Genomic DNA, 72,089 nt, shown 5'->3' on the forward strand with positions numbered 1-72,089 from the left:
ACACAGATCAATTGAGAAAACAGGAAGAAGTTGTGTGGAACTGTGAAAAAACAAGCAAAATATACAAACTGAGTACTCCATGGGCCACATAGGCAACATCAAAGAGAACGTGAGCTCAGCAGCGCCGTGGTCCCGTGGTAACGTGAGCAGCTGCCAAAGGAGAGGTCCTTGGTTCAAGTCTTCCCACGAGCGAAAATTTTACTTTCTTTATTTTTGCATAGTTATTATCTGTCCGTTCGTTCATTGACGTCTCTGTTCACTGTAATAAGTTTAGTGTCTGTGTTTTGCGACCGCATCGCAAAACCGTGCGATTAGTAGACGAAAGGACGTGCCTCTCCAATCGGAACCGAAAACATTTGATCGCAAGGTCATAGGTCAACCGATTCCTCCACAGGAAAACACATCTGATATATTCTATACGACACTGGTGACGGCATGTGCGTCACATGACAGGAATATGTTGTCGACCCACCTAACTTGTACATGGGTAAAAAGATTCTTCTACCTTGCCCGATTTAGGTTTTCTTGTGGATGTGATAATCACTCCCAAAAAAGTGATGAAAACATAAGAGTTTGTCACATAAACTGAAAATAAGATATTAAAGTTTTCATTCGATGGAAGATTTGAACCCAAGACCTTTCGTTCCGCAGCTGCTCACGTTACCACGAGACCACGGCGCTCCTGCAATTTCATTATCCTTGATGTTGCCTATCTTCCCATGAACTACTCAGTTTGTATATTTTGCTTATTTTTTCACTGTTCCACACAACTTCTTCCTGTTTTCTCAACTGATCTGTGTTCAGTTTTTCAAGGCCTATCCACTGTGCCAACTTATAACTAAATCTGAGGGGGGTGCGATGGGGAGGTTCCCTTGTGAGTGTAGAAGACTGAAAGTTTTTATACTGTCTTAAAACATTCTTAACTAAAGGAGGAATATTCTTATGACTTAGACACTTTTTTTAAAGAAAAACTATGAGTTAATTACTGAGACTTTAGTACACATTTCTTAAAAAAGTTCAGCCACAATTTATGACAGCAGAATCTCTTTAAAAGTCTATTTTAAATGCAATACTGTAAAGAACTTCCAGAAAAATAATCAAGCTTCTATTCTGTTTTCATTTAGAAAAATGCGTACCTATGCTGTACATAAATAGTTAACTTGCTTTATTTCACTTACAATACAGCACACAATACAGAAAAAAGTGTAAGACCAAAAGCTGTCGTTCTTACAGCAAATTGTTCTCAAAAGATATTTTAAATTATGATAAGAACTGCATGGGCTAGCAACTCATATTCTTTCATCTCCAGGAAACTGACAAATGTTTCAAGGTTTTCATTTGTTTCATGAATCTGTCCTTTTCAAGATTTACCCTTATGTTTATGAATCATGCCCCTTAAGTAGACAAACTTGTCAAATACACACACCGCTATTATTCAGCGTGATCTAGGGAAATAAAAGAAAGGTCAAGATTAGATATCTGCTTGATTGTAATATGAGGACTATGTTTTAGTGTGACCACGTAATAGGTAACATCATTCTCATTGCGCTTCGTCGGTACTCATTTACTCTGAGGGGTCACTGCAAAGAGAGAGATAATAGGGCAACTAAATACATTTACATATAAAACTTTTATTGAAAAAAGAAATACAGAGTGTCATCGAATAAAAATATTTATATATAAAATGAAATTGTGTATATTAAAACACTTACAGAAAAAGTTATTCAGTTTCCTAGTTATTAAACACACAACATAATGTACAACATGTTTTTGATCAACCCTTCAGCGTTTGCTATGATAATATTTTCAAACACTTATTTAGGCCATGGAAACAACCGCAGACCCGTCGGACACATGGAACACTACCAGCTGAGCGTTCCAGGCAGGTACTTGTCTACGAGGCTCTGATAGTACGGCTTGAGCGCGTCTATGTCTGGCCTCTCGTCGCTCTTCGTGTACAGATCGTACTTGCTGCAACAGACGACAAAGAAAAGTTGCTTGGTGAACACGGAGCATTACCTTCCACATAGTATCAGTCATTCAGGTGACATGTAGTCATTCATTCAAACATGGTAAGAATTATTATGCTTAAATTCAAGTATTACTTTCTTGGATGGAACGCTGAAGAGGTTTTTTTCTCATTAAATGTCTGGATATCTGCTTGAATTTCGTAATGAAATGTCAGTACAAAGAGGACAATCCGTCCTACGTTAAACATCATATTTTTTAACAATAATTGAGGTGGACAGGGCTCATTCGAGAAAATTTTTCACACAAGTAACACGTCATTTAACGTCACATTCCCCCAGCCCCCTCCTCCCCCTGCCAGTGTCATCTGAAGAAATCTAAATGAAATAATAGTGGAAATGCGTTGTTTTTTCCTTTGAACTAAGTATTACATTTACAATCCTGTATAACGCAAGTAAATTTCTTAATCTTTTTCCAGTGCTCAATACTAGACTAGGAAGCAATACATTTTCATTTAAGGTAATTCCTTTGAATGCTTCTAGTGAAAGCGGAATGAACTGTAGCATTGATGTAGCTGTGTTATATGTTTCACTGAGTGAGAAGAATGAATAAATGAAATTTCTTTTCCTAGTTTAATAGTGGGCCCTGTCCACCTCAATTATTGTTAATAAATGTGATGTTTGAAGTAGGACGGATTGTCCTCTTTGTTAGACGAAGTGCTTGACGAATAGCACACTGAGGACACCTTATTGGGAGAAGGGAGATGTTGTTGCGAAATTCATTAATGTATCTATAGAATAACTTACTTCAGTGCACAGAACACAGTATGACGAATGCATTACGTGCAGGTCAGGAAGCGAAGTAATATAAAATTTAGTACGTGACATCACATTAATCAGTCGAAAACTGTCATCTCAAGCAATAATTTGTTGTGAAACGATTCTTATCAGAGCAAGAGCAGACACACGTTACTTACTTGAACACCTTAACCCACTTGAGGGTTTCCATATCCTCCTCGTTGCAGAGGTGCATGTATTCCCCGTTGGTGTACCACGGGTAGAAGGAGTGGAAGCGTATGATTCTGTGCGCTATTTCTGGCAGCTTGGAGCCGTTATGCCTGAGAGCGTGGTAAAGGTACTCGTCATGGCCCCACGACATCAGCACGTTGTTCAGTCCACAGTGCGGTTTGTACATGCCGTACTTGGTGCTGCAAAAGACAACAAATGATAAGCAGATCAGATTGTGCTCAAAAGACAAGTTCACTGAAGATTTTAAGGTTTTCGTTAGGTTTCTCTGGAAACAAAGAAACCACATTTCTTAAATTACTCGGTAACAATGAACATAAAATGACTCAACATTGAGGTTACGCAGTTGTACACTGCAGTGAACGATGAAACACCTGAATGTTGGCCCGCACCTCGTGGTCGTGCGGTAGCGTTCTCGCTTCCCACGCCCGGGTTCCCGGGTTCGACTCCCGGCGGGGTCAGGGATTTTCTCTGCCTCGTGATGGCTGGGTGTTGTGTGATGTCCTTAGGTTAGTTAGGTTTAAGTAGTTCTAAGTTCTAGGGGACTGATGACCATAGCTGTTAAGTCCCACGTGCTCAGAGCCATTTTTGAACCTGAATGTTTTCGCTATTCATGAGACCTTGTTATTCAGATCATGTACCTAGCAGATAAATAATTCTAGAAAATTTAGCACATCTTTGTTCAATGACATATGCTTGAGAAGCACATGTCAGTCCGACATTTAGCATAGACCTTCATGAAAACGAATTCTGGAAATTGTGCATAAGACACGTCTGCTACGAATAGGTCACATTTCATTGATGCATGGTATCCACTCGAGTAGAAGCTTCACCAATATGCGCCACTCAGGTCTCAGTATACAATACTCTATCTGATCGTGCTTTATATTCCAGCAACAGTCTAGTTTGCTAGCTAATCTACTTCAACAGATGGTCAGAGAAATTAAATATGTTTTTCACTTGCTTTCGAAGAGAAACCTTTCATTGAAACGAACTTATTATTTTGTAATCCGGATGATTCCATATCTAATTTCTGTTCTTACACAGATATGAGACGTGCACTTATGTTGTAATATTAGTAATGTGATCACACACTAACAGGATGATTAAATGGTTCAAATGGCTGTGAGCACTATGGGACTTAACATCTGAGGTTATCAGTCCCCTAGAACGTAGAACTACTTAAACCTAACTAACCTAAGGACATCACACACATCCATGCCCGAGGCACGATTCGAACCTGCGACCGTAGCGGTCGCGCGGTTTCAGACTGAAGCGCCTAGAACCGCTCGGCCACACCGGCCGGCCAACAGGATAATTCAGCTGCCCCCAACTACAATAAATTTCCTACAAAAACGTCCTGTTCAGTTTCCCCATTAGGTTAATAGTTTGTGTGTAACGAGCGAGAGAATATGAAAACCTTGTGCGTGGTTTTTGAAGGCGTTGCTGGTAGCATAAAACCCATAGTTAGGGCCAGCTGACTCTTACTTTATATAGTCAAGGGTGTGACCTACTTGCGATACTCATGACACTCATTTCAGTGTTCACACAAACATTTTTTCGTTATTTGTGATATACACGTTAGTACACATACATACAGAAGTGTTTAACCCACGTATTTACACAAATGTGTACATTGCTAGTGCCGGCCGGAGTGGACGTGCGGTTCTAGGCGCTACGGTCTGGAACCGAGCGACCGCTACGGTCGCAGGTTCGAATCCTGCCTCGGGCATGGATGTGTGTGAAGTCCTTAGGTTAGTTAGGTTTAATTAGTTCTAAGTTCTAGGCGACTGATGACCTCAGAAATTAAGTCGCATAGTGCTCAGAGCCATTTGAACCATTTTTTAAGATTGCTGGTGACAGCCTTGATGCTCATTTTGTGGGAATATTTCCCGTAAGTTCCAATGCCTCTTTACAAAAGGAGGCTGTGAAGACGGGAAAAGCGCACGTCTCGTGAAATAATGACACCCCAAGCAAATCCATGAACACTGTTGCAGGGGTAGGTGTAATGCATATTTGTATATCGAGGAGGCCATTAACCTTAACAGCTCTATGGCTCATAAAATTTTATGAGCGTGTAGGTTCTGAAAGCCGTCAGAAATATAAATGTTATTCTCGAATGCTTATAGCAGGAAGATTTTTGGCATTCCCTCGTTTTTGGCGTCATTCAAGACCGATGAAAATTGCAGACTATTAGATTAATTGGCTAAAAACTTCAAGCCATGTAATCAAAAGAAAGTGTGGTCGTATAGTGAAATTTTGCAGGCCACTAGCGGAGAGAAGACATATCGATCCACTTCTGCTGTATGGCATCGTTCTTACTAAACCTGGTATGCGAAACTTCAAGTTCTGCTGTAAACCTACACATAGGTTGCATGTGCCATTTTCAGATGCTGTAATCTCAAATACCCAGCATGACTGCCACATTTCGCCAACTTGTCAACGCGACATTCATCACCTAATAATGATATGCACTAAATCATAGCAGGAAGAGTTCATCCACTAGGAATTTGATGGAAGAAAATTATTAATAGAAATGCAATATTAGAGTTCGTGAATATTTTGTAATGGAGAGGTGTTGTATTATTTTAAATACTTCCGCCTCATGAACGAAAAGTTTACTTTGGTGCGGAGGTCTGTGCGTTTCAATGATCCAGTGTGCGGAGCTATGCTCCTGGTAGGGTAAACCAGATCAGACAAAGAAGACGACGCTTCCTTTTTGGGAGTCAATGGGCGGCAACCAGATGGGTCTTTAGCTAAGTCTGACATTGCTTCCACTTACTTGAGTCAAATTTACTCTGTTTTTTTTTTCTGTCGGACTCTCTGGGCCACTTCATGTTTCCTTTCGGTATAAGGTTCCGGGGGCAACCCAATAACGGTTATTCTACGAATTAAAGTATCCACTTACCTGGAACCTCGATACGTCCGAAAAGAAATTCGTCCGTAAAGATCAGTTTCTCCGTCATGAGCCCTATTAAAAATACATGCACAGAATCGTAATCTTTTTGCAGGATCACCAAGTTTAAATTCTTGCACTGCAGTTGTTTTACATGGCTGTAGCCATCTGAACTGATTTCCTAGGAGACCTTTCCAGAGCATGCCAAATGTTACCCATTGTACGTCATTGTACATGCTTCCCGTCAAGAAAACTTCACGTCTCACCAAATTTTTTCATCGTTCGATGATACATACACCGATTAGGAACTTGAACATCAGGAAATTCCTTTTGAAATAATCTCCTTAATTCAGCGCGCTGATTCTGTACGTGTGTGTGTGTGTGTGTGTGTGTGTGTGTGTGTATCATACATCATTACTCTCTAGCGAATAGAATACTTGTATTTCAACATTTCACTTGAAACAGTTTCACACAATACATCGCATTGTCGTCTAACAAATACGTACTACCCGCGGAAGATTTCTGTACAAAGAAATGCCTCGCAGCGGAAGGGGAATAATATACTCCCCCCCCCCCCCCCCCCCAGCACCGCCGCCGGCTACCATGTAGCAGTCATTACAGAAACCATAAAGAATTTGAAAGGTACGAAAAGTCTAAAGAGATTGCCTGATGTTATACAGTAGAGCGGCATCTGAGCATGTAGTGAAGTGGCTGTTTTGATAGACAAAAAATGGGAAGATAAATGTGCTATTTGCACTAGTAAACGAAAGGATCATCACAGTGAGACTGAAATTTGATATAGAACATCTAAGAGTTATACGATCCTACGCTCCAGAAGAAGTATAGAAGGAAGAAACAGATCTGTACTACGAAGACTTGCAGTAACATATAGGTAAAATAAAAGATTGTCATGTCATCTTGGTGGGAGCTCTGAATGTGAAATAGGAAAAGAACCCAAACACCAGTTGATCGGCAGCAATGGAAAAGACACCATTAACAACAATGGAATAAAACTGAGAGAATTTGTTGCCTTTAATGTACCGAAAGTAACCAATATACTTTTTTTAAAAGAAACATGTATAAATACAAACGGTCTACACGAACACAAAATCCAGCTACAAGGGTGATGGAGACACAAGTAGTCAGGGGCATAATAGTGAGAGTTGACCAGTATCTTGTTAAATCAAAGAACCTGGTATGAGGAAGATGAACTATACAGAACAAGAGGAAAAATGAAAGGGACCCAAACTTTTAAAGTACATCTACATCAAGAAAAGAGTTTAAGGAATATATATATCAATGCAGGCTAAACAATTCTCCAAAAATTTTTTTTCAAGCGAAAATCTAACTGACGAATGGACAAACATTAAAAATACCATAATACGGATCACTAAACAAGAAATTTGGTGAAAAATCGAACACGAATCTAAAAAGGGGACATAAGATTTGGAACGAAGAATTAGAACAAGTCATTTAAAGCAACATCGAGTTCTTGCAGGAACAAACTGGGAAAGCTAAAGAAAAATATAATGAAATCCGAAATGTAGCCTAAAAAATAGTAGATCGTCATGTAATACACTTTTTGCAGCACTGATACTTCCAACTTATCACCTTCTCAATCTACCTAACAAAAAACAATTTTTGTAGATTTTATTACGTGCCGAAATACATAGGACTTTTAGCTGCTATTTATTTATTCCAAGGAAATTCGATTTCCTTGAAGCTGTATTTTTTATTTCATTTTGATGTACAATCAATTTCAAGACAACTTTGTTTCGTCTTCAGGTACCTGGTCTACATGATGCACACATGTGACATCTACATTGCATTCAACTTGTACCTAGAGATATTAGTTGGGTATTCATCAATTAAAATGCATACATTCATGTAGTCAACTACAATAATTAGAGAAAATAATAGAAGGTATATTTATGCAAAATATTGCAGGTTGTATAAAATACTGCTAACGGGATATCCAAGTGACAACCTGTCTCCGATGCACACGTCTAAATGTATACGAAATTCTTGGATGGGATTCTAACTGGGAGCGCCAGTCAGAATGTTTTGTATTATTATTATTATTATTGCCAATTTCTGAAGACCAGCATGTAGTATTTAGTCATTGCGAGGTATTTTGAAAGGAATTTGGCTAAAAAAGTAGAAGAAAGTCATTAATGTAAACGACGTACTTGTATCGTGGGTCCTTGCCGTCCGGGTTGTCGACGAAGCTGGTGTCCCTGTAGACGATGGAGTCGGCCCAGGCGCAGCCCACTGGGAAAGTATCGCCTACAACGGCCCACTGAGGCTCATCGTAGAACGCCATGAACTGAAACGGAAGAAACACTTTAGTTTTCCAGAAGACGAACCGTAAATGCTAGTTACCGAGGTCCTGCTCAAGCGAGGTTCAATGTAGTGTTAACCAATCCTGCTCCAAAGCTCCCAGACCTCCGTGTTCACCAATCCTGTCCTAAAGCCCTCAGACCACAGTACAAAAAAAATTTTAAATCGTATCTCACAATTTTTAATCGTACATCTTTTTAGAAGAATATAGTGATTGCTCTCCGTCAGTTGCAAGATTAAAAAATTACCTCCAGTCTGGTCATGAAGCAAATGCGATAACGATAATTTTGCGCAGGTGAGATGGAACACTTGTATCAGCCTTTTCACGACACGTGCCACTGCGGAGATCATAATCATCAAAGTATAAAAACTCTAAGTAACAAAGAAGATTCTGTATAACAAATTGTACGATCCTTGATCATAGTCTGAATACACCATTCAGATTTGTTGATCCACATAGTATTCTGCAAGTTGTTAATACACTATTAACAAGAATTTTTTTCCTTTGCAGTTTTTACGAAACTGTTTTCCTCAGAATTCTCAGTACAGACTGACCTGCAGTAGGTTACGAGTCCCATTTTCTTCAAGAACTTTCTTTTTTCCAGTTTCTCTCCTGTTTTCTCCCTTATCTCTTCTTCTTTGTTCTCCCTTATCCCTCCCCCTACACAATTAACTAATGGCTAGATCATATATCACCTGTAGCACTCAGTAACTTAATGAAAAACCGTTCGACAGGTCGGTTCGTAAATGGAAGTCCCTCATGTTTAATGAAAGATATCTTTCTTTATACACTAAGTCGATTTACTATGGAGGATTCGTTGTTGTTGTTGTTACGACAGTGGTCGTCTTCAGCCCTAGGACTGTTTCGATTCAGCCTTCCTTGCTAGTCTACTCTGTACAAGACTCCTCATCTCTGCATAGTGATACAAACCGACATTCATTTCAATCTGCTTACTACAGTGAAGCATTGGTCTCAGTATACAGTCTTTACAGACCTCAGATGCTTCCATCATCAAATTGAGTACTTTATGATATCGCTGGATGTGTGTCATCTACCACTCCTTCTTTTAGTCAAGTTGTGGCATAAATTTCATTTCTCTCCGATTCGAACCAGCATCACTGGAGGATGACATCTTTCTAAACTGCGTTCCCTCCTCTAAGAATGGCATAAGGCTAAAAACAGAAGGCTTTCGCTAATCTTTAATGGAATAAAATGTTAGCTGTTCTAAGACACAGTGGTATCAATTGCAAGGGTTGAAAGGAAATCCATTGTATCTATGCGAAGCAGGCTGGAATAATTAATACTGATAGACCGGTGCAAGAGTTTAAAATCAGGAAATGTGTTGCTCATTGCCACCATTCATATTAGTTTGTATACTGAAGATCCAATATAAGACGTAAAAGATTATATTTATATGTGAAGTTTTTTTCCCCAGGAAATCAGAGTGATACGGTTCGATGACTCCATAGACGTGATTGCTGAAAGTGAATAGGAACGTGAGCTGGCTGTTGGCTACAAACGCACATAAAGAAAACGTAAATTAAAATATTGGTGTGTCTGTGCAGGAGACAGACATGATGGATGGTTAAATGTTAATATTGGACAGGACACTAAAGATAAGAGGTTTTAGCATTGAAAGTTGCCTCTCACAATGCTAACTTTCAGAAACGGATATTTCTAGATCGCAGATATACTGAATAATTTCTGTGGTAAGCAATCAGTGATCTTTGTACTATCAGGATATCGAACTCCAGCTTGTCTGAAGGTTCCGACCGAAGGAGCCTGTATTTCGTTCCTTACTTAATTATAACATGATCGCCACGAAATGTCACTAGAACGTAAAATGAGAACACTTTGCGATTCTGCTCCCACATCAGCCTATTCATAGCATACTGACGTAAAAGTCTGTGGCAGAAATAGGTAAAGAACCCTGGTCATGTGTATGATTTTATCCAAAAAAATCCATTGAAAGGAGAGCGGGCCCCTTACATCACTGGGAACTGGCCTTATGAAACGGCATGGGAGAAGTTTAATCTGCTTACGTCTTCGTGTGGGTGCGTTTCGGGTCAGAAGCGCTGCTATGGTTGAGTAATGTGTTAAGTCGCTTTGAGGACAGTGTCTGCTGATTATTCACAGATTTCGTGTTATAAATGTTTGTTCAGATTCTGACTCGCATCGCGTAGCATGGCATAATATAAACTGCAGCATTTACGGATTTTTAACGTTCATTGCCCTATATTCAAAATAGGCGTTTGTTGTTAGGTGAGACGATCAGTTTTCGAGGCATGGTACAAAACCGGGTTTACGTTAATTCACCCAAATAATAGCACTTTGAATTCATCACACCCACGTCTAGTAAAATGTTTTCATTATTTTCTAATGAATGTGCTGGAGAGTTTCTTTGAAGTTGGGAAAATAGAAGACGAGGTACTGGCAGAAGTAAAACTGACAGCATGAGTCGTGAGTCGTGCTTAGGTAGCTGAGTCAGGAGAGCACTTCCTGGCGAAAGGCAGAAGTTCCGAGTTCAAGTCTCCGTCCGAAACGCAGTTTCAACCTTCGAGCAAGTTTGATATGGAATTGTTGTTGTTCATTTCTTTCCCCTGTGTTGATCTCTTATATCGCATTTTTCACGCACTCACGGTTGTGTTCTTTGTTGCAGCTCTGACTCTGCTTTAGATGAAATAATAAATACTTGAATCCAGATGTATGGGACTTATTCCTAATCCCGAGTCACTGTTTAAACATTCGATCATTTTCACGTTAGCGTGTGCACTTTGCAGCCTGCATCCAGATACCACATGCAACTTTACAGACTTTCTGCCTTCAGTACGTATTTCCGTTTTAGAGAGCCGCTATTATAATCAGTGCACACATTTCTCAAAATCGAAATACGCAGTACGCTTGGGCCATTTCTTTTCAGGTCAGAAGGTAAGTCTCTATCTGGAGATTCAGAGAGAGCTGGTGTACTTCACTTCATGCACTACGTGACTGCTGTGTGTACTTAATGTTCAGATTTGAAAATTCAGAAGGTTATATCAACAGACTGAGCCATGCATAATCACTGAACGTAACTTTCCTACAAAGTTGGCTGCTTACACGCTCGAGGAACAGGATAATGAACTTATCACAAGTTAGTGCCTTCATAGGATTTATTCAAATGTTCATTGATACCCACTACTCTTTCGTTGCACAAAGTAAGTTATGCATATCCTACAGTATATTCTAGTCGTTTTATAATATCAATTCGTGGGTCTCAACTTTATAAAGAAGAAAGCGTTTATTGAGGACTTATCTGAGGATACGTATTTGTACGTACTCCGAATAAGTAGCAAAAGGTAGGCAGCTGAAAATATCGAAAAAATGTAGATCTTAAGGCAAAAGAAATGGTATTCATGAATAGCCATGGGTTCAGAATGTCGACAGTGGTTAAGACTGAAATGAAGTTATCAAAAGTTTTTGAAATTTGTGTTATAGCAGACTGATGGATCGAATGAGTAAGGATTCAACAATTCAACAGGAAAAAGTACGTACGAGGGCGTGCTCAAAAGTAAACCCTCCGGACTTTTTAAATAAAACAAACGTTATTAACATTCTGCACCTTTGTTCTTCATGTCTACATAATTAGCTGCCCTCTGCTGCTAGAACTCTCAAAACTGAAGCGTGTAACACGGTGATGTAACTATGTCAGCACGTGAGAAATAGCGCGCGAGTATGGAGTTGAGGATTGGAAGAGTTCGCCCACACGTGGGGGATTCTCTCCTTCAGCATGACAATGCTAGGCCCACAAGAGTGCCTCAGCATCTGCAAGAATCCCAAGCTTTGGGTTCAATGTCCCCGACTATCCTCCATACTCCCTATTTGGCCGCATCCGATTTTCATCAGTTCCCGAAACTTGAAGAATACCTGCAAGAGCTACACATTGATAGTGATGAAGCGGTGCAATCAGAGACCAGGCTGTGCCTCCATCAACAAAGTCAGACATTCACAGTAACGGTATCAACGAAAGGATCTATCGTTGGGAAAAATGTGTTCATCGCCAGGGTGACTATGTAGATAAATGAAGAATAAAGAAGTAGAATGTTAAAGACGTTTGGTTCTTTTAAAGCTTTAAGAGTATTTACATAAAAAATTCGGAGGCACTGCTTTGCAGTACGTCCTCACAAGAAAGAAGACATTGCGTCTCAGAGCTAGGTAGCTTGGTTGCTTATTTGACACGAACAAAAATGGTTCAAATGGCTCTAAGCACTATGGGACTTAACATCTGAGGTCATCAGTCCCCTGGACTTAGAAATATTTAAAGCTAACCAACCTTAGGACATCACACACATTCATGCCCGAGGCAGGATTCGAACCTGCGACCGTAGCAGCAGCGCGGTTCCGGACTGAAGTGCCTAGAACCGCTCGGCCACACGGCCGGCAGAAATTGATCTGAGGGATAGCCCTAGTTATGAGTATACGACGTTATGTAATACTGAATGTGACCGAATACTGTAACTAAAAAGAAGGTCGACAGCCGAAAAATTGTTGGTACCTGAAGCAAAAGGCAGTTTTTGTGACACACAGCGCTTGGTGCCTTGTAGGGTCGCAGTTATACATGTGAAGTGCAAGCCGACATTACAGAGTCTCATGTGATTTCGTACAAAACACAAGTAAGCGAGGTAGACACACCTTGCCCAGGTCGTGTATGAGTCCAGTGAGCTGCAGCCACTCGCAGTCCGGGAAGTCCTCGCGGATGCGTTCGGCCGTCTGGTAGGCGTGCACGATGTTGGGCACGTCGACGTCCGGGTCACTCTCGTCCACCAGCTTGTTCAGCGTGTCGAGGGCTTCCAGCACTGGGGCGCGGAACTTGTCGAACTTGCGCCACTTCTCGTGCCGACCTGAGAATCAAAACGGGCTAAGTTCGGCTGTCCCCTTTACCTCGTGCAGTTTTTGCCTTCCGATGGAGATCTGTAGCTCTGATAAAGTCTCTGTTCCAATGCAACACAATAACGAAGAAATAAGTAAAGTTACCTTATTACCTTACCAAGTGATTTTCCAACATCGGATGTCCCTAGTGCTAATACGCTACGCCAAAAGTTCGCTGGAGCTTACAGGTGAATGAAGTTATGAAGGCTATAAGAGGTACATATAAGGTGCCATTGTGACCTAGCAAAGCACAGTAACCGGTTTAGTACGACGGAGTACAGGGTAGCGCAAAATACGTGTTGAAGAGCAATTCTACACTGTTTAACTGTATGACGCAAACAGCTTCGTTGTAATATTATTGTGTTGCAGCTCTGGGAGTTCTATAGCTAAGGGAACGACGTCTCATTTCATGTATCGGAATGGAGGAACTAACATTGGAACAGCGTTTGTTGAACGCACAAAATTCTGGACATACCGCTGCCGGTGAGACGCGCATTGAACAGCACACTCATCCAAGAACAGTACCATCGCGGAATAACCACTTCCCGGTGAGGTTACAGTACAGAACTGAAGTTAAAATTCAAGCATCCTCTGGTACAGAGTCTGTGTGATGTTCTGACTGTTTTTAACGTGTTTTTGAGTTGTTTTGAAAAGACCAGATCCGAATGTGAAGGGACAGTCAGCAGGACGACCAGCCTCAGTTGTAACACTGGAGAATGTGGAACAGGTGAGAACCTTGTACAACAAGGAGCCCACTACACAAAAAGACACTCTGCACAGCGATTCAGGACGTCACGACGGTCTCTCCAGAGGATAATCAAAGAGAAACTTAACCTTTTCCCTCAAAAAATTCAGTGGTGCCAACCTTTGAAGGTTATGTAGTGGAGCAGCGATATTCTTTTGCAAATGAGAAGATTGAGGCCTTTGAAAATAGAACAGCCGATTCGGGTCAGATCTGATTGGTGATGAGGCACACTACCATCTCCGTAGGTGCGCCAACAAACAGAACTGGCTCCACGGGGCTACTGTATCTTTAACTCTCAAGCTGCTGCTACATCTCAACAGCAAAATGTAAATGTGTGGGGCGCAATCAGTGCACAAGGCATTACGCGTCCATTTTTATGGAGAGAGCTGCCCCGCGGACAAATACAGCAGGTACTGGAATGCGGATTTGTACCGGCAGCACGACGTGGCCGAGTGGGCCTGAAACTTCTGGTTCATGCTAGATGGAGCATATCCACGCCGTACAACGCCTTCAGTTTCTTTCAGGAGACCTTCAGAGATCCGATCGTCGTCCCGGCCACTTTACAATTCACTGAAAATCATGTGGAATGATCTCCTTATGATCCCGATCTCAACCAGTGGGTTGTTGTTGTTGGTTGGTTTGGGGAAGGAGACCAGACAGCGTGGTCATCGGTCTCATCGGATTAGGGAAGGATTGGGAAGGAAGTCGGCCGTGCCCTTTCAGAGGAACCATCCCGGCATTTGCCTGGAGTGATTTAGGGAAATCACGGAAAACCTAAATTAGGATGGCCGGACGCGGGATTGAACCGTCCTCCTCCCGAACGCGAGTCCAGTGTCTAACCACTGCGCCACCCCGCTCGGTCAACCAGTGGGATTATTTCAAAGATACATCTACAACATTCCAGGGCGTCGGTATTGCAATTTCCAGAGAGATCTGTGAAGTCTAGAATAACGCTTTCCAAAACTTCGGAATTCAGTTCAGGGCTCTATACAATCAATACTACAGAAGGAAAGCACTTTGAAACTTTCTGTATTAAATTTCAGTTTGTCTTCCATAGCATAATATTCTCTCACCCCCATTAAGTTTTATAGTCGACAAAAATTTTTTTAGGTACTTGTGTCGTGAGAGACGCTCGAGTACTTACTCTTGACAAAGTCCACGGTCTGGTGCGTGTGCATGGCGAGGTAGAGCTTGCGCACTCGCTCCTTGACTGGGTCATTCTCGTCGATGGTGTAGTCGCGGAACTGCGAGACGGGCTTCCCTGCGTATAGGGGCTCCGGCCTGAGCAATTCCGAAGGGTCGAGCAGAGGTTGCGGCTGTGAGCAAACGAAAACCAGGGTTAGCGAGGCCGCAACAACCCAACACATACATCACCTGGCGATTACTTCTCGGGGAGCACTTGATCCTCTCATGCACTGAGTGCAAGATACGACGCACGCACAGCAAATACATAACATAAAATTAAAACAATATTTTAATAAACATGACATCTTAATTTACCACGTTTTTAAATCGAAGTTGTTGTTGTTGTGGTCTGGTTTGATGCAGTTCTCCACGCTACTCTATCCTGTGCACGCTTCTTCATCTCCCAGTACTTACTGCAACCTACATCCTTCTGAATCTGTTTAGTGTATTCATCTCTTGGTCTCCCTCTACGATTTTTACCCTCCCCACTGCCCTCCAATACTAAATTGGTGATCCCTTGATGCCTCTGAATATGCCCTACCAACCGATCCCTTCTTCTAGTCAAGATGCGCCACAAATTTCTCTTCTCTCCAATTCTATTCAATACTTCCTCATCAGTTATGTGATCTACCCACCTAATCTTCAGCATTCTTCTGTAGCACCACATTTCGAAAGCTTCTATTCTCTCTTGTCTAAAATATTTATCGTCCACTTTTCACTTCCATACATGGCTACATTCCATACAAATACTTTCAGAAACGACTTCCTAATACTTAAATCGATACTCGATGTTAACAAATTTCTCTTCTTCAGAAACGCTTTCCTTGCCATTGCCAGTCTACATTTTATATCCTCTCTACTTCGACCATCGTCAGTTATTTTGGTCCCCAAATATCAAAACTCATTTACTACTTTAAGTGTCTCATTTCCTAATCTAATTCCCGCAGCATCACCCGATTTAATTCGACTACAGTCCATTATCCTCGTTTTCCTTTTGTTGATGTTCATCTTATATCCTCCTTTTAAGACACTGTTCATTCCGTTCACCTGCTCTTCGAGGTCCTTTGCTGTCTCTGGCAGAATTACAATGTCATCGGCGAACCTCAAAGTTTTTATTTCTTCTACATGGATTTTAATTCCTACTCCGAATTTTTCTTTTGCTTCCCTTACTACTTGCTCAATATACAGATTGAATAACATCGGAGATAGGCTACAAACATGTCTCACTCCCTTCCCAACCACTTCTTCCCCTTCATGCCCTTCGACTCTTACAACTGCCATCTGGTTTCTGTACAAATTGTAAATCCCCTTTCGCTCCCTGTATTTTACCCCTGCCACCTTCAGAATTTGAAAAACAGTATTCCAGTCAATATTGTCAAAAGCTTTCTCTAAGTCTACAAATGCGAGAAGCGTAGGTTTGCTTTTCCTTAATCTATTTTCTAAGATAGGTCGTAGGGTCAGTATTGCCTCAGGTGTTCCAACATTTCTACGGAGTGCAAACTGATATTCCCCAAGGTCGGCTTCTACCAGTTTTTCCATTCGTCTGTAAAGAATTCGTGTTAGTGATCATTTAAATCGGAGTAAAAAGTGTAAAATAATTTCTTCAATCCCCATACAGATTCCTATCCTCACACAGCCGGCCCGAAATTTTCTTTTATTCTGAATTTTTAAAAATTATGAAAATACACCCAATGAAAAAAAGGCGGAAACGGCGCACCAAAAACCAAACGTGATGGAAATCTGTAGTTCTGATGTACATGTGCAGATCCACAAATCACTACAGTTTCAGAAAAAATGGATGATTTATTCAAGGGAAAGAGTTACCCGGAGACGCCGCGGATAGCGGTGGGATATCAACCTGACTCTTATCCACTATACGACGTGACAGCTACGAGTGATGTTCTGGGGTGTCACTTCTTTGTATAGCAGGACCCCTTTGGTTGTCGTTCATGTCACTCTTGTAGGACAGCGGTACGTCGACGATACCGTACGGTTCAAATGGTTCAAATGGCTCTGAGCACTATGGGACTTAACATCTATGGTCATCAGTCCCCTAGAACTTAGAACTTCTTAAACCTAACTAACCTAAGGACATCACACAACACCCAGCCATCACGAGGCAGAGAAAATCCCTGACCCCGCCGGGAATCGAACCCGGGAACCCGGGCGTGGGAAGCGAGAACGCTACCGCACGACCGATATCGTACGTCCCGTTTTGTTGCTCTTCATGGTAAGCCTTTCTCGGCTTACATTTGAGCAAGATAATACCCACACACACTGCGAGAGTTTCTACTGCTTCTCTTTGTGCTTGCCGAGCCTTACCTTGGCCAGAAAGGTCGCTCGATCACTTCCCAATCGAGAAAGTTTGTAGCATTGTGGACAACGCCCTCTAACCAGCTAGGGATTTTGAAGTGTCAATTGAACAGAATTGGCACGATAACCCTCTGGAAGACATCCAACAATTCTATCAGTAATGCCAAGCCGAATAACTGCTTGCATAATAGCCAGAGGTAGAGCAACGTTTCATTGACTTCCTGAATTTGTGAAACTTTTCCTCTTGAATAAATCATTCAATTTTTCTGAAATTGTAATCATTTCTTCGTCTGTACATGTACATGACATCTACGGATATCCTTCCCATTCGGATAATACGTTCGTGTTGCGTCTTTTTTTATCTTTGACCGTACTTACAAGATTTAAAAGAAAAACGCGGGGCGCATAAATACATAACAATAATGAGATGAACTATTCATGTATCAGTTAGGTACTAGATGGGCCACAAGCTTTTTCTTTTCGTTTTTATAGCTATTACAAATGAAAATGAAATGTCGTGCGATTAGGGCCTCCCGTTGGGTACACCGTTCGCCTGGTGCAACTCTTTCGATTCGACGCCACTTCGGCGACTTGGGGATGAAAGTATGATGATTAAGACAACACAACACCCACTCCCCGAGCGGAGAAAATCTCCAACCCAGCCGGAATCGAATCCGGGTCCTTAGGATTGATACGCTGTCGAAATGACCACTCAGCTAACGGGGGCGGACGCTATTACAAATGCATACAAATTTTCTGGATCGTTTGTGTGAGGTTAGAAATCTGTATGGGGCTGGGAGAAACATTTTATTCTTTTAGTCCGACTTCAAAATGTAATATGTTAAAAATTCATTTTAGTTAAATAGTTATTTTCTGCTTTTTATTTTTTTTATCTGAAACTTTTCAATCGATATCTAAAATTTTGATTAGATTACAACAGAGACATTTGATACATTTCAGATTTATTTCATTACTTTTCACCAGACAGGCAATAAATTGTTTCCCCCTACGTATATCTAGTGAAAAGACACTGGAGTAAAAAACTGGATTCGAGCTCACACAGAGGTTTACCGAAACCGTTATTCTCACAAATCATTTGCGATTGGAACAGACAACAGTCAAAAAGCGAGTTAATATTGCATTGTCATTCAGATCCGAGTATTGTTTAAAATATCAAACGACTGTCTCTTGGAGAAAGTAGTATAAAACCAGCTGCAAATTTTTTACCGAATAGGCACACAGAGAAATAAACAATATCTCTTCTTGTCCCCCTCCCTTCTTCCGGGTGAGCCGTGTTTGTACACTAGCATACCGCCTCAAAAGCTTTCCGATTCTTCTAAGGCCGATTAGTAGGAAAAACAGTACTGTAATGTACGAGTACAGCATTAGTAGTGTGCTACCAGATACACATCGGTTAAATATCTCGGCATAATGCAAAGCCATATGAAATGGAAGGACGGCAGTAGAGAAGAGGAATCGTTGTCTTCAGTTTACTGAGACACTTATGGGAAGTGCGTCTCATCTAAAAAAAGGAGACCTCGTATAGAACACTCGTTCGGCACACTGCGTACTGCTCGAGCATTCGGTTCAAAAATGGTTCAAATGGCTCTGAGTACTATGGGACTTAACATCTGAACTTAGAATTACTTAAGCCTAACTAACCTAAGTACATTACACACATCCATGCCCGAGGCAGGATTCAAACCTGTGACCGTAGCAGTCGAGCGGGTCCGGCCTGAAGCGCCGAGATCAGCATTCGGGATACCAACCAGGTCTAATTGAAGAGAGACATCGCTGCATTCAGAGATGTGCTGTTCGATTTGTTTCTGGTATGTTCGATCAACATTAAGCATATGTTTTGTGAACTCAGATGGGAATGACTGGGGAGATTTTCACTAAAAGCTATTAAGAAAATTTAGAGAACCTGTAACACCACAGCTCTTATGCTGTATGGATTTATTTATTTATTTATTTTTTTTTTTTTTTTGCTTTATTTAATGTTACATTGTTGATCGTCTGTAAATGTGTTTGAATCGATAACATAAAATTGTGTACTCGTTTCTTTGTCAAGCCTTTGATGTCGTGATTTGATTCTATGCAAAGTAGTGTATCTGTAATTTAAAATTCTTTGTCCCATTTGGAGGGAACAAAACTTACTGTATATAAATGTAATTTTGTGTGAATAATTTTTTGTAGAAGTGTCAATATGTGAAAATGTTCTGTCTTATTTAATGTATTTGTTTGCTGTTATGTAAACTGCTGATCCTCACTTAGGGCTCTTAGTTATTTTGTATGTAAACGGTGTAGTGGTTCCCCTCGGGAACGGAACTGTGTAGCGCGCGCAAATTGTGGTTGGCCTAGGTGGAAAAGGTGGAAATGATAGTCAGTCGGGGACGAGCCACCAAACTGTGCACTGCTATGCGAAGTGTGCATATTGTGCTGATTCCGAGAGAGGCTTTTCTTGCTTCTTTCTAAGGCCTCGGATGGATGGATAATTAGCTGGAACTATTCTGGAATTTGTATCTGTCATCGCCACCAAGAAATAACAGAGTCCAGCAATTCAATCTGCGAATCCACCTACCAACATGCAGTTGCCACCACGTTGCGCAATCACTGTAAAGCAATACTATAATGATGTACAGTGAAGGATCAGCTTAATGGATGTGTTATTGTGCTCAAATATAAGGTAATTTATATCTAAATTTATGTACCAACCTTGATTTTCTCCTCATCATAACACCCCTCAGGTTCCTCACCGTTTGAGCTAAAGTGATATCCGAGTGTCCTTACTAAAAGAAGTTAAAGCCTAGAGTTTGCTAATTAATGCCTCTTGAACATAGTGAAGAGAAAGTTAAAGTTAATGTGGCAAGAGGGTGAGTTAAAGTTATTGATGCTTGCTGAAATAATTTTCCTAATAAAACTGCTTATTTAAAGTGTTGTTGCTAACTTCAATATTAAAAGTTCTTAAGACTGAGGCTTATAAGGCAAACGATCACATTATTGTCTGCAGTAAATTCTTAAAGTTGAGTCAGTTCTTGCAATTCGGTCAGTATTGTGTTTCGCTGTAGTAAAAGTGAGAAAGCTGCAGTTGTTGAACATTATATATTCAAGTTTGCTAAGTGTTTGTGTATCTTGTGTATTATAAGTGCACGTTAATAGTAATGGTATACAGACCATTCACTTTATGTAAACCTGAAAGTAATTGGGTGTTTCGGTATCTCTTATAATTTTTGCAAATAGTTTGTGCTGCTCCAGTTGTTAGCTTCAATCTTAAAACGTATGTGCGTCAGAGTTCATTGCACTCGTGTGTGGCTAAGTCTAGGTTGTGTTTGTCCATTATAGTTACTTATACCTACTTTCATAAACGAGAACATTAATCTTTCTCTTGCCTAATTAGGCTGGCGACCGTTTCCCTTATTCTGTAAACAATATAGCTAGGCAAAATTTTGTTTGTTACTATTCCAATATGTACGTAATTTTGACTTTCATTTCCGATAAGCCACTTCCGTTAGGAACAACACGGCCAACATAACAAAATTCCTCTCAGAGGGTAACACTGCTCTGTTGCTTTATACCATAATTGCTATAACAAAATAATTCTGTTTTGCAAACTGCCTCCAGTTTTGAGGTTAAGATATAGCAGTAGCAGAAAGGAGTGTTATAAACCAACATTTGAAACTAACTTCAGGACAATTCTATTCCCGCCAACGTACACTGCGCGTTAGGACCACGAAGATAAGAGAAATTACGGCTTGTACGGAGCCATGACGTTTTTCCCGCGCGCCCTTTGCGACTGGAACAGAAAAGGAAAAGTTTGGTAGCGGTGCAAAGTATCCTCTGCCAAGCACCAGACGGTGGCTTGTGGGGTACGTAGGTAGCTGTAGATGTAGATGTACCCGCACAACACGCATGTCAGCTGAGACGTCAGGCGTCACCAACCTTTTTCACGGCCGCTCCTGACGCTACCCGCAGACGGACAAGAATGCGAGTTGGTATTGCATCCAGTTCTTAGCCTAAAATTTATAGTCTTTCTCTAATAAGACAGATTAAAATCAGCTGCAAAACTTTTACCGAACAGACGGACAAGAAAGCGACCTAATACAAACGTGGCAGAAAAAGGCATTCATTCATGCAAGACGACTTTTTGACGCTTACGGAAACGTTATCTGCAGTAAGTTTGGATAACTTCCTGACGAAAGTTTTTTTGCCAACTATTAAGTCAATAATCAGCTAAAAGTTTTTTGTGTTTTATTTCATGAACGATCTACGGCAACCACCGATGGCTTGTACAGAAGACATGTGCATAGTTCAAATAGAAAGAAGTATAGCAGTTAGGAAAGCCTGATAAATCTAGTCTACAAGATTCCACCATTACTAACTTGTCCACATCTAAATCTACATGACTACTCTCCAAGTCACATTTCAGTGCATGGCAGAGGGGCCCTAGAAGCACTTTCAGACTGTTTGTCGACCGTTCCAATTTCGAGTAGCGCTTGAGAAAAATGAAGTAATTTACGTGAGATTACCCCTATTTTATTACAGTGGTCATTTCTGCCTATGTTGGTAAGGGTCAACAAAATATTTTCACATCTAGAGGACAATCTTGGTGACTGAAATTGTGTGAAAAGAGCTCGCCCCAACGAAAAATGCCTTTGCTCTAATGACTGCCACCACAACTAGCGTATCACATCCATGACACTCCCCTAGTTCGTGGTGATACACAACGAACTACCCTTCTATGAACTTTTTGGGTGTCCTCCGTCAATCTCCTCTGTTAACGATACTGTTCCCGTCAAGCAGAACTCCAGACAACTGTACTGTAGCCTGTCTCATTAGTAAATTTGTTGCATCTTCCAAGAGTTTTGCGAACAAAACATTATTTTTCGGTCTTCTTTCCCGTTATGTTTTCTATGTGATGATTCCAGGCTCATTTGTTCGTAATTGTAAACACCTCGTATGTAGCTGAAAACAATTAAATTTTTATCATTTAACTGTCACATGAATCGTTTATAGACCAGGAACAGAAAGGACCTGTGCTGCTTCATAGGGGAACCATAGATATCACTTCTGTTTACTGGATGACTTCCTGTCATCTACTTCGAACTGTGAGCTTTCTGACAGGATATCAGGAAGCCAGTCGCACAACTGAAGCGACAGTCCACAGATATGGAATTCGATTACAACTCTCTTATGAGGGACGTACCAAAAGCCCCTGAAAATCTGCAAAGATGGAATCAGCTTGAGATTTTCCGTCGAGCATTTACTACTTATCCATTATCACTAACTTCCCTACCGGAACTTTCCACGTATTTTGGGGCCAATGTGTTTTGTTTGGGGTAGGCAGTTAAGAGAAATCTTTACAATGTATCATTTTAAGTATGCTCTATTATTCCAAGTCGATGTTCGAGAGCTACAGAGAATTAACGATAGCTCCGTATCTATCGGTTGCGTGAAAATTGGTACGTAACCTCTGAGTCCTTTCAGAACTATCCGCACATCATTTTATTTTGCATTAACTGTATCAGCATATTCTTTAAGTCCTCCGGCGGCTGCGAACTAATCTCGTGGTTTCACTCAAAATTATGATCTGCAGATTTTCGATCGTGTGGGTGCCAGAATTACTTAGAGCGTACGTTAAATTTGCTTTGATGGGTGTTCGTGGTACGTACTGAAATACCGATATACATCGGTTTTTTTTCTGCATGGAATGTGACGATGTATCTGCATTGGGTGGATAACTATGGCAATTACTTGTGAAGTGCAGTGTTCAGCTGAATTTGCGTTATAACCAACATTACTATACATATTAAGGGTGAAAAGATGGCTCAAAATGAAACCTGCTCCTGTGAAACAGTACAAAGGGAGCTACGAATATGGTTGGACTGACTACATGCAACATACAGGCAATGTCTATAGGCAGGAAAGATATTAACGTGGTGTGACGCTAGGTTGTGTAGACTCCAGGAACTAGCTGATCGTCTACGCAGATTCTAGAAGTGTATAAAATACGTAGAAGTGTATAAAATACGTACTTGTAAACATATTGAGACATGAAATAACGAATTAACGAACTGAGTACAATGCGAAACGAACCCAGACGATTATACATTTTGCGAGTTCAGTCGGAGGTACGAACAGTTAACAGATGATGAGAAAATAACTAGGGTGAGAATGAAAATATGTGAAAAGTGATTGTATGGGCAGCAAGAGGAATTTGCTTATGAAGGCGAAGGAAGTGTATTTCTATCATAACTGCGAACGGCACACACCTGTCGAGGTGGAGGAACAGAAAATGATTGTACAAGAAAGTAAATCTGTCCATCATTGCAGTAAATGATAATATGTTGATATATGAGGTAAACCAGCCAAGAACTACAAGCTAATTTCTGCACAGAAATTCAATTTATTACATCAAACGGATATTCAGCAGAGATCTTCTTTCGAAATGATCATCAGTAGAAAAGTTGGAAACTTATTTGTTGTTGTTATTAGTTATCGATACTACCAGGCCCATCTAACTACCAAAAAGTCCATGTTTATATTATAAAACAAATTATCAGATTCCTTAATTAGTTGCATTGACAAACATGAATAATCTGGAACCATTCACTTTACGTTATCAACATAATTCATCTTTATACTTGAACGTAATGTGGCTATACAACATTATCAGTTTTCTATCAGATAATATTTGGCACAATAAAAAATCATCCTTATTGTTAGGTTAAGTGAACTTTTCAAAAAAGTGGTGAATATAATTGATCCTGTCTTGCATCGCAGCTATCATTTCTTTTCAACGATGGCAAACGGTTAGCAAATAAATTCGTTGAAGAATTTACATATCATGCACCTTCAATTAAGCGTTCCTGTCTCTTCAGAAATTTATATACAAGAGCCACGCGGTCTCGGACGAGCATGATTGAGAATGACACATTCTTGTGATGACATCCTTCTCTTCAAATTAAGTTATTTATCATTTATGCTCAGTTATCATCCAAATGACGTTATACGAATAAAAAAATTGTTTCTTCTTACTCAGTTTTCATGTACATATAACCTCATAAGCGTTGAAGATGAACCCCGCTTACTAATTCCTAAATGTTTGGTATATTTAAGAACGGTGTTTGCGTCGTAAACCTGCAGAATTAAATACACATGTCGTTCCTTGCTACTTTACATGTCAGTATTTGTCTGACCAATTGGATTGCGCAAGCAGATAGTCTTCTAATCCATGATTCAACTAAACCGAATCATGTGTGTCCCGTAACAAATTTTTTTGGCGGAAGGGGGAGGGGAGAAAGTTTAGTTACACTATTGAAAAAATTATTTTATAAGCTGTTAGCAAGTATATCTTCACGATATATAGGGATGCTAACATCAATGCCTCAGTTTTCTTCCTGCTTACGTAACTAATGTTTAGGGTACAGGTTTTAATATGTATCTTATCATTTTATATTTACAGTGTTCCACAATAGCTGCAGTTGTTTATAGGCTGGCGACACGAAAAGGTAGAGTCTATATTTAGCTCGCAGTTTTTACAATTTTTTATGTGTTGTTGAGCATTGAGTCTTACACAAGGTCAAGCGTTGCTAGAGGAAGTTATTGAGTAGGCGAATCACTTTGTATCCTGGTTGTTCCTCGAACACAGAACGAGAGTCGTATTGGGTAACTTCGTCCATAGAGTTTAGTTATCGTATTATGTAACTATTAGTCATTTGCGGAACTAATGGTTCAAATGGCTCTGAGCACTATGGGACTTAACATCTGTGGCCATCAGTCCCCTAGAACTTAGAACTACTTAAACCTAACTAACCTAAGGACATCACACACATCCATGCCCGAGGCAGGATTCGAACCTGCGACCGTAGCAGTCGCGTGGTTCCGGACTGTGTTTGCGGAACTCAGTTCATATGATTTCTTGCTTTACAGTACAGTTATTCTACTACCTAGCACTATTACTGAGCGTGGAATTTCACCTCACCCTCTCGCTTCTCCCATCGACGACGACCTTTAGTATCTACCATCGTTACCACAGGTGCAAACATCAAGATTCGATTGTTAGGTTCATAGCTTCCGAATATAGTACATTTAAACAGCATTAAGCTTTGAAAGGCCTACAACAATATCTTCACTAAAGTAACTCCACTCAAGACGTAAATGCGACGGAATCTTGAAAATTTCCGCTTCAGAAGTGTAAGAATATGTCGTTACAAATTATTGAGGAGAATTCTTGCTCCTCCAGCTCTTTAGTGTCTTAAACTAGGTACTGCAAAATAATTTAGCAGACAGCTATACATCTATAAAGACTATTGTGAAGCCAGTAAATTTACGCAATAGATCGACCATGGAAAATATGGAATCATTTATATGATTTGCTGCTACTGAGCCGTTTTAATAAATATCTGAAAAGAGAGGAAACAAGATGAGTGATTGTATGGTTTGTCGATGGCAAAGTCATTAGCTACGAAGCACAAGCATGCACTGGTCATTGCTGGGACAACAATAGCGTACGGTCTTTTTGAAGATACCGTCCAAGAAGGGACCTGAGTTGTCGAGTTGAAACCCACGCGAATGCCCGGATGGCGGACTGTGTATTGTATCCCACATCTGGCCGTGAGAGCTCCGGTGCTCAGTAAATGCGCTGTGTACTCACCAGGGGCACTGCGGCGGCCATGTTGCTGAAGAGCGGGACTGCAGACAGTCGTTGACGATCAGTAGCTGCGTCTGTGGCGCTAGGACGAGTCGCAGGGTCTCCACTATTTATTCGGTGTAATTATCGTTTAGTTTCGCCAAGGTCACGACACCCGACAATGGCGAATGTCATGTGAGATTGCGTCAGAAACGTTTTTCGCCGTCTATTGACCCCCCACTGTGCAAAAGTGCTGTCTGTACTTACTGATAAGGTTACGAAGCCTATTAATGTAGTTAGCAGTACTGCCGGCTAATGAAGAAAATAAAAGCGAACGCAGTATCAAAACAGCTGTGTGATTACATTGAAGAGTTTCTAAAAACAGAACAAGAATCAACGTAGAGAAATCTACGGACGTAATAGTAACTTGGGGGTACCTCAGGGTGGTATTATAGGACCATTACATTTCACATTACATATAAATAACCTGGTGGATTTCGGTGAAAATCCCAGGAGGCATTTCGTAAATGATGCTTTTGGATACAAATGAGTCGCAATGCTGGGACATAGTAACGAAATGCACGAAGATCTCCAGAGCATCGACAAATTGACAATTGACGCTCGAAGTAAACAAATGTATTACACATAAATAAGCGGAAAGACCCATTATTGTATGATTACACCATTTCAGAGTAATCACCAGAAGCAGTCATATCCACAAAATAAACAGGAATAGCGTATGGAGCGATCTAAAGTGGAACGATCATATCAAAATTATATTGGGTAACGCAGATGGTAGACTGAGATTCATGGCGAGAATCCTCAGGAAGTGTAGTCCATCCAAAAAGGAAGTATCCCGCGAAACACTCCTTAGATCAATACTGAAAAACTGCTAATCATTTCTGGAAACCGCGTAGGACAAGATCGATAGAAGAAAATGTAAAAATTCAAACAAGAGCAGCACATTTCATTACAGTTGCATTTAGTAAATGAAACTGCATCGGTGTATAAAATTCAGTTATTGAGTCTTTGTCTGCAGTACTTTGAGAAGCTTTTTGTTGTGAACTTCAAACAGAGATGATTCTTGGCTGTCTGTCAGTGTGTGCTTCTCTTCTTCCACCGTCTACCTCACACCTGCCTTTATGGGCTACTTAAGCTTGTCGATGTCACTGCGAGGATGAACTGTATATTGAACTTCATGTGTCTGACATTGTGTCAGCTGTTGCGGGGGATCTGAATTGTTATATTATTCTTAAAAACCAGGTTTGCCAAGATCGCTTGTAAATTATTTTGGCGATTTCAACATATATGTGCTGTATCTTGTAACTTCCGGTGATTTGTTACAAGATTCGATGATGAGAGCACATATCTCTCGAAACCGGTAATCAGAAGAAAAATTTACAAGCGGTGTTGGCGAACCTGGTTTTTGAGAGTTGTATGTCGAGTTGTCACAAGAGTTTTCGTGTTTTCCAGTCCACATTATTCAGCTTTACTTGTGTCCATTTCACTATGCCTATAATATATCTGATACAGAAAGTAACAACACATTTTTTTCATATGTTTTCAATGTTAATTTCGATCACTTGATTAATTGTTAAATCATTAGGCGGGAACTATATATGTAATTTCCCCTTTTTAGCTTCATTCCAAAGGACTGGCTAGTATTACGTCCATTTATTGACAGGAATATGTATCACCGATTCATTTAGTTGCATTTGGGACGTTTCATTTACAAACAATTGAATAAAAAATCACAAAATATATAGCATTTTACAACGGAAACCTGTAACAACTCTGTTTATCATACCGACAACTTGTTTCACTATTGTTTACCATAATGGCACACAATTACTTCGTAATTACTGTAACTCATAGTACAAAACTAACTGAAAATGTAAACGAAGTGTTTTCATAGGCTACTCGATTACATACTGAAATCCCGTCTTGACCACAAATTAATGTAGTAATATTTGAAGAAGGAAACATTGTAGGAATACTTGAGATAATCTAGTTCAGTGCAGTTAACAAAAATGTAATCAGCTTTATACCAGAGGTTGAAAATCCCGCTACAGTCGTAAAGTTCTTTCATTATCACACGACCGCTTTCGGGCTCTTATAATCCCATCTTCAGGTGTCGTAACTTGGTGCTGTGACCCCCGAGAGCCGCGGTGGGCGTGTACAAGGAGCGGTGTGAAGATTTAGTGAAGAACAGGGACATACATGTTGATCTGCTTATATCACTTAAGTGAAATAGTGGCCACTTGTTCCGATGCTAGTATGCAATGCGATGGTGATAGTGATGAGATTTTGAGCGTTACTTGTGATTATTTTGATAATTCAAGTAACGGTAGTGAAATACATGATGCTTTGAAGGGATTATTTCAGGATATGTGGAGGTGAATGTTGAGCTTCATGAAGAGCCAGTAAACTACAGTGTAATTCTGGGAAGCTTACAGCCTGTGGAAAGTGGAGAAACTTCAAAGAAGGAGAAAGGTATGGGTTTCAGAGAGATAGAAGAGGATTTGTTGCGTGAAGCTGAAAACATTATACATTAAACTATGGGACCAAGGCACTGCTGTGTTCGATTATATCGTTTATTACAAAAGGCTTATTTAGATGTTTTCCATTGCCGTTTCCACGTTGTCTGTGGAAAGTACATTGTCTGGTAGAATATTTCGAATTTTGAAGTTGATAATATAATGTTTTATAGAATTATGATATGCTATGTACATTAGATGGTCTGAAAGTTTATTTCATAACAATTTCACTTGATGGATGCATTGACAGTTGAGTCGGCGACTTTGTATGGTACAAGCTGTTTGTTTCTATGGTTTTCTGTAGGTCATATCTTTGTTCTTACCAACTATATTATGTATTTTATAAGATTCGTGTTTATGAGGTACTGTGCTCATGTGTAATTTTTTTTTTTGTCTGCTTATGCCAGATATCGATACAGTGCGCATGGTTTACGATAATGTTCCGATGTTGTTTCATACATAAACTATGCTTTCCAGTGTTTATTTCTAACTTCGTAACATGATATCTGATATGTTTTTACAGTGTATTCTATATCGTCCGATCTTCAGAACACCATAGAAGCAAACAGCCTGTAACCCATTCAACATCACTGAGTCAGTTGTCAATACAACCGTCAATAAATTCTCACAATTCGACAGTTTCACAAATATATGTTCTAGCAAAAGTTTAACACATATTATAGCTCCTTCAACATCAAAGGAGCCAACTTATATAGCAGTGTGACAGCAACTGAGACATCGATGTCATTTGGTAGCAAGCCCACCTGATGTGCATAATTAATCATAAGTCTATAATACATTAAATTATCAAACTATGCACTTTCCAAAGGTGATGTGAAAATGGCAGTCCCGCCGAAATAGTCTTATTGTAATAAGTGATATAATCGAACACAGAAACATCTTGGTCTCATAGCATAATACAAAGCGCTCTTGGTTGACATATACGACACAGTGAACCCAGATGAGGAAAATAAGAAGATGAAAACACTGATCGTTGTGATACACAAAGTAGTATATATATTTGTAGTATGTATAATTCAAGCTGTAATTGCCTGGTCGATACTTGAAGTCCTACTTGTGGGTCTCTAAAAGACCTTACAGACAGAATAGAGGATAGGGAGGATTTTACTCATTTTTCTGCAGCTGGAGTCCAGATTAAACGTGCCTCTCGAACAATAGTAGAGGGAATACCAGGGATGTTCTGTTGTTTGTCAAGGTAAATAATGTTTGTTCTGTGCAGAGATGTTTAGTGACTGAGGAATGGAATGGAATTTTAATAATGCTTTTAACTGGAATGAGATGAAATTATCCTTTGCTGATTCTAAAAGGGAAATTTCTGGGGAGACAGACTTTGTGAGGGCAAATAAAAGCAATAGCAATCAAATCTGAGGGTATAAGAAGTTTATGATACGGGATGGTATGAGAACAAAGAAGGATTTTGGAATGGGGAAGTAACTAATGGTTCTTAGAGTGAACTTGAGCGAAAACGGTAGGAGAATCTGAAGCTTTGAATACAAAAGATAAAGAGGAAGTAGAAAATATTATGAAAATATTATGATATTTTTAAGGAGACACCAAACAGAGCGAAGTATTATCAATGTAAGTTAAAGATGAAACCTCTGACAAAGTTTTCATTGAGCCCTACGGCGCATCAATCTGCAAGAGAAAAGCAGTTACAGAAAATGCTAAAGTGGAGGATGATGGAAATATGTTGCAGGCAATATAAAAATTCTTTGGTGGTCGTTTCTTGATGAGGGGGTGGTATTGGTCTAGTTCTGGACTGTAGACATTTGAAAAAGTGTTTGGAGAGAGAGACTGATCACCCAGAAAACACAGACGAATTCCAAAAGAAATCTGATTATATAAAATACATGACTAGCCATGACTTAACTTCTGCTTTTCATCAAAATGAACTAGAATATGAGTCTAGAAAGTATTCTGCACTTTTATATAATGATTAGTATTTTCAGTATTGTGTGGTTCCACATGGGTTGAACGTTTCTATAGCTGAATTTATTATGGTGTTGGATTTTTTACTGTGGAAGGAACTTTTAGCCAGATCAACTATTTAGGTAGATGACATTCTATTATCCACTATGACAAGGAAAGCTCATATGCGTACTTTGAGGGAAATTAGGGAAAACTGAGACAGAACGGTGGGACTTTGAAATTAGGGAAATGCAGATTTTCTTTGAAACAACTTTCTTGGCCACAAAAATAATGGAGGACGATATTTTGCCTGATAATGAGAAAATCCAAGCCACTGCAAAATTTCGTAAACCTATGTCTAAGAAGGAGCTAATATCGTTCTCCAGTCTTGTAGGTTTCTGTAGTATGTTAGAAAACAAGCTTTAAATGTACCTTGCTTAAACAATATGTTGAAAAAGAACAGTATACGGGAGTGGAATGAGGAGTGTCAAATTACCTTTCATGAGATAAAAGAAGAAATTAGTAAAAGTGAAGTTGTACACAGATCAGATCCTTATTTGCCATTCTGTTTAATGACTCATAGCAGCAGTACAGGCTTTGGTGTTCACTTGTTTCAGAAAAAGATAGTAGATGGAGCTACTGCATCCCATTCAGCTGCATTCACAAGCACAACTTCGCAGAAACATGGGAAGAATTACAGCATCACATAAAATGAGCTTTTAACAATAGTTTTAAGAAAATCAGGAATTATTTTCTTGCTCATTAAGTTAAAGTTTATTCATATCATAAAGCGCTACATTATTTTAATGAATGCAGATTTTATCATGGAACGATCACCAGATGGCCTGTTTACTTACAACAATTTGATTACACAGCAGAGTACATTAAAGAAAATGAGAATGTTATTACTGGTATTTTTTCTAATTTATCAGTTGAAGGTGATGTTGAATATTGAAATACAAACCAGGAGAGAAATTTCACAAATTATGTACATGAAGGGAGTAAAAGATGAGAAATATATGAGGAGAATTTGCAATCATTTCAGGAGAAACTAAAATCGTGATGATGACTGGAAATTAGGTAAAAGTTACTTGGGGAAGAAAGATTATGAGAAAGTATAACTATATTATCTGCTTCATAGATACAGCCCAGATAGTGACAGATGGAAAGTTTGTCGGCCTGAGCAGTACACTGACATACTCATTGTGTGCAGACATGAAAGATTTGGTTACTGTGGTTCACTGAAATGCATACAGACAATTCAAGAAAATATTTACTTCCATAATATTTCTAGGAGAGTCAGGAAATGCGTTGCCACATGTGACAATGTCAGAGAGTCAAAGTCAACAACCAAACATATAAAGGTTATTTGAAAATCATAATTCTTAAAAGATAGATCTAGTTGGTATTGATCTATTTGACAAATTGCCTAAAGCAAAAGCAGAATGCTGTTATATGTTTTTTATTGTAGACTTATTTAATAAATTCGTTAAACTTTATCTTTTGAAGATAGCTGCTGGTAGATATATTATAACCAAAATCACACAAGATTATTTTCGCACTGGGAGTATCCTCAGTGATATTTTTTCTGACAATGGGAATCAATTTACAACAAAAGCACCGAAGGACTTAAGTGATGATTATAATACAAAAACATAGACTTACTTCTGTTTACTCACAATCTTATAATCCTACTGAGAGACATATGAAGAACACAGGTCGTCTGTGACAAAACTGACTATAAGATCACTCAAACTGGATATATTATATTGGATGACTCGACGACGAACTAAGCACACCACAACTGTTTTTTCTCTATGTTAAATTTTATATTACAAGAAACCTACCTACCTTATCAATGGATTAATTGACTTTACAAAATGTAAGAGTAATTTTGCAGCTGAGACACGAGACATAGGAAGACCATGAAACAACGCTATAGTAAAATAAAACAAAGACATAACAGCAGAGTTTATCCTACAGAATTCAGAAGTGGAGACCCTTTGTTGTAAACTGGCCATTAAAATTGCTACACCAAGAAGAAATGCAGATGATAATCGGGTATTCAGTGGACAACTCTATTATACTAGAACTGACATGTGATTACATTTTCACGCAATTTTGGTGGATAGATCCTGAGAAATCAGTACCCAGAACAACCACCTCTGGCCGTAATAACGGCCTTGATACGCCTGGGCAATGAGTCTAACAGAGCTTGGATGGCGTGTACAGGTACAGCTGCCTATGGAGCTTCAACACAATACCACAGTTCATCAAGAATAGTGACTGGTGTATTGTACGAGCCAGTTGCTCCCACCATTGACCAGACGTTTTCAGTTGGTGAGAGATCTGGAGAATGTGCTGGACAGGGCAGCAGTCGAACATTTTCTGTATCCAGAAAGGCCTGTACAGGACCTGCATCATGCGGTCGTGCATTATCCTGCTGAAATGTAGAGTTTCGCAGGGATCGAATGAAGGGTAGAGCCACGGGTCGTAACACATCTGAAAAGTAACGTCCACTGTTAAAAGTGCCGTCAATGCGAACAAGAGGTGAACGAATGGCACCCCATACCATCACGCCGGGTGATACGCCAGTATGGTGATGACGAATACACGCTTCCAATGTGCGTTCAACGCGATGTCGCCAAACACGGATGCGACCATCATGATGCTGTAAACAGAAGTTGGATTCATCCGAAAAAATGACGTTTTGCCATTCGTGCACCCAGGTTCGTCGTTGAGTACACCATCGAAGGCGCTCCTGTCTGCGATGCAGCGTCAAGGGTAACCGCAGCCATGGTCTCCGAGCTGATAGTCCATGCTGCTGCAAGCGTCGTCGAATTGTTCGTGCAGATGGTTGTTGTCTTGCAAACGTCCCCATCTGTTGACTCAAGGATCGAGACGTGGCTGCACGATCCGTTACAGCCATGCGGATAAGATGCCTGTCATCTCGACTGCTAGTGATTCGGGGCCGTTGGGAACCAGCACGGCGTTCCGTATTACCCTCCTGAACTCACTGAGTCCATATTTTGCTAACAGTCATTGGATCTCGACCAACGCGAGCAACAATCTCGCGATACGATAAACCGCAATCGCGATAGGCTACAATCCGACCTTTATCAAAGTCGAAAACGTGATGGTACGCATTTCTCCTCCTTACACGAGGCATCACAACAACGTTTCACCAGTCAACGCCGGTCAACTGCTGTTTGTGTATGAAAAATAGACTGGAAATATTCCCCATGTCAGCACGTTGTACGTGTCGCCACCGGTACGAACCTTGTGTGAATGCTCTGAGAAGTTAATCATTTGCGTACCACAACATCTATTTCCTGTCGGTTAAATTTCGCATCTGTAGCTCGTCATCTTCGTGGTGTAGCAATTTTAATGGCCAGTAGTGTAATTAAGAGCTACGCCAAGCCAAAGTTTATAAACAGTGAGATTTAGAAAGTTTTTTGACATACATTGGAACTTTCAAAATTTTAGAAAAATCCACATCCAAATAGGGCTACGTACAGACTTATCTCTCCACAGTCTTGGAAACTTGGGACTAAGGAGCGCAGCACAGCTGGAATTACACAAAGAAACTGAGTTCGCAGCTCATTGTCTAGTGGCTTGCGTTGCTGCCTCTGGATCACAGGGTCCCTGGCCTGATCAGGCATTTTCTCCGCCCTGGGACTGGGTGTTTGTGTTGTCCCCAATATTTCATCGTCATCCGTGAAAGTGGCGAGACTGGACAGTGTAAAGTACGGGAAGTTGTACAGGCACTGATAACCAAACCGTTGAGTGCCCCACAAACCAAATATCATCATTATCAGACAAAGAAACTGATCTGATGACATATATACTATACATGGTGAATCTGAAATGAATGTAGAAAATGAGAGAACTGTTAGATTGGGTCATAACAAACATGTTTCTATAGCAACCCATGTCCGCCTTCCTTAGCACATGGCGTCGTTGAATAGCGTCGCGGGCTGCCTGGACGTCGGCACACAACATGTCATCCGAGCCGTACCGGTAGCAGTTTGCAGGGCGATTTCAATGTACTTGTGACATCCAGAAAAAAAAAGACGCCGGTTGAAGTTTTATGACCTTCACTTGCAAACAGTATAGTCGACATAGTTGCGGGTATTCCAGGTGGGACAACACTACTGGTTTTCCGCCTCTTAACAGCATCTGAACGCGTTGCTTCTGACAGTGCAAATGTCTGTCTGATAGGTGTTGCATAGAGGGCAACACCTGTGCATATTGCTGTGTCTGATTCGTCCTGCGTCAGTTTGCCATTGAATGGGGACACTGTTGTGTTTGTTACTGTGTGGCGCGGACAAGAAATGGAGCGCTATTCTTGGGAGGAAAGGGCAGATATGCACTGTGCTTAAGAAGCGGCGGATTTCAATGCTCACGCTACCCAACGTTTGTACGTTTGGTGGGTTTCGAGTCACCGAGTGTCAGACTCACCCATATTTACTGTTGTGTCTAGACAAGACAGCCTAGACACAATGAGAGGAAGCCGAAAGGCACGCGCTTCACCTCACGCAGGCTGGCGTGAGGTCTGAAACAGGATACGTAATGAATGCTGTAAAGAAAAGTACGTAGCTTCTGGAATACTTAACTTTAATCCACATTTGTAGAACATCGCTGTTGATGATACATTAATAGAATCTCAATATCAATTGAATACGGCGCCTTGCTAGGTCGTAGCAAATGTAGCTGAAGGCTATGCTAACTATCGTCTCGGCAAATGAGAGCGTATCGTCAGTGAACCATTGCTATGAGCGTCGGCTGTACAACTGGGACGAGTGCTAGTACGTCTCTCTAGACCTGCCGTGTGGTGGCGCTCGGTCTGCTATCACTGACAGTGGCGACACGCGGGTCCGCCGTATACTAACGGACCGCGGCCGATTTAAAGGCTACCACCTAGCAAGTGTGGTGTCTGGCGGTGACACCACATTTACTACTATCCACAGGTCCCTACGAGAGAGAGGTTCACTTTAGGTACGTTTTCCAGTGGCACGTTCTCGTAATGGCACCTGTGCATTTAAGACCTACTTCGAAACCTGTTGTATTCATTGGTGTGATGGCCTGACGGATGCGGTCTTCAACTACAATGCGTACACCAGGGCTTGAAGATAAGACGTTAGCACTGCTGGAAACACACCCTACGCAAATTCGCGGCTTGTTGCACGGAAATAGGTGTAAGCCATTTCTCAATTTGGTTTGTGTGGTATGAAGATGATTTGCACCCCTACCGCCTTCAGAAGGTTCACGCTATTAAGTCAGACGATTTTCCATGACAAATTGGATTTTGCCAGTGGTTTTTGTAAAGGTGTGCCATTCAACCGGACTTTCCAAACCGTGTACTTTTTACGGATAAGGCATCCTTTACACGAGAATATATTCAACAGCCTTACTTAACACGTGTGGGCATGGGAAAATCCGCACGCCGTCTTTGTTCGCGGCCAGAAAGATTGCTTCGCTGTCAACATTTGGGCCGGACGGTGTGGCCGTGCGGTTCTAGGCACTTCAGTCTGGAACCGCGTCACCGCTACGGTCGCAGGTTCGAATCCTGCCTCGGGCATGGATGTGTGTGATGTCCTTAGGTTAGTTAAGTTTATGTAGTTCTAAGTTCTAGGGGACTGATGACCACAGATGCTGTCCCATAGTGCTCAGAGCCATTTGAACCATTTTTTTTTTTTTTGGTCAACATTTGGGCCGGCTTGGTAGGCAATAATCTAGTCGGTGCATACATTTTCCCCTGACGACTGAACGCAGACAGATATTTAACCTTTTTACGAGAAGAGTTCTTGTAACATGTTTCACTCAACGTACGACAGCGGATGAAACGTATGGTGAGAACTGGATACGGCGCGGTGGGCCCATGGCATGGCGTTCCCCGGACTTGACACCCACAGATTTGTTTCTTCTGAGGCCACCTGAAATTTGTTGTAATTTCCATCACTTCTTGTAACTATTTTCAAATACAGGTTACAAAAGTTCACATTCTCATTTACCTTGATGCCACAAATGCATTGAAAACGTTGCCCTGCAGACCTGCTACCATGACAGCTCGGATGACATGTTGTGTGCCTACCCTTTTGATTGCGCGTGATGCTGTTCAACGATTCATATAGCCATACGCTAAGGTATGTGGACGTGGGTTGCTATTTGCAATATTGTCACGTGGAAGAAGGTGAATGACGAACGCTAACTTCGCGTAAAGAATGTTTATTCAGCACTTGCACATACAAGAGAGCGGAGCGAACTGCCTCCGGCCAGAACACATACAGTATATATACAGCTACAGAACATTCCAGTACAATGGCTCTTAATATTTGTGGATACTTCTATAATGTAATCGAACCAAACATAGAAATTAAAATGGTACAATCCAGGTGAGATTTGATCTCACGACCCTCCTTGCAACAGTTTAGCATCATAACCACTACACCACGGAGCTTCTCAGCCTCTGCTCCGACATTGCTCCCTCCTGAAGCGAAAATCGTCTCGGTGTTACGTCCTAGCCCGGGAACGAATCATCGGTCCTGCATACTCCGACTCCAGATGACTGATTCTCGCCCTGGCGGTGGTCTTCTTAGAACTTCTTTTGCTGCTACGCTCTCGTCACCTTTCCTCTTGTTGCCTGTCGCTGGAGCTTCAATTTTACCCTGGGTTGCAGGATCCTGATAGGGCTTCATTCGAAGGACGTGGACCGTATCTCTGACCTTTCGTCGTCTTGTGTCGGGGTCGAAATCTTCAACTTCATAAGTAACATCAGACAACTGTGTTACAACCTTATAAAGTCAAAAGTAGCGGCTGAGCAGCTTCTCAGAGAGACCAACCTTCCGAACAGGAGTGAAGATCCAGACGAGGTCACCAGGCTGGTAGGCAACGGGGCGGTGGATCGCGCCATATCTTCTGCGACCGTTTTCTTGAGCCTGCAGCGCGTGAAGTCGAGCTAATTGCCGAGCTTCTTCAGCTCTGGTTAACACATGGCCGATGCAGTCGTCGTCCACGTCATCAGGGTGTAACCGAAACACAGTGGCCATCGTCGTAGTCACCTCACGCCCATGCACCAGGAAAAATGGCGTAAATCCCGTGGTGTCTTGTTTGGCGATGTTGTAGGCAAACGTCACGAAAGGTAGCACCTCATCCCAGTTGCTCTGCTGAAACATTGACGAACATTGCCAGCATGTCGACCAAGGTCTTATTAAGGCGTTCAGTAAGCCCCTTAATTTGCGGATGGTAGGCAGTCGTCATGTGATGGGTAATGCTGCACAGACGATTTATCTCTGTCACAAGATTCGATTGAAAAACTTTCCCTCGATCCGTAATGAACGACCTTGGGGCACTGTGTTTGAATACAATGTCTTCCACGATGAATTTGGTTACCTCGGATGCTTCGGCTGTCTTCACGGCTTTTGTAATTGCATTACGTGTCAGATAATGAGTGCAAACAATACTCCATCTATTGCCACTAGCATACGTTGGAAATCGTCCGAGGAGGTTAATCCAACACGCTGGAAAGGCGTTTCGGCTGGTGTCATTGATAAGGAACTGCCTTTCTGCTCTGGAAATCTCGACTGTGCGCGAAGTAGTGACGGACACTCCTCAGTAAACCTGGCCAGAAATATCGCTTGCGGATTCTATCGTATGTCTTAATAAATCCTAGATGTTTGGCCTCAAGTGTGTCATGGAATTTCATCTAAGCGCATGTGTTTAGGAATCACCGTTAGCCACCTCTTTCCTATCGGATCAAAGTTTTTCTTGTAAAGTATTCCATTAACTACTTTAAATTGTCCTATGACATCCTCTGACCGATATAAGGCAAGCATAATTTGAGATACCTTGGCGTCTTTCTTCTGCTCAGCAGAGAGGTCCTGGAGTGCAGCGAGACAGTCACTATCTTCATCAAAGTCTTGATGGTCTTGCAAGGGTTTTTTGAGAGACAGTCGGCATCTTGGTGTTTTCTTCCACTTTTTTTTGTACACTATGGTAATGTCATACTCTTGAAGACGTAGTGCCCACCTGGCGAATCGCCCTGTTGGGTCCTTAAGACCTGTCAGCCAACAAAGTGAACGATGGTCTGTAAAAACTGTGAATGGCCCAGAACAGCACCGAACCCATACCCGCTGACATCTGTGTGTAGTTCTGTAGATGCTCTCTCATTATACACGGCAAGTACAGGGTCAGTCGTCAGAGCTTTTCACAGCACATCGAAAGAATGTTGTTGAGCACCGCCCCAGATAAATTTAGCATCAGCCTTTAACAACTCTTGGAGTGGCCTGGCTTTGATACAAAAGTCTTTGATAAAACGACGGTAATAAGAACATAACTGAGGAAGCTTCTCACATCTCTAATACTGGGTCCTTTGTTGTTCTTATTATATATTAATGACTTGCCATTCTATATTCATGAAGAGGCAAAGTTAGTTCTCTTCGCTGATAATATAAGTATAGTAATCACACCTGAGAAATAAGAATTAACTGATGAAATTGTCAATACTGTCTTTCAGAAAATTACTAAGTGGTTCCTTGTAAACGGACTCTCACTGAATTTTGATAAGACACAGTACATACAGTTCCGTACAGTGAATGGTATGACGCCATTAATAAATATAGACCTTAATCAGAAGCATACAGCTAAGGTAGAATATTCCAAATTTTTGGGTATGTCCATTGATGAGAGATTAAATTGGAAGAAACACATTGATGATCTGCTGAAACGTTTGAGTTCAGCTACTTATGCAATAAGGGTCATTGCAAATTTTGGTGATAAACATCTTAGTAAATTAGCTTACTACGCCTATTTTCACTCATTGCTTTCATATGGCATCATATTTTGGGGTAATTCATCACTGAGGAATAAAGTATTTATTGCACAAAAGCGTGTAATCAGAATAATAGCTGGAGTCCACCCAAGATCATCCTGCAGACATTTATTTAAGGATCTAGGGATATTCACAGTAGCTTCTCAGTATATATACTCTCTTATGAAATTTGTTATTAACAACCAAACCCAATTCAAAAGCAATAGCAGTGTGCATAACTACAATACTAGGAGAAAGGACGATCTTCACTATTCAAGATTAAATCTAACTTTGGCACAGAAAGGGGTGAATTATACTGGCACTAAAGTCTTTGGTCACTTACCAAATAGTATCAAAAGTCTGACAGATAACCAACAAGTATTTAAGAAGAAATTAAAAGAATTTCTGAATGACACATTCCTTCTACTCCATAGAGGAATTTTTAGATATAAATTAAGAAAAAAAGAAAAAAACACAAAAATATTAAAAAATTAAAAAATAAAAAAAATAAAAATTAAAAATAAAGAAAAACAAAAAAACACAAAAAATAAAGTTGTTATATTAACTTAAGTATGTTGTTAAATTAACCTAATTATGTCATGTATTGTAAAATTCGACTCGTTCCACATCATTACGAAATATCGTATTCATGATCCATGGAACTAGTATTAATCTAATCTAATCTAATCTAATCTAATCTTTAGGAACAGGAAATTCCATATGACTACAAAGTCTTTCGCGCCGGGTCCTTGCATAAAAAGTTCTCGGTTTACTTGCCGCGTCAAATTTGGATAAAGTCCCAAGCTTTCGATGACTACCTACCTCATCTTCGTCGGGGGTAAAACTGACTGTCGTGGACCGGTGAGGCTTCCGCTTTTATAAGCAGTGGACGGCTTCTCATTGGCTGGATGACGTCACCGTGAAAACGGCGCGTACCGAGGTGGCAGCCTCTATATCCATAGATTTTGTTTGCGCGCTATACCCAGCATTGCTTGCAGCGCCATCCATCGCAACAGGCGGAGAACTGAGAGGAATGTAAGAAGAAATTCCATTATAGATCTCACCTTTTCTGGGTCTGGACGCACATCTTCGTTTGACACAAGGTGTCCAAGTATTTTGAGTTCTTTTGCTCCAAAGAGACACTTTCTTGAATTAAGTTTCAGTCCGCCTTGTTGGAAACACTTAAGAACGGCCCTCAGTCTTTTTATATGTTCATCAAATGTCTCTGAGAACACTATAATGTTACCTAAATAACAGACACATCGTCCACTCCAGGTGCCTCAAAAGATTATCCATCATCCGTTCAAAAGTTGCTCGTGAATTACACAAAACAAACGGCATTACCTTCAACTCATACAGGCCCTCAGGGGTGATGAATGCAGTTTTCTCATGGTCAGCCTCATCTACTTCGGTTTGCCAGTATCCCGAGTACATTTCCATGGTTGAGAAAAACTTAGCCCCCTTGAGACAATCTAGTGTATCGTCAATTCGTGGAAGAGAGTAAACGTCCTTTCTAGTTATCTTATTAAGCTTCCTGTAATCAACACAAAAGCACCAACTGCCATCCTTCTTCCTGACGAGAACCACTGGTGACGACCATGGGCACTGCGAAGGCTGAATGATGTCATTCTTCATCCTTTTCTCTACCTCGTCACGAATTATTCGACGTTCCGTTGCTGACACACGGTATGCTGTTTTATTGGTTGATGGTCTCCAGTGCTAATCCGGTGCTTCACAGTCGATTCGTCTAATTTGTTCTTCACCTGTGGATTGAAGCAGTCAGAGAACTCATGAAGAATGGCAAGTAGTTTCTTCTGTTGTTCCTTAGTGAGATCTGGTGATAGTCGAGCTAAAGATCTTGTCTCGTAGTGGTAGCGCTAATTTCGCCCACAGACTCGGCATGGTAGGTTTCTATGACGCCCGGTTGTTCTACAATTAACGGCTAAGCGTTTGCTACGCACATGCGTCTTGGTAGGGTCTGCAGTTCTCGTCGACAGTTAATTATCCACAATTCACCGAATCCGCTCTTAAACGAGACGTCAGAGCCTGGTATGACCAAGTTATTCTTCAGTGGTATACTTCTCTTACATTCCACTACAAGATCCATGGGTTGATGCATGGCATGACACGTGACAGTTACCTTTCTTAGCACCTACTCCAGGAATGATCACTTCATCCAGCACACATAGCCTCCACACACTACGATGCGTACCTTCCTGTCCACAGTATCTCGTCTAGCATAATCTTCGAGCGACCACAATCTATAATTGCCTGAGAAGCTTTCAAAAAGTCCCATCCGAGAATGACGTCATGACTACACTCTTGTAAGACGATGAATTTTAAGGCCTGTTTATGGCCACTTTTACCCACATGAATGGTACATCTTCCTGTAGGTTTTACATATTTCCCGTTAGCCACCTTCAGCAGAGATGTTTTGTTGTCGACGAACTGCAACTGGCGACGGCTCTTCTCCGAAATGACTGAATATGATGCGCCAGAGTCCACAAGGGCTTGGACTGGTGGGCCATCCATGAGGATATCGACCTAGTTTCCTATCATTTTTGTAGTGATCGACGACGGAGGATTTCTCTCTTCGGCAGCCTCACCTCCAAGGAAGGTCGCCCCCTTCAGTTTTCCAGGTTGCGGAGGCTGGGTGATCGGCTGGAGCTACTAAACGGCAATGGAGACCTTGACAGGCGTGTTGCGGAGTGTCCTCTCCAGCGGCTAGCTTGCGGCGATGGTGACCTACGTCGTCCTGCACCTGCATCTTCTTGTTTATCTTCGTCGTCCTGGAGTTGGCGTTGGCTAAGATCGATCTGCTGTCTTCTGGAGTGGTCGTCATCAGATAAACGTCGCCTTTCTCGACAGTAGCGCACCACATGTCCCGGTCGTCCACAGTGGAAACATACTGGCTGGATATCTTGGGTCCTCCAGTCGTCAGTCTTCCTTGGTGCCCAAATAGGTTCCTCATGCGGCATTGTAGGAACGTAACTCTGCCTGCGTCTCGACTTTTTCACCGTTTTAAAGGGAAATGAAGGACGAGAGTTTGGATTCAATGTCTGTTCCACTCCCTCCCTTATGACCTCTTGATGCATTGTCTCCATATACTGGCACCATTTTATGAAGTCATCTGCTGTCGAAACCTCCTCCAGGAGCAGGGCTTGATGCATGTCCTCCGCTACACCCTTCATGAGCTGTGCAACCTTGTCTTCCTCCTTCATTCTAAGATCCACTATTTTACACAGCTCCAAGACGTCTTGAATGTATGATTCTGTAGTTTCTCCTTGGCGCTGTACCCTGTACTCTAATTTATCTTCAGCATTTCACTTCTGTCGTCGTGTGTCGCCGAAATGCTTGCGCAGTTTCGCCTGGGACACTTCCCAGTTTGTGAACTTCTCCTCGTTGTTCTCATACCATTGCTTGGCAGTGCCCTCCAAGTAGAAAAATACGTTAGCCAAACACACGGTGTCATCCCATTTGTTAAGTTGGGCTATACGCTCATATATCTTCAGCCACTTGTTTGGATCTTCGACATCGTCACCAGAGAACCAGGAAGGGTGTCTCATGTGGGGGCACACAGTTTCTGTCATCGTAACGTCCTCTTCTTCTTCTGTCTCCGATAGATTGCGATCTGTTAAATATGGCTCGAACTTGGGTTTCTCGCCACGTAAACGGTGGCTCTGTCGTGGGCTGATTGGAGCCACTGTGTCGTTGATAATGTGCGCTATCACAAGTTCCAATATCCAGCGCCACCACCAAAGTAATGCCACGTAGAAGAAGGTGCAATTAGATGAATAACGAACACTAGGTCACTTAAGGAAGATTTATTGAGCACTTGCACATACAAGAGCGCGCAGCGAACTGCCTCTAGCTAGAACACATACAGTGTATACACACCTACAGAAAATTCCAGTACAATGATTCTTAACATTTGTGGATACTTCTAGTATGTACTCGAACCAGATATACAAATTAAAATCGTACAGTCTGGCGAGTTTTGATCTCACGACCCTCCATGCAACAGTTTAGTATCATAACCGCGGAGCTACTCAGCTTCTTCTGCGACAATATGCTTGTTATGACCCACTACACCAACACTCTCATTTTCTACACTCATTTGAGGCACATCCTGTACATAGATATATGCTATCTGAAATGTGATTTGAGGAATGGAGACAAAGATAAGTTTACTTCCAGCTTTCAGTTTGAAGTCTGAGTTTTTACTTGTTATCTAACCATGGAACAACATAACAAATTTCATATGTCCTGCAACATTTTGCATCTACATCTTTTGGTAATGTTATCTATCATTAAATATGGTGAGGTTGACTACATTTACAGTCAGCCTCATCACATTTACTAGTAGATAACATTAGCAAAAGATCTAGATGCAAAGTATTGTAGGACATATAAAGTAAACAGCAGCATTACTGTGTCAACACAAAAGAATTTTGCTTAGATTTATGTATGGTTTACTAAGATTTAAGTATGATTTATTAGATTTAAGTATGACATTTTCTGAATTCGGAGCTGCAATTTACATCTGAAGTGCGCACAAGTGCAACTGGTTTACATTACCTACATTGTATATAAAATTTATATTTGACTTCTTACGTGATTGTATGAGCTGAGAGAATCTCTTTGGGTTACATGTTTACTTACACATACTGAATGACTGAGATATGGTGTACTGAGATCATTCTGGGAGGCATATTCATTACTGATGATTTGCTCCATACAGGATAGGGAGAACTGATATTTTACTTGAAATGGACTGTAACAGGAAGAAAGAGAACTTTTACTGATATTCTCTATGTAGAAATAAAAGATGTATTTGGATGTAAAATGTATATCTTGGGAAAAAACTGATAGCTTATTGTATGTGTTTTAGCAAATGGGAAGATTAGTTACAGTTGATTGATATTAGAGTAGGAAGAGAGAAGTGATATATTAATAATTGACTATGAAAACTTGTATAGAGAGATCTATGTTACTATTACTATGTGTTATGTTTGAAATGAAAGACACATATGAACTGTGCCTAGACATGAAAGTTAGTTGATATGTCAGTTTGGTCTGCCTCAGTCCAACACTATTCGAAATGAGCTATGTTAATGGAAAAGACTGCTTCTGTGTTGTGTAAGGGAGACTGAAAAAAGTTTTGTTCTTTGTATAGCATTATTGTTTCACACATCTCATCACTTCTAGAGGATGCACTGTTGGTATTGCAGTAACTGTCATAAGATTGAATGCATAGGTTATTGCAATTTGTCAGCTGTTTCGTGGGTAACCTGCAAAATCTCTGTGCAACCTATAATTGTGCAATACTTTTTTGGGGGGAGGTGAGAGTTTTGGAACGTAAGAGTCCATTTTTTCAAAAGGTTTCGAAATTACTTTGGATTGCTAGATGAACTGTTAAGTCATTAGGTAAGACTCAAAAATGTAATTCCGCTTTTTGAGCTCTGCAATGTGATTTTCAACAACTTCATGGCAAAGTATTGCCTAATATGAAGTCGATCTATTAGTAGGAAAAGGTATCGTCGATTCTTTCAGTTGCAGTTAGAAATGTCCATTTGCAAGCAATTATATAGCAAAAGAAGCGACATATATACTGTATTTTGTAATAATAATAATAATAATAATAACCTGTAACAGTTCCATTTGTCATACCATCAGCCTGCTATACTATTGTTTAACGTAACAGCATCTAATTACTTCATAATTACTGTAATTCACAGTAAAAAAATGACTGAAAATGTAAACAAAGTATTTATTTAGGCTATTGGATAACATATTGAAATTCTGTCTACACTAAAAAATAATGTACACATGTTTGAAGTAGAAAACATGGCAGGAATATTTGGGATAACGTCGTTCCAGTGCAGTCCACAAAAATGTAATCAGCATTGTTCATCTGAATCATTTCACTTATCTTTTCCGTGAAAACGACAAATGTATATTTGATTTCGTAATCGAAGCGCTTCAGTTGTAATCTCCGAATGATAACATTTTCTGTAATTTTCAACCACTTCTGTAATGGTAATTGACGAAACTACTGTATGCAACAATATTAATTTTATATATATGTAGTGTCTGTTCTGTCAGACATGTCGAAAAGGACATACACCATACGCATATATGTAATGGAGGCGAGGAAATCCAATTATCTCGTGAGTGCAGAGGCATACTAGTCTTGAACACCTACTGGAATCAGTGAAGATGCCGCAAGTAATGATGATAATGGGCAAGAGGCCTTATATGAATAGTATGTGGAGAAACAGAATTTGAGTCTGACGTTAGGCGTGATAGAGTCGTCTGTGCAGTTGTGATGACCATTGTGTGTGGATGGCGCAGTGGTCAGTGCATTTGCCTAATAAGCAGGAGGTCCGGGTTTGAATCCCAGTCTGGCACAAATTTTCAACTTTCCCGATTGATTTAAATCAATGGCCACTCGCAGCCAATATCTGTAATTCCTTTATGTGAAATTTTGAGCTGCAATACGTGACATAATGTGAAATAAGTTTGTGCACTCCTGAATGTTTCTTTGGCTTTTCATGTTATTGGAGAACCATGACGTTCTCTGCCCCATTATCATTTAAGAAATTTAGTGGAAGACAGCTGCAATGAAACAACGATGAGGAGTTAAGTTCATGCTAACAATTTTTTTTTGAACAGTCTGAGTTGCAGACGTCAAACTTCAGCATTAACAGTCATAAAGACATTTACTTCAATTTACTTTCATTTGACTATTATATCCCCAATCCCCAATGCGCCGCAATGTGGCACAGATATTTATGACCTTGATCCTATTGGCAACACGAGTTTGCTTTTCAAAATTTTTATGACCCTGTGGCTGTACTCTCTTATGAGCACTGTTTTTGCATGCTCATGCTTGATATTGTCAGTAGCGGATCACTGCCTGTTCTGGCAAAAAATGCGCTGATGTGAGGAACAGCACTTTCTTCTCATAAAGGCCATTCCCAGATTTCTGCCATCACTGCATCCCGCCACATGCACCAAGGCTGTCATGGGAATCCTGACATTAGAATGTGCAGTTTCTTTATCAACAAGGCCACTCCTGACACCCTCGCCCCCCACACCCACGTCCACACAACCGCATGACCACCCACTTTGTCCCCAAGACGTCCCCCCCCCCCCCCCGCCCTCCATCTCCTGTCACTGCCCCCGCCTCTCACATTCCTGCTCAGCCAGTGGCGTGCAAATTCAGCTCATCACGCTCTGTACATCGTTTTTTATAAAAATTTGATTGTATGTGCGCCATTATTTGCTGCCCAGCATGAAGTGCTACCAGCGACAGTGGCATCAGCGATCATCTGGGAAGAAGCAGGTTTTTGGTATGTATTTTTCAATCCATCCCTAATAATAATAATAATTATTATTATTATATGTGTATGTGTTTATCTTTATACTTACGGCTTTATCATTGTTGCAGAGGAGGACACACAGATGTTGCTTATCTCAAAGCTGCAACCACTGTCCACAGGATGTCTTCCTGACCTGTTGCTGGTCACCTATGCAGTAGCACAGATGCAGCAGCTGCAACAACGAGTGTCTGATCCAGTTCCCGATGAGGATGCTCAGATGCAACCACCTGAACTGCAGTAGCAGTAGCTCTCACTCTCCACAGGATGTCTTCCCAACATTTTGGATCTGGTGTCATCCGATTAAGCTGTAGCACAACAACAACAGCTAAGTCCCAGGACAGTACTATTACTCACCAACACGTACAATGCGACTGCCAGTGGCTTTAAAAATGTGGATGTAGGTCTGATGTCTGACAATGACTCAGAAGTAGATATAGAAGTAGAAAATGCACAATGCTGTAAACAGCGGTATTCGTGGCATGAATGGGACTATCTATGCAGTATGATGTCACATTCCTACCGACGTTCAAATGTTTAGTCATAATGTGTTTATGGTATGTATGCTTGTTGAGAAAGTGCTAGAATTGACTGTAGCAATTCAAATACATACTAACACATTCACTTATAGCTAAACTGAAAGACCTATATTGTGCATTATCAACTGCACGATGCATTGTGTCACTGTCATCCACATGTAATGGCAGTGTACTATGTAACTGTTCAGTGTTGCTCAATTTAGTGAAAGAATATCCATGTACCCAATGCGATCTATAGGCCCGAATATGATTCAAGCTGAATTCAAGCACTATAGCAAACAGTTATTTTGACAGGACTCTGTAACCTCCCCCTCACTTATCGACCTTAATGACAGTGAAAAATGAAACTGCGTGTACCTAATGGGAATTTTGGAAAAGCAATCGTCACCGAAGTTAACCTGTCGGTAAAGAGGGAGGAAAGGGTTACATCTAAATGAAAGGAAAAATGCAAGTGAAACTGGTGGAAATTAATTTTGAAATAGGGATGAAGTTAATAAAGAAAGTAAATGTGCGGCCGTTACGTTAACAATCAACTAGCGGTAATTAGATATTTGAGATTTGGGGGAAATTACGGTCGCCAGTCCTATGGACAATTACTATAATAACTGAAAAGGAAAGGTTATTACACATATAATTAGCACTAGAAGCGTGGCAACTGAAGGTTGACACGTGTAGTGTGAAAACTGAAAGTTTGTCAGAAGTAATAAATTTCGCTACACTTAATTTAGCAAAAGAATTAATGAAACCGGAAAATGGAAAGTTAATTTAGTGACTGAAGTTAATAGTGAGCTTTCTTTCTGAAGCACATCGAAATACAGTTAGTCTTGGACTACCTCAACAATCATTTCTAAAGCTACTTGAATCTACGCAATTTAGAAAGAAGAGATTTAACTTTGAACTTGAATTAAATGATTCTGAACAATTAACAATAGTAAAATTTAGTACATACCAAGCTGAGCTGCAGTCACAGGTAAGCTAAAATACGGTAACAAAACTCGCACTCTTAATTTGTGCTTGTGAAATCTAACTATTGTAGCCAGCTATGAATACTTAAATTGAACTTTGAAATTAAAGCAGTGAAATGGAATTATGCTGGCGTTTGAATTTCAACGACACTCGGGTTCATTTCGGAAAAGGAAGGGACCCTGCTTGGCAATGCAATTGGGACAATGAGCAACAAAGGTTCATGCTAAGTTGCTGTAATTTTGCGAGGCAAATGGAACAATTTGAAAAGCTGAGGTCTGCCATACAGTTCTGAAACTTTACGTGCTTTTAGTCTTCCTTGTTGGTTGATTGAAGGTTTGAAGCCGTCGATCGAGGAGGTGGCGACAGTCACTCATTGTCGGCCGTCGCTGTTGCAGAAGCTGGATGTTGGCGCGCCTTCTTCTCGACACGGTCACCAGGCGAAACGGCTCTTGATGTGCGCCAGCTAATGCTTCCTGTCCGCGACACCATGTCAGAAACTATCATCGCGAGTCGAGCGCAATTACATGCTGCCAAACCCCGAAAGCGCGGGAACTCGCGGGAGCGTCACACAACACACCTGCTCCACTCGCTACTCCAGCCAGACTCCAACTGCTCTGCCCGCGCTCCACGCGGCAGAGTCAACACTACGAAAGATCCTACACACTTTGATTCTTCACACGACCTATCAATGGAATCGTTCAATAGCATTTTTCCCTAGGCAAGACCCAGCGTAAAAATACAAATAATATTTACGAAACAAACCAATTATACATCGACATAAATGCATAAATATATATATATACAAATAGTAAAACAATTACAATATACGAAGACACAGAAATGTTATATATTCAGGTAACAAAAATAAGAAAAATTATAGTACAATAGTTGGAAATAGGAGGATATGCATTTCCGGCGTTAGACGTGCCCCACATTGTCTGAGGATGTTCGTGTAACGTAAACAGACTCAGAAAATGTCCAAAAAAAGAAACAGCGGAAATGCATATGCTCAAAACATCAACAAAATTTAGCATTCGCCTAATTAACCATAAACCAATTTTTAGACGATAATAATTGAGTGGAGACACTCCTAATCTTATTCCACTCTGTCATCTTGATCAAAATAAAACAGGTTGACAACATATTAAAATTCATAGAAAACATAGAAAATGGTTTAGCTATTCTAAAAATCTAAATTCCTAGCAGTATCAAGAAATGGAATGCTATTTACAAAATTAATCAGATTACATGGTCATCGAAAACAGGTAAATCAAAATACGCAAATTAATAATTAATTACATAGAATACGTATTTTATATGAACTTTTCATAATTAATATTCTCGTCATGAGTGTGCACTTAACGCTAAACAGGGAATAATATACAGCAGATCGACAAAAACATAAGTATTGACAACAGAATTCTTTCATATCAGCTGTCCGGGAAGAAAAACATCTCCGCCTTCCGTACTCGCAAGTACAAAGAATGCCGACAGCGGCACAAGAGCCGACAGCGGCACAAGAGCCGACAGCGGTTCCGCCCCGCCAGTATTGTTGCGCCCGCCTGTGCGGCACGCTTGATCTCTCTCGCCCTTGTAACGGCATTTCCAGAACGTCCGTTTCACTGAATTCTTTCGGTAAAACTCACTCCCGAGTAATCTCAAGGAGTCCATAAACACTATCACAGTGGATAACTCAACACTGTCCATCATCATACGCATGTACTAGCCTGAAACTTAAAACAGCGTCTAAGTACATCGGCAATGACTAGTAAATCACATATTTATGGAATCTTACAGCTATTTACAAAATCATATTTACATTCCTTAATCTACTGTGACTCAGCTGAAAACTTAAACTTGCAGCTTGGATTTTTCAATTGGTTAAAACGTCTAATCAAAAATTAATTACTTGTTAATTACAAGTTCTTTAATGACCTCTAGTTCAGGCAAAAGCATCGCAACATGGCACATCCTTAAATCTTACACTCTATATTACATACTGTACAAATTACCCATTCTGTGGTATTAATCAATCCTAGGTTGGTACAATTTCAAGTCTACAATATTCCGTATACCTAATCGTTTTCCAGAGCTTGGATACTCTAAGCAATAAGCATTTGTGTGAGGTATACCAATGACTTTATATGGTCAATTATAAACAAACTTAAATTTAGAGATTTCATTGTCTATCTCGCTCGATTTCTCATGAGCTTTTACAAGTACTAAGTCTCCGATTGCAAACTTGGCAAAACGCACTTTAGCGTCATGACGACGTATGCGAGCATCGGCTTTTAGCTTCATTACTTCTCGCAATCGATCTTTTTTCACACAAATACTACTGTCAATCCGTGGAGGGAATTTGATTATCTCTTCCACTAAACTTTTACTTATGTCACCCAACAGGATTTCCTCTGGAGAAAATCCCGTAGATTCATGTCTCAAGGTGTTAATAATTCTCTCAAATACTGCTACATATTTTCCCCATGCCCTATGGTTGTGATGGCAATAGGTACGGCAAAGTCGGCCTAGCTCGCGCATATACCTCTCAGCGGGATTCCCAGCCGGACAACAAGCTGAAATATGGATCACCTCGACCCCATTACTTTCCATGCCTTCATTCCACAACTTAGAAGTAAATTGTGCCCCATTGTCTGATAGAATCGCCTTGGGCTTACCAATATGAACAAAATAATCGTTCACAAGCTTGCTATAGACCGCTTTGGCTGTAGCTTTCCTAATCGGGTATAGTTTGATGAACTTGAAAAAAGCTTCTAGCACTACTAAAATGTAGGCGAAGTTTCCTCATGACTTGGGCAAAGGTCCGTACAAGTCCACACACAGTAATTCAAAGGTGTCGTTAGGCCTTATACTTTGCATAGGACCACGACTCGTACAGTTGGTAACCTTCACCTTCTGACATAAATCGCAAGTTTTCACTCTGTCAGTAACGCGTTTTAACATGTTGTTAAAATGCGCTACTTCACTCAGCTTTTCCGTACATTTCTTTGGTCCACAGTGACCATACGCCAAATGGTAGTAGTCAATTATTTCCGAGACGTATTTGGTGGGCCAGCATACCCGCCAAATATTACTATCTTCACTCTTACATATGTACAAGATATGATCGTATATCTTGTAATACTTCCTTAATTTTTCTCCTTCTGGACTCCTTTCGTCATATCGGGTTTTCACCATATTTAAACAAACGTCCTCGTTCTGATGACGACGTAGATTCTTACAGATGTTCATTATTAATTTACGTCCCTCAACTTCTTTAAAATAGTATAATTTGACCACTCCATCTGACTCATCTTTCAATATCTCTTGATTAGACTCGGGCAAACGAGACAGCGCATCCGCTACGCAATTGTCGGTCCCTTTTACGTAACAGATGTCATAGTTAAATTGCTGTAAATACAGCGACCACCTAGTCAGTCTTTCGTGAAGTAGTTTACAATCCTTCAGATAAGCGAGCGCCTTATGGTCCGTATGAATAATCACCTTACGGTCCCATAGGTAACCCTTGAACTTTTTGAATCCCCACACGATAGCGAGACACTCTTTCTCAGAAATCGTGTAGTTTCGCTCACTTTTTGATAAAGTTCGACTCGCGAACGCTATCGTCCGGTGTTCCTTATCCTCTCCTTTAACAACTTCTTGGAACAGTTCTACCCTCACCCCATAACTCGACGAATCCGTTCCCAGATGGAAGGGTAGCGATAAATCAGGATGAAATAGTATGTTAGATCTTAACAACTCGTCTTTTAATCTCTCGAAAGCGGCCTGACACCCGTCAGTCCACACAAACGGAACGTTTTTGCGTAAGTGGTTATTCAAATTTTCATCATTAAACACTTGTCCTTTTACAAATTTACGGTAAAATCCTGTTAGCCCTAGAAAACTTTTTAACTGTTTCCTAGACTTGGGTCGAGGACAATTCCTTATTGCCTCCAGTTTCTCTGGGTCCTTTGTAATACCAGCAGTGGTAATTACATGCCCTAAAAATTTCAGTTCCTGCTTCACAAATTCGCATTTCTTTAGCTTTAGAGTCATTCCGCCACGGCGCAATGCTCTAAAAACTTCATCTAACAGGTCACAATGGTCATGCCAAGTGGCATTGGCCAACAATAGGTCGTCAACATATACAGTTAATCTTGAACTCAAAGCCGGTCCTAGCACTTTATCTAGGGCCCTGATGAATACGGACACAGATATATTAAGTCCAAACGGCAGTACTCTATACTGATAACACCTGCCCGCAAACAAGAAGGCGGTGTATGGCCTAGATTCTTCTTCGAGTTCTACACTCCTGGAAATTGAAATAAGAACACCGTGAATTCATTGTCCCAGGAAGGGGAAACTTTATTGACACATTCCTGGGGTCAGATACATCACATGATCACACTGACAGAACCACAGGCACATAGACACAGGCAACAGAGCATGCACAATGTCGGCACTAGTACAGTGTATATCCACCTTTCGCAGCAATGCAGGCTGCTATTCTCCCATGGAGACGATCGTAGAGATGCTGGATGTAGTCCTGTGGAACGGCTTGCCATGCCATTTCCACCTGGCGCCTCAGTTGGACCAGCGTTCGTGCTGGACGTGCAGACCGCGTGAGACGACGCTTCATCCAGTCCCAAACATGCTCAATGGGGGACAGATCCGGAGATCTTGCTGGCCAGGGTAGTTGACTTACACCTTCTAGAGCACGTTGGGTGGCACGGGATACATGCGGACGTGCATTGTCCTGTTGGAACAGCAAGTTCCCTTGCCGGTCTAGGAATGGTAGAACGATGGGTTCGATGACGGTTTGGATGTACCGTGCACTATTCAGTGTCCCCTCGACGATCACCAGTGGTGTACGGCCAGTGTAGGAGATCGCTCCCCACACCATGATGCCGGGTGTTGGCCCTGTGTGCCTCGGTCGTATGCAGTCCTGATTGTGGCGCTCACCTGCACGGCGCCAAACACGCAAACGACCATCATTGGCACCAAGGCAGAAGCGACTCTCATCGCTGAAGACGACACGTCTCCATTCGTCCCTCCATTCACGCCTGTCGCGACACCACTGGAGGCGGGCTGCACGATGTTGGGGCGTGAGCGGAAGACGGCCTAACGGTGTGCGGGACCGCAGCCCAGCTTCATGGAGACGGTTGCGAATGGTCCTCGCCGATACCCCAGGAGCAACAGTGTCCCTAATTTGCTGGGAAGTGGCGGTGCGGTCCCCTAGGGCACTGCGTAGGATCCTACGGTCTTGGCGTGCATCCGTGCGTCGCTGCGGTCCGGTCCCAGGTCGACGGGCACGTACACCTTCCGCCGACCACTGGCGACAACATCGATGTACTGTGGAGACCTCACGCCCCACGTGTTGAGCAATTCGGCGGTACGTCCACCCGGCCTCCCGCATGCCCACTATACGCCCTCGCTCAAAGTCCGTCAACTGCGCATAAGGTTCACGTCCACGCTGTCGCGGCATGCTACCAGTGTTAAAGACTGCGATGGAGCTCCGTATGCCACGGCAAACTGGCTGACACTGACGGAGGCGGTGCACAAATGCTGCGCAGCTAGCGCCATTCGACGGCCAACACCGCGGTTCCTGGTGTGTCCGCTGTGCCGTGCGTGTGGTCATTGCTTGTACAGCCCTCTCGCAGTGTCCGGAGCAAGTATGGTGGGTCTGACACACCGGTGTCAATGTGTTCTTTTTTCCATTTCCAGGAGTGTATTTGCCAGTAACTAGCCGTCAGATCGAGGCTAGTCATGAATTTAACGTCATGAAAACGTTGCAAAATGTCCTCCATACTCTCTGGTCTGTCTGTTTCACGTTGAACGTTCAACGTGCGTGCGTCAATCACAATACGCACACTACCATCCCGTTTTGCTACAATGACCAAACTGTTATTATATGGACTCGTACTTCTTTCAATCACTCCCCATTCGATCATCTTATCTATCTCCCGTTGCACTGCTTCCTTTTTGGACAGCGGTATAGCATACGGTCTCACGAAGAATGGTTCGTGCGGAATCACATGCAACTTGCATTTATATCCTTCCACAAGTCCCGGTTTGTCTGAAAACACACTCTTATTCTTCATTATTACTTCATACAGGCCTCGTCTTTGTTCGTGTGTTACGTTTGACACACCGTCTACAATACTTTCCAATTCACTTTCTACACTATTGTCAATGCCGAGATTCCTCACATTACAGTAGTTCAAATTCATACCTACGTCAATAGCATCCGGCCAGTTAACAATGTGTATAGGCTGGTATTGCCTATGCACACCGTCTCCTGCCTCGTCAAAACTAACTACTATTGTTTTATCTTGTGACGTACATGTCAAAGTTTGCTTTCGCAATTAATCACTGCACGGTACTTTAATAGCCAATCTAACCCGATAATTACTTCCGTAGTCAAGTCTGGCACGACGACAAACTCTTGTTCAAATCGTGCCCCACATATCTCGAAGTGGACAAAAATCTGTTTTGTGACCGGTTTACTGGCCTTCCCAGTAGCACCGATAATTTTCACTCCTGTTACTGGCATAACTACGATGCCAGGTCTATCTTTCAGTAACTCAAATATTTTCCCAGATACAACACTTAATTCTGCACCGGTGTCAATCAACACGTTTAGCTGTAGGTCGTGCATATTAACAGACACTACTACCCGTCTACACTTGTCCTCGACTGTTTCTTTATTTTCCCACAGTAAATCCTCGTCTATATCCAGGTCATTCCAGAAAAAACCATCCGGCTTTGATCCCAAATCCGGCTTATCTGGCGGCTTTTTCAGCCTCTGGTCACATACAGTTTTAATTTCAACACGTTTGTCCTGAGGCTTTGTCTGTAGCTTCGCCTCCAATACCGAAACCTTTTCCTGTAACTCGTCAACTACCGAGTGTTGCATTGCTATCAATTCACTAATTGTCACCTTCGTTGATTCCTCTTTAGTCAGATTGATCTCATCTGCCAATCTACCTGGAGAAATGTGCCCAGTAGTATCCGCAATTACTTCCTCTAGATCTGCGCAACCTACACTGTTATCGTCTGACTGTATAATGTCAGCTCTAACCTCATACACGCTGTAATCTATGTGCTTTTCTACCAATCGTGTCCGGCTATCACTAAAATTTTCGTAATCTTTCTCCTTAATACTCTCGCAATGTTTAAACTGGAGGTTTACGTCGGATGGGTCGGCTACTTCTACCACTATAACTTTCGGTAAAGTCTGCCGGTTAGGGCCAGAACTTTCCGTTACTGCTTCAACATCTAACTCCTGCTGTACGAAGCACGACGAATCTTGCTCGTGCTGCCCATTAACATCAACTATTTCTGGTAAAGTCTGCCGGTTAGGGCCAGAACTTTCCATCACTTCACAAATACTATCTTCCTGTGGGACGAGACGCGTCAAATTCTGCCCGCGCTCTCCATAAACACTTCTCCCATACAGGCCCCTATAATCTCTTAGTCCGTCGTATAAGCGACCGAACTGCCTTAACCAGACCTCATCCCTCTCTGCATCCCCTCGCTCGATGACGGACGTTTTATCCGACATCTGATCTTCTCTCAACACTTGCGAATCATTCTTAAACTCAATCTCCAGTTCCGCTGTGGGTATTACAGCTGCCACTTTGTAATCGATTTCCGGAACACTACTTAATTTGTTCTCACTGACAGTGAGTGTATTTTCTACTGCCGTGTATACAGCTGATCTACTACTTGTGGGCGCACTCCTTTCTCCTAACACTGGCACACTCTCCCGCCGTTTATTATTCCACACGGAATTTTCATAACGACGACACCTGGGTTTTCTCCTGTTATTGGGCCGCCAAAATTTCTCCACGCCCGGTCGGCCCCTCACCGGCGCGGCTAATGGTTTCCCTGTCTCGTCCCAGCAGATACGCTCCCCGGATGCTGCTGAGGCGGCTGATCACACCCTCTGGCGTTATTACTATTCTGTGAAGCCCGTATCACGTTAGTATGATACTGGTTTCCGTCATTCCTGTTATTATTTGCATTGTACCGATTGTTATTACGGTCCGAACCATTATTGTTATTGCTGCCATGGTTGCGGTATGCATTATTCCCATGGTTATCGTTGTTGTGGTTGCTGTGGTACCCGTTGTTGTTACCACGGCCTCTACCACTGTCGCGATTATTGCGCCAATTTTCCTCGTCCTCCACTCTTTCCAGGAAATCATTTATTGTCCTGTAATTGCTTCCTACGTAGCGTTTTGTATCATCTGGAAGCTTTTTGTAGAGTTCCCAGACTATTTCGGATTCCGTGCGGCGATCGCGCAAATATTCCAACTTGCGGATCCAGCCCTCACAAAACTCCTTCATCGAACCGCGCGAATTCGCATCGAAAGGCGTCGATACGACGAATTCGCGCCAGACACTTTGCTGTTTTTGCTCTGACCAGTATTCAGCCAGAAACAAATTTTTAAATTCGTCAAAAGTCAGGTTCGTAATGTTGAGGTTTAAGCCCCAACGCATGGCATCACCAGCCAACACATCAATAATCGCATTAATTTTTCTCTCATTAGTCCATGATCTGGGTAAAACTCTTTCACAATTCTTAATGAAATCAGTCGCGTGTATACCGCCTTTTTTCAAGGGGTCGAACCGCTCCTCTTTCGTCAACAATTCCGAACTATGTGCATAGATTGGCACATAGCTCTGTTTTTCGTCAAGTTTCTTTTCTAATTCCGACACTCACGTAATTACTTGGCAAGTGGTTGTCGCAAGCGTTTCTACTTCCCTTTTTTTCTCTTCGCAGGTATTAGCCTGCTTCGTCACTTTGGTATCTACTTCGGATACTAAAGCCTTTAAAGTTTCCACCTTCTTTTGATCCTCTTTTTTCACTAATTGAATTTGTTCCGTCACCTTATTCTCGATGATCGGAGCAACTGATTCTCCTACACTTTTCTCGATTCTGCTAATTTCGGAATAAAAACGAGTATTTATGCTCGCAATTTCCGCCTGAACGCCTATCATTTCCTGTTTAAGATTACCGATTTCGCTATTAATCACAACAATATCTTCTTTGATTTTATCAACTTTTGTGTTAACAACTCCAACATTGTTGTTAACAACATTAATAGCATTGTTGTGACTGTCTAGCTTTCGTTCAATTTTTTCAGACTGAGCTTCTTGCTTGGCCGATTGACTCCTGATTTCGTTAATCAAAACATTCAATAAATCAGTTAAATTCCCGGAAACTACCGGTTTTACTTCGGTAGCGGCTTCCTCTTTAATTGTCCCCCCGTATTCGTCATCAAGGGATTCGCATTTTATTTTCACTTCCGACTCCGAAACATTTTCTAAAGTGTGGAATTCCATTTTTGCTCTTTGTTGCGTTTCGGCGGTCGCGTCTTTCATGCTAGCCGCCTGCCCCTGAACAATGGGTACCGCGGTGCGCGTTTCCCACTGTTCGACCGATTGTTCCGTATCCAAGTCTACCAAATTTTGGCAATTGTTGCCTTCACTCATTTTAATAATTTTCAATATAAATGCCAAATCTCAAACATAATTAGGACTACTCCCACTACTTATTCTCGCTGACGTAACGGCCTGTACGTAACCAGTACTTTGTTACGAGATTTGCACCATACAAAATTCGTGTCCAGAACAACCTCAAAACTGAAGATTGTCCTGTCACCAGGCCGCCACGTGTAACCTCCCCCTCACTTATCGACCTTAATGACAGTGAAAAATGAAACCGCGTGTACCTAATGGGAATTTTGGAAAAGCAATCGTCACCGAAGTTAACCTGTCGGTAAAAAGGGAGGAAAGGGTTACATCTAAATGAAAGGAAAAATGCAAGTGAAACTGGTGGAAATTAATTTTGAAATAGGGATAAAGTTAATAAAGAAAGTAAATACGCGGCCGTTACGTTAACAATCAACTAGCGGTAATTAGATATTTGAGATTTGGGGGAAATTACGGTCGCCAGTCCTATGGACAATTACTATAATAACTGAAAAGGAAAGGTTATTACACATATAATTAGCACTAGAAGCGTGGCAACTGAAGGTTGACACGTGTAGTGTGAAAACTGAAAGTTTGTCAGAAGTAATAAATTTCGCTACACTTAATTTAGCAAAAGAATTAATGAAACCGGAAAATGGAAAGTTAATTTAGTGACTGAAGTTAATAGTGAGCTTTCTTTCTGAAGCACATCGAAATACAGTAAGTCTTGGACTACCTCAACAATCATTTCTAAAGCTACTTGAATCTACGCAATTTAGAAAGAAGAGATTTAACTTTGAACTTGAATTAAACGATTCTGAACAATTAACAATAGTAAAATTTAGTACGTACCAAGCTGAGCTGCAGTCACAGGTAAGCTAAAATACGGTAACAAAACTCGCACTCTTAATTTGTGCTTGTGTAATCTAACTATTGTAGCCAGCTATGAATACTTAAATTGAACTTTGAAATTAAAGCAGTGAAATGGAATTATGCTGGCGTTTGAATTTCAACGACACTCGGGTTCATTTCGGAAAAGCAAGGGACCCTGCTTGGCAATGCAATTGGGACAATGAGCAACAAAGGTTCATGCTAAGTTGCTGTAATTTTGCGAGGCAAATGGAACAATTTGAAAAGCTGAGGTCTGCCATACAGTTCTGAAACTTTACGTGCTTTTAGTCTTCCTTGTTGGTTGATTGAAGGTTTGAAGCCGTCGATCGAGGAGGTGGCGACAGTCACTCATTGTCGGCCGTCGCTGTTGCAGAAGCTGGATGTTGGCGCGCCTTCTTCTCGACACGGTCACCAGGCGAAACGGCTCTTGATGTGCGCCAGCTAATGCTTCCTGTCCGCGACACCATGTCAGAAACTATCATCGCGAGTCGAGCGCAATTACATGCTGCCAAACCCCGAAAGCGCGGGAACTCGCGGGAGCGTCACACAACACACCTGCTCCACTCGCTACTCCAGCCAGACTCCAACTGCTCTGCCCGCGCTCCACGCGGCAGAGTCAACACTACGGAAGATCCTACACACTTTGATTCTTCACACGACCTATCAATGTAATCGTTCAATAGCAGTTTTCCCTAGGCAAGACCCAGCGTAAAAATACAAATAATATTTACGAAACAAACCAATTATACAACGACATAAATGCATAAATATATATATATATATACAAATAGTAAAACAATTACAATATACGAAGACACAGAAATGTTATATATTCAGGTAACAAAAATAAGAAAAATTATAGTACAATAGTTGGAAATAGGAGGATATGCATTTCCGGCGTTACAACTCTAATACTAGAGGAGGGTGAATCCACTACAACTTGCATCTCAAATATTGTGGAAATGGGAAATTCTGCTGATGTTTGGTTTTCGCAGAATGTGTTCATAGTCAGGAGATGACGTAGTAGTAGGCAATCAACAGATTGTTGTAACACTTAGAAAGTGTATTTCTTGAGCAGACGTTCACTTTTTTAAATGTAACTGTGCATATTGACATTAACAAACAAAAATTAGGTTAAATTAGAGTGCCAGTGATGGTTTTGCAGGATTCTAGTGCGAGTCTTTTATATCATACTTTGTCCTGATACTTGGACTATACACGTGGTACCACACCAAAGAACAATACAAGTGCGTAAAATCATTATGCGGTTTCTAACGAGTAACAAGACAACTGACCATCACAATTGTGTTCAAAATGGCCACCGACAGCGGGAATAAGCGTTTCCAGTCTGGTATGGAAGGACTCCTGCACATGTGCTAGCATCTTCCAGCTTTCTCCACAGAAGAAAGTCTACAAGCGTCAAATCCGGGGAATAGGGTGGCCAAGCTATAGGTCCTCTGCATACAATCCAACGATTTGGAAACAATTCGTAAAGGCATGCTGTAGTACTTTGTGCATTATGAGCTGAAGAGCCATCATCTTGGTATCACAGGTTCCTCCTAGTCTGCAGAGGAGCGTCGTCTGGCTTCTGTGGAAGATGGTCAGTCAGGAGACGGCAATATTTGTGCACATTCAGTGTCCTCTATGAAAAACGGGCCTATGAGCTAATGGTTCACTATCCCACACCACACGTTTAGACTCGATGGACATTGATTCTACACCTGATGATGCCAGTGGAAATTGTCAACAGATGAATATTGCATGTTTTGGTGGTATACCTGGTTGTGATTCGGTAAATTTGGCTTCATCACTAAACAAGGTCCATAATACATCTGGAGTATCATGTCCTAATGCTCATGTACAGAACGCAATTTTCATAATCGTTTCCTTGGAGCTCTTGCTGGACTGGTAGAGGGATGGAACCTATGTCGATGGAGAATTGCGTAGGACACTTGGCTTACTCATAGCCCTTCCTTGTGTGACTGCATAAGAGCTAATGTGCAGATCAAATGCAGCAGCAGTGAGAACATTAATTTCTCACTCTTGTGTCATCGTTTGTTTTCTTCTATTACATTGTCTCGCCCGTTATTTATCAACCAATTGCGTGAAAGTCGTGGTGTACAACTTTCATCTAATTGTTTGAAGAGGTTAATAAATACACTCCTGGAAATGGAAAAAAGACACATTGACACCGGTGTGTCAGACCCACCATACTTGCTCCGGACACTGCGAGAGGGCTGTACAGGCAATGATCACACGCACGGCACAGCGGACACACCAGGAACCGCGGTGTTGGCCGTCGAATGGCGCTAGCTGCGCAGCATTTGTGCACCGCCGCCGTCAGTGTCAGCCAGTTTGCCGTGGCATACGGAGCTCCATCGCAGTCTTTAACACTGGTAGCATGCCGCGACAGCGTGGACGTGAACCGTATGTGCAGTTGACGGACTTTGAGCGAGGGCGTATAGTGGGCATGCGGGAGGCCGGGTGGACGTACCGCCGAATTGCTCAACACGTGGGGCGTGAGGTCTCCACAGTACATCGATGTTGTCGCCAGTGGTCGGCGGAAGGTGCACGTGCCCGTCGACCTGGGACCGGACCGCAGCGACGCACGGATGCACGCCAAGACCGTAGGATCCTACGCAGTGCCGTAGGGGACCGCACCGCCACTTCCCAGCAAATTAGGGACACTGTTGCTCCTGGGGTATCGGCGAGGACCATTCGCAACCGTCTCCATGAAGCTGGGCTACGGTCCCGCACACCGTTAGGCCGTCTTCCACTCACGCCCCAACATCGTGCAGCCCGCCTCCAGTGGTGTCGCGACAGGCGTGAATGGAGGGACGAATGGAAACGTGTCGTCTTCAGCGATGAGAGTCGCTTCTGCCTTGGTGCCAATGATGGTCGTATGCGTGTTTGGCGCCGTGCAGGTGAGCGCCACAATCAGGACTGCATACGACCGAGGCACACAGGGCCAACACCCGGCATCATGGTGTGGGGAGCGATCTCCTACACTGGCCGTACACCACTGGTGATCGTCGAGGGGACACTGAATAGTGCACGGTACATCCAAACCGTCATCGAACCCATCGTTCTACCATTCCTAGACCGGCAAGGGAACTTGCTGTTCCAACAGGACAATGCACGTCCGCATGTATCCCGTGCCACCCAACGTGCTCTAGAAGGTGTAAGTCAACTACCCTGGCCAGCAAGATCTCCGGATCTGTCCCCCATTGAGCATGTTTGGGACTGGATGAAGCGTCGTCTCACGCGGTCTGCACGTCCAGCACGAACGCTGGTCCAACTGAGGCGCCAGGTGGAAATGGCATGGCAAGCCGTTCCACAGGACTACATCCAGCATCTCTACGATCGTCTCCATGGGAGAATAGCAGCCTGCATTGCTGCGAAAGGTGGATATACACTGTACTAGTGCCGACATTGTGCATGCTCTGTTGCCTGTGTCTATGTGCCTGTGGTTCTGTCAGTGTGATCATGTGATGTATCTGACCCCAGGAATGTGTCAATAAAGTTTCCCCTTCCTGGGACAATGAATTCACGGTGTTCTTATTTCAATTTCCAGGAGTGTATTTACCGAGTCAGTTGACATCTATTGTGATATCTTGCTCTATACACCATATAAGAAAGAACTGCATTCTTTCTGCCCTCTCCGTATACCATGAGCATATCAGCTCTTTCAGCTTTCATAAATCCCATCGTCCACTCACGAACTACTGCTTGGACTGTCGCACATTAACTGACTAGGAAGTCACAGTGCACTCAAGTAACAGAAATGCACATTGTACGCAAACATAACAACATTGTACCTAGCAACTACGCAGGTTGTGTAGCACAAAAAAGTGTAGGGGTGGAAATCTCGCACAATTTAATATCTCGCAAACGACTCTCACTAATGTTCTGCAACAAATACGACTTACATTCTCATTCACATTGTGCATTTTTCACTTTAAAAACTGTATATTTACAAAAAAAAAAGACCTCTATATTTATATTATTACCCTATGCGTATTGGATAACAATACAAGCCTCTGACTACCAGTCCACTCTGTGAAAACTGCACATCAATAGCACTTTCCATTTCTGCAACATTTGTGGTGCATGTCTTACCGTCCTCCAAGACCTTGAATGGTGGCATGATCAAATAATAACATAGATATAGCAAATTACCTCATGATTTATTATAACAATTCATTTCATTGTTCAAAAAGAGGGACTGCAGGGATACATCTTGCTAAGATAGTAGGAGACTGATTTTATACATAATATTTTCATAAAAGCGACTGATCAACTACTATGGATTTTTTATATATTTCACGTTATAAATGGCTAGCAGAGATGCTTTATACTAAGAGAGGAGGAGAATTACTTTAGTTTACAATGTCTGCAAAATAGCAACTGATCAATTGCTATTGATTATGCAATATTTGCAGTGTATAGGAACTAGCAGTGGCAGTGGCACACATATATATATTTATAATCAGCTAGAACGTGCAAGAAAAAATGTTTATATGGTACACATAACAATAAATAATTTGCAAGCAACCGTAGTGTGTAGTCATTCACATACACACAACTACGACATACGCTTCAACTATGTATTCCATTCACACACACACACACACACACACACACCAGAGCGTGGGCTGCAACACTCTTCACTGGAATACGATTCTTCTTGTCCCCAGATGTCGTAGTAAGTTCTATGTTTTCTATATTTTTGTAAACTGTTGTGCGACGACGACGTCGATATCTCCTGTAGGGCGTGTTGGTGGCGTTCAATGCAGTTGCCTGTGCAGCAGCTAGACACAGAATGAGCGTAGCGCGAGAGCGCGCTCGCTTATATACTGTGCGTGGACTTAAGAGTTTTCACAGTGGCCAGCGGGAGCGTTATCCCAGTTTACAAAAATATAGAAAACATAGAACTTACTACAACATCTTGGGACAAGAAGAATCGTATTCCAGTGAAGAGTGTTTCAGCCCACGCTCTCGTCGATGGACCCTCTGTATTTCTTGGATGTTCACTTAATTTCAGGCAGCCCACGCTCTCGTCGATGGACCCTCTGTATTTCTTGGATGTTCACTTAATTTCAGCTTGGATATTAACGACACATTCTCACATGGAAATGGATGGTTCACTGTTGCCATAGTGAGAGGTGGTAGTGGAGTTTCTAGTGTACCTGGACTTGAAAGTTTTAATGATAGAGATGTAATTGCCTATCGTACCTACCATATGTTTGAACTTGCTAATAAAGACTTTGGTAAACCTGCTTATGACTCTACGTCTCCACTTGTATTGTATACACGTAACAAAAGGAAACTCAATCCTAATGAGTCTGTATGTATTTGGATGAAAGGTGAAGGTGTATGTGAATATGTAAAATTTGTTGGCGATTGTACTGTATATTTTCATAAATAAAGATCTGTAGCGTCAGCCACTAACCGGACAAGGGTACATCTCGGCGTCGTTGTCGCACAACAGTTTACAAAAATATAGAAAACATAGAACTTACTACAACATCTGGGGACAAGAAGAATCGTATTCCAGTGAAGAGTGTTGCAGCCCACACACACACACACAGATGGGAATGGGAGGGCCTTGATCTCAAACCAATACAAACAGCATCATGGTATGACAGTTCAAGTTTCAGTTGCAATGCAGTATGCACCTTACGGCCTCACGATCAAAAGACTATTAGCTGCACCGTAAGAGGAGATTCATCATCACTGGGCAACCACTCCTTATATTCTTCGAACATGAGTACCTGTCAGACTGCATACCGCACACACTTAGCCTTTCTTTGTGTGACACCCGCATCAAGATAATGTGCAAGCCATTCGTCTTGTCTTTCATCTGGTCAATAACCTTGTTCTGAGATGTTACGCCATAAAGATTATCGGCCGCATATCCAGATGAGTCGAATTTCTTATGATTGTAGCTAATTACTTCATATGCATCTCAGCCTTCCATCCAACAGATGAAACTTTATCCATAAAAGCAACTCGACATCAGCGAAGTGTGGTTTTGCAAATTTTTCAAACCTGTAGTGGAAATGGTACATGCACAGTTCAGAGAGGTGCAGAACACACAAACCAATACAAACAGACTTCACGAACTCCGTTAAAACCTTGTCTGTTTCTACAGCGGCTAGTCCTTCAGTGGAGTTGTAACCTGTTTAGAAATTGACTTGGCGACGTAATCTCCTGCGTCAAAATGCCTAGCCCAACGGTAAACTAAAGGAATTTCGCAACAGTGTCCATCGTTCTCCATGTTTTTGCCGAAAACTAAATCATTCATCAATTTATAAAAATCTTTTTCAAAATCACTCATTGCAGGAGCCCTCTGTTCATTATTAACACTAAAGCTCTTCTTCAATCAAGAACACTGGTCGAAGGAAACGCCGCAGGTGGTTCTAAGAAGTCACATCCACAATCTGAGACTCTGATAGAGGTTCCTGTAGATAAGATTTGTCCCTGCTTATTTCCCACCGTTGTCATCAGCTAGGGGATGGAACTGTTTTGTGAGACAAGGCACTCCAGACTCAGTAACATGTCACTGTGCTCATCATGCAAACTGATGGGATATTCCAGGTCTGCCTCCAGGACATATCCCCTACCAGCATCAGCAACTACATCTTGGTTCTTATCCTTCAGTCCGACGATGTCCATCAGAACACCCCAACGGTAGATTTTGTTGCACGGTATGCTCACAGAGATTGTTTACATACAAGTAAAGGCTGTCAGATGGCCTGTGCACCTCCTCATTCAGTCGTGGGTTATTCGCCTTGGTGTATATGTGGACGCACTGGCAAAGTCCTCCATGAATCCTGAGCTGAAAAAAAGCAACATCGTATCACCATCAGTCAACATTTCGATGTTGATGTCTGTCTTTTTTAACAATGTGCCCCACGAATGTCCTGACGGAGTGTAATAGAAGGCAGGATCCAGAGAGCATGTGCCCAGCCATACATTCCAGAATTTCTGAAAAACGTCCGTGAGGAAGACGACATCTGTCTCCACGTAAAACTCAGCAAATCATTCTAAATCAGAAATGCTTAACGCGTTTCAAGGATTCCTAAACTCCGCACAAGTTATAAAAGTAACCCTGAGAGTTTGCTGGCGAATGCAATTATATCGAGCAATGTGGTTTTGCAGAGTCTCTTCACTGAATCTAGGTATCCATACGGGAATATCCCCTTTGTCATCACAAGCTGAAACTTTGCAACATCGGGACAATAGTCAGATGGACCCGGACAAGGTGATGACGATAACGCAGACTTCGATAGCCCCGTCAATGATAGGTCCACCCTACTACTGTTAGACCATGGACAGTATTCATATGGACCAAGATGGTGTGATAATGATGACAATGATGATGACCGCATCAGTAATGAGTCCAGTGGCAGTGTCCTTGCTCGTGATTCCCTGGTGCAAGGAAGTTGAGGTACAGGAGGAAGACCACTTCTGAACACAGCTCACAAAGATGGCAATACCAAGTCATCAAGTCATTCCAATTAATTTTTATTTATTCATTTATTTAAGATGATCTGACTACGGCCATCAAACACTCTCTTACATCGGACCAAGGTTTCACAAATACAGTACCTTTTTTACATCACAGTTACTCAAGAAATAACAGTTTTAATACGAAAAATAGACTTGAGAGACAACCTGAGTAAATAATACGGAGAAAGAACTAATAAAATTAATACTGGCAGTACTCCTACAACTATTGCTGCTGCAGCTGCCACTATTGATTATAATTATAATAATACTACTAATAATAATAATCGTGGCAGATATAAAATGAATTTATAGGCGTACAAAAAGATGTTTTCTGATATAGAGGCTTCAGGGGGACAGCGCCAGCTAAGATACTGGGAAATGAGGAGTAGTAGTTAGAAAGAAGGACGTGCAGGGGTAACGAGTGTGTACAGGGACAGTGGTAGTCATTACTGTTGCTTCAGTCGAAATATCATTAATTGTCATCTGAAGCTGGAGATGTTATTCATCTAATTAGTGCAACCAGCTTAGCTATGTCAGCTGCGGTTTGCCCCAGTCATTACTGCTAAACAGCTGTAGCGATAAACATTGCCTGAAGCGATGAACAACGATACACTATGCTCATCTCAGATCGACATCCAGGAACCAATCACCCTTACATATGTGCGACTGACTTTCCACTACTAGTGTCATAGTTAATCCCATTAGAGAGAAAACAACAGAAGAGATTCTAATTATGTTTTTCAAAGAATTATTAAGGACTTCTCTGAAAATCGAGTCTCCCTTAATTTTGAGAAAACCCTCTGTATTCATTTCCCTACAACAAATAGTGCCATACCAACAACTGATGTAACACATGAAGAGGAATCAGTAAATCAGGCATAAAGTTTCAGGTTTTTGGGTGTATCTATTGATGAAAACTAGAAAAAGAAGACGCGTATTACTAAGCTCCTCAAAGTTCGACTACCTTTTCTCTTCGCACAACTTCTAGTCCTGGAAAAAACGGACCAAGCTTCGGACATATTTTGCATATTTCGACTTAATAATATCTTATGGAATAACTTCCTTGGGTAATTCATCACATATAGAGAAGCTTTTCATTACTCGAATGCGAATAATCTGTGGTGTTCATCCGCAGTCGTCATGTAGGTAGCCCTTTATGGAGATCACAATATATATACACTACCGCCCAAAAGTTTTCGATCACCTATGATAAAAACTGCATAATGTACTTCAATGTACAAACGCATTGTACAAACTAAACAGACCAACTATCTGTCTATCATTATGTAGAGCACAATATGGTTTAGATTTTAACCCTTTCAAAGTACAAACCCTTTGCCTTCAGAACAGGTGCACAAATTCTTGGCATTCTGGAGATAAAATTTTGTAGAGCTTTTGCAGATATTACAGTCCAATACGTCTGAAAATTATCCCATCGACCTTCAGAATTAGATGACCTCGATTTCTAATCTCCCTGTCATGTTCATCCCATGAGTTCAATGCGATTTATCTCAAGCAACTGACGTGGCCAAATCAGATTCTTCAGTTTCCACATGTCTCTTTTCTATTGGCATACCCCCTGCGTAATTCAGAAGTATGTTTGGAATCACTGTCCTGCTGCAGACCAAACCCACGACGAATAAGTCTCTTCCAGAGGGAACGGCAATGTGATATTCTTTCTATAATGTTCCATTAATTGTCAGTAGGTCAACTGCGAAAAATCCTCATATCACGACCGACCCTTCACCAGGCCTCACCATTGCTGTCACACACTGACTCTTCATATGTTTGCCACGAACTCGGTGAACAAACATTCTTCGATGGCTTCCAAGTACATAAATCTTTGACTATTGTTGCACGCTGTAGTTTTTATGACGCAGCGTCCGTTGCAATCTTTTCATCTTATATTGTTTGTGTAATAATCGATTTTTGGCTGCTGGATACTTGCACTGGCAAGTCTAAGATGTTCCCCACAAATGTTCTGTCTGGCAAAGATATGGGGATCTTGCTGGCCAGAGGAGTACCTCAACAGCACGCAGTTACAGGCACACAGAAGCCCTGTGTGAACGAGCATTGACCTGTTTTAAAAACAGCACCACGATACTCCCACATTAGAGGCAACAGAAAAGGACGCAGGGTATCCGTGACGTACCACTGAGCCATCAGAGCCCCATCAATTACAAACAGCCACGACCTGAAGTCATATCCGATGACTCCCCACACTATAACGCCCGCAGAAACGTCATTGTGCTGCTACAAAATATGTTGAAGAATGGGAGCTCTCCTCAGGTCGCCGCTGTACTCGATTGCGATGGTCATCCGGGGCAGTGCTACCGCGATTCGTCGCCGAACACAACGCGACGACATTCATGAGCAGTCCATGCTTCCCGTTCACGGCGCCACTCCAAACACAGCCGTTTGTGTTGTGGCGGTCACGGCAGCCTACGAATGGGACGGCAATTCCCTAGTCTCGTCTCGCTGCTATCTCCGAACACTGGTGCCACATGACAGAAAGTTTGGCTTCTGTGTGGGGCCACAGTCTCTACAAATTTCATGAAGAAGATCATGGTCCGTAGTAGGCTGTATTGTTTTTATTTTTTTATTGGCTGTGATATCAGCCGATTTCGACACGTATCATCTCAACCACCTAAAATGAAACATACCAACATGAAGCACACTGTAACATCAGTACATGCTTTACAAAAACCTGCAAGACGTAATAGCAATCTTGTTACAGGCATGACATAAACATGTGACTCTACTTACACGGGGAAGAGCATCACATAAGATGTAGCACGTAATTAAAATTTCTATTCCACATTCTATTCCTCATTGTACACAGTCCGTTTCCAGTAGTAAACGTGAATTAAAGAGTGTAATTACAAAGTTTTCTACATGGCTGCACGTTCAGAGACCGTGAATAGTTACAATTGAAAGAAAACAGCCCTCGCTCACTATTTTTAAGGAATTAACCGGGTTTCAACACTGCTAGCAGTGACTTCCTCAGAATTTAAATCAAAGAATGGTCTATAACATGGTCACAGAATTATGACTAAAAACGTATGATACAGAATATAAGTACGGCATCATCGTGAAAGACTGGCAATACTTATATGTCATTTATAAAATAATAAAATTACAATAAATATTACTCACAAAGATATTTACGATAAAAAGTTGTGATGGCGAGCCACTAAGGGCTGCTCGTTACTTACGCGGTTACAGGTTGCAAACGGACTGAGGTGCCCTCGTTAACAAATGCGGCCAGGTGAACATGGCACTGCAACGAGCGCGCCATCTAGTAGCTGTAGATACAAGTAGGGCACTTCACATTGAAATATAGGCAGAATTGAATATAAATGAACAGTATTTGGTATATAATGGAAAGCAATGTTTGTTTGATAGTAGCATACAACATAAAATTTTGTGTACATCGAAGCTTATAACAGTAAGATAAAACATGAAAACATCATTATGAAAATGTAGATAAGACTGAATGACAACTCGTAGAAAGCAATATTGACGTGGAATACAGCCAAGAAACATTTGATAATTAGTAAACATAGGACTACCTCAAAAGGAAAAGAATATTTCGGCAACCTGCACAAGGAGACCCGAAGTCAGATATCGAGTAACGGCTTTATACCGTTGAAAAAATTTTTGTTACGTAGCTGTAGCTGTTCGTTAAGGATGAGGCTATCCTTTCGAGCAAGATGTTTGAAAATCTCTAATTGTTCTAGAATATATAGTCTACGCCCTTTCTTTTCGGTGTGGAAAATGTTGCTATCGCAGATGGCTTTAGGTGAATGACCTGTAATTAAAAGATGGTCGGCAAAAGACGAATTTTGGAGGGTAGCGCCATTTTTTCTTAGCAAGTGTTCTTTATATCTGGTAGTGAAGGCACATCCAGGTTGTCCTATATAGTAAGAGGAGCAAGTATCGCAGACAAAGTTGTAGACACCAGAATTTTCTATAGGGGAACGAATAGAATGTAAATTATGAATGAAGTTTTTTTTTTTTGCAAATTGTTATTAGTAGAAAAAGTAACATTGGAATCGTGTTTCTTTCGAAGAATGCGTTGGATCTGATAAGAGATAGGCCCCACGAAAGGAATAGAGACATATTTTTTTTAGTTAGACTAGTTAACAGAGATGCCTGGCGTAGTAATTCTTTTAGCAGTTTTCTTTTTAAGGACGTCATCTACTATGTTAGGTTTATACTCGTTGTTAACTGATATTGTTTTAAGTAAATTGATTTCATCGTTGAACTTTTCTTTAGAAACTGGAATGGAAATGGCTCGCTGAACAGCAGAATGAAAGAAGGCTTTTTTATGCGATTGTGGATGAGTAGAAGATGCAGGAACGATCTGGTCGGTGTATGTTACTTTACGAAAAATATTGACAGAAATTTTATTTGTTTCTATGGTAAGCGTCAAGTCAAGGAAGTTTAATTGACGGGCCTCATTTTCAAGTTCGATAGTGAAAAAAATTTTCTCATGGAGATCATTGAATAGGTTAAAGACACGATCAACACCATCAGCGGGTCCTTTGTAGATGATTAGAATATCGTCAACGTATCTGGAATAAGAAAGAATGCCTAGTGACGCAGCTGGAAAACAATTAAAAAATTTTTCTTCTAGGGAGTTGATGAAAATATCAGCGAGGATACCAGCTAACGGATTTCCCATAGCGAGACCGTCGGATTGCTGGTACAAATGTCCATTAAATTCGAAATAGTTGTACTTGATTAAGACTGAGATGAGATTAATTAAGTCTGTGATTTGTTCATCTAAAATAACTTTTTTTGAACAGACGTAAATTTTTTTTCTACAATTGTAAGCGTTTCCTGTATGGGGACGTTAGTTTAAAGATTTTTGATATTGAAAGAAACTAACTTGGTGTCTGAACTGCATTCTAAATCTTTTATACTTTGGACTAAGGTGTAACCACCGAGCGAGGTGGCGCTGTGGTTAGACACTGGACTCGCATTCGGAAGGACGACGGTTCAATCCCGCGTCCGGCCATCCTGATTTAGGTTTTCCGTGATTTCCCTAAATCACTCCAGGCAAATGCCGGGATGGTTCCTTTGAAAGGGCACGGCCGACTTTCTCCCCCATCCTTCCCTATTCCGATGAGACCGATGATCACGCTGTCTGGTCTCCTTCCCCAAACCAACCAACCAACTAAGGTGTGACTATTTGGGACGGAAAAAGTGTTCACAAAAACGAATGATATTCTCAGAGTTTCATGTGGAAATTTGGCCAGATCATACACCCGATATCTAACAGTATGAATAGTGTATACCACGATCTGGCCAAAGTTCTACATGAGACTCTGAGAAACTCATTCGTTTTTGTGAACAATTTATAGATATAGAAACGTGAGATAACCATTGCACGAAGTGAATTACACGAAGACAATTATAAATTTACATAATGTGTATAAGCGTTGAACATCTTGATGTATGTACATAATACGTAGTCTACTGTCGTTACACACTGGTTGCATAATACATACGTACGTATTTCATGAATGTGCTAACGTGGACTTGTATAGCATGTACAGATACGCCTTTCCACAGTTTGTATTTAATACATTTTATCGTGATTCGGATTGGTGCAACCTGGACATTCGTAGCAAATTTAAAATTAACACAGAATTGAAGATTCGTCGTTTCGTATGCTATATACAGTATGTAAAAACACTACAGCCTACTAAGGGCCATGATTTCTTTCATAGTATGACAGACGATGCTGCAGAGAGTCAATTACTTGTCCCTGGATGGTGGGCGCAAATGTGGAGGGCTTACAATATGCTTTCTGCACATTGTGGCGATCCTCCCTTGTGGCGATCAGATCGAGTAGAGCCGTCCAACATGGGACGCTGCCACAGCGTGTTTCCCACAAATCTGGATACTGCACGATTCGACCAACCGTACAAATAATCCCCTTTCAATCTCTGTTAGATGCTGACAACGCTGTCTCACATAAGTACGCGGCATCCGTATCTTCCACGCTGATCATTTAATATATGACACT

The 72,089-nt window shown here is 41.5% G+C and overlaps 1 protein-coding gene across 2 annotated transcripts; it reads right to left on the reverse strand.

Moving 5' to 3' along the window:
• Positions 1 to 1,471: 1,471 nt before the first annotated feature.
• LOC124619924 (inositol oxygenase-like) lies at positions 1,472 to 26,182 on the reverse strand. 2 transcript variants are annotated; one of them, XR_006980165.1, is made up of 8 exons: positions 26,032 to 26,182; positions 15,025 to 15,196; positions 12,899 to 13,107; positions 8,079 to 8,215; positions 2,945 to 3,175; positions 1,792 to 1,971; positions 1,597 to 1,631; positions 1,472 to 1,544 (listed from the first exon to the last, which is right to left on the reverse strand). XR_006980165.1 is itself a non-coding variant. In XM_047146567.1 (6 exons), exons 1-6 carry the CDS (start codon positions 26,050 to 26,052, stop codon positions 1,863 to 1,865), a joined length of 879 nt encoding a protein of 292 aa, XP_047002523.1. In that variant the 5' UTR covers positions 26,053 to 26,182; the 3' UTR covers positions 1,657 to 1,862. The 2 variants fall into 2 exon arrangements, 1 of the variants encoding a protein (XP_047002523.1); XM_047146567.1 differs by lacking the exons at positions 1,472 to 1,544; positions 1,597 to 1,631 and having other exon boundaries at positions 1,657 to 1,971.
• Between the last annotated feature and the right edge of the window lie 45,907 nt (positions 26,183 to 72,089).

This window comes from Schistocerca americana, chromosome 6 (assembly GCF_021461395.2).
Source record: "Schistocerca americana isolate TAMUIC-IGC-003095 chromosome 6, iqSchAmer2.1, whole genome shotgun sequence".
Lineage (NCBI taxonomy): Eukaryota > Metazoa > Arthropoda > Insecta > Orthoptera > Acrididae > Schistocerca > Schistocerca americana.

Coding starts and splice junctions, on each gene's coding strand:
- LOC124619924 (XM_047146567.1), bottom strand. CDS start 26,052: ATGGCCGCCGCAGTGCCCCTG. Junction 13,108..15,024: donor GACCGTGGACTTTGTCAAGA/GTAAGTACTCGA, acceptor TTTGATTCTCAG/GTCGGCACGAGAAGTGGCGC. Junction 3,176..8,078: donor GGCAAGGACCCACGATACAA/GTACGTCGTTTA, acceptor TGTCTTTTGCAG/CACCAAGTACGGCATGTACA.